A 57,531-nucleotide genomic window follows, 5' to 3' on the forward strand; every position below is an offset into this window, starting at 1 on the left:
CTTTGAAAAAATCACCAAAAATGGGGATTTCACAGCCTCTCTAAGATTTTGTTCCAGCATTTGAGCACACTCGTTGAGTGGCCACCTCTCTTTGCTGACTTTCGCACGGACACAGCATCATCAGCTCCTGCCGATTCTTATTCCCACTCGATACGACATTACAAAGCAGCATCAGCGCTGGCCACTATTCCTAGGGGGACAGAACGAACTAAAATTCGAAGGGAGGCCATTATTAATGGACTCAAACTATTCAGAAGTCAAGAATATGTTATTTTTGTCAGGGTGACTCTTTTGGGGGTTCCTTCTCCAACATTACCAAAGCGTCAGGATTGCTGTCATCTTGGCAGCGACGCATACAGTCTGCAAATCAGCTGAACTGTCACTGTGTTTTGCACTGACTTGAAGATGAAAGGAGGAAAACACAATTTTCCTGTTGTCCCGTTCACCTCAGATATAAAGGAAGAACTGAAGTTCTGATTCATAAAAAAAAAAAAAAAAAAAGTAAATAAAATCAGCACCTAAGCAAAAGTTGCTGCTGAGCAACCTGCTCTTGTTGACCTCGCTCTGAGCAGAGATTCCCTCCAACCTCAAATATTCGGTGTGATTTTAGTGGAACTTAAAATAATTTTTCATGTTGTTTTGAACGTCACTGTATTTAAACATGCATTTACGCGCATTCCTGAAATGCAGCGTTAGTGAATCACTTGTTGATAGAGCCGTGGACTAAAACCGAGACATTTTTGACAATCGCATTTTATGTAACTCCAAGCCTGGTCTGGAAATGAATTTAGTTGCTGCAGCATTTTTCTGCATGAGCTCCCCAACTCCTACGTTTACCAGCGTGGCTGTATGGATTTCAAGGGAGCAACGATGATTTACGCTCTCTGAGGCACTGACCCCACTTCGTTATGCCCATACTCGCGTTGTCTCCCTAGGAAAGCCACACGCCGCCTTTACTTAATTTATTGCACCGACCCCTGAAACCGCGTAACTCCTCTGGATTCTTTCTAAAGCATTCAGACAGATGACATTCAACAGGAAAACAAAAAAACCACCCCAAACCACCCTTCTCACTGAGGAAGAATAACCTGTAATCTTATATATGTGGCTTCCAATTTTTGGCAATAGCAAGCTCACAATTTGCATATTCTAATACGCATCATTTTGATAACAATTACACCGCCTGAGGCGCACTTTGAACCTTGGGGACGTAGTGAGTTTCCAGAGGAAAACATTGCCTGTTGTATCCTTAGCAAAAGAAGGCCCTTAAAAGGTAGAAAATATTAAGTCTAGGCATTAAGCGCTGGGAAGGGATGGAGGCTGAAGGAAGAGTGAGACGAACATGGCTATGGATTTAAAAAGGGAGAGAGGACGGGAGGGTGGGAGGCTTTGGGGTTTGGGTGTGTGTGCACATACTGTACGGGCAGCGGTATTGCACCAGGGAACGTCACCTGCCCCATCTTCTGCTCCAGATGGCCCATCAGTCCTACTTTTAAGTAAATTGCAGACAGAAAATGCAAGCATTTCCCAAACTTAACCCCTCTGGCAGCTCAGCTCAGGCTGGAGAACGATTTGGTTAGAACAGAGACTGGAAGGAGATGGCTCACAACCTGAAGTCTTCTGAAAACTGTTAGAAGGACCACAAGGAAACAGCCTGTCCCTGAAGATAATCAAGTCCTATAACTATGACAAAAAACTGGGAATAACGCTGGCAACAGAACAGACAGTCTATTCCTGGGGACAAAAGCCAGAACACACTGATTTATGTCAAGAGGAGGAGGGATTTTTTTTCTTAGCCAAGCCAATCTGAATCATTGTAGAGGCAAGAACTTAAAAATAAAGACCAGATCCCATGTCCCTTCTCAGTTTAATTGCAGTCGCTTTAACAGGATTTTGTTTGAACAAGGATGCCTGATGTTATGTCTACTCAGAAAAGAAAAAAATGTTTTTATTTCAGTTTGGTCAACCCCAATGAGCTAGCCCGGGTTAAAATAGAGGTGAAAAGACTACAAGAACACAAGAACATATGGACTGGTTCAGATCAAAGGTCCTTATATGCTCAGGGAGGAACATATAAGCATGGGAAGCAGTGACTAATTCCCATACTATGTTCAGCCCTTCGAAACCCACAGCTTTAGAAATGTTTGAAGTCAGAGGTCCCAACCGATGGACATGTTTCAGAGCCTCTCATGGGCCCATGCTTCGTGCGACAGCTCAGCCTTCACAATATCCCACAGAAACGAGCTTCTCAGTCGCGTAATGGGTGGTGGGGCAAATTACTGCTTCTCAGTTGATTTAAACCGGGTGTGTGGGCACCCCAGCTTCTTCGGTGAATGAATAACAGCCAGGAGGCGGGGTGGAATTAGGTTGGGGTTGAATTCAAATTGCTGAACTGAGCGAGAGCCTATGCTATTTTTCCTTCGATTTTTCATCCTTACTTTCATTGGCGTTAATTAATATGAATTGGTTAACTGGCATTAGAAACATATTTTTCTGCTTCTGTATGTGTATAAACATATCTTGAATTAAACCAGAATCGGGACGTAGATATAAACCAAGCCAAGGATCCAAGCACACTCTAGGCTTAAGGAAAGCCCCTGCTCCAACCTAAAGTTTGTGCTCAAAGCCAAGAAAAAAGAAATCTTTCAGATGGGTGAGAACAGTTTTTCAGTCTACAGAATTTCAGTCTACCGGGGTTTTATTTTAGCTGAGCCTATCTGATTGCAACAAGGACGAATGACTAATCTATTCTTTTTCTTAAGGCTCCAATCCGGGTAGCATACGTCACTTCATTTTTCTTTCTTTTTCTTTTTAAAAACCTTTTTGGCAAATAATTTCCTCCTCTGGCTTCTTACACCGTATTTTGTATAGGAAGGCTAAGGACATGCCTGGCTACACAAAGGGGTCACCGTCCAGGTTACATGTTAGGAAATAGTACAGTTTGTCAACATTTGGCTCTGACAAACTTTTAAAATATAAATACAGATGGTTTTATTTAAAAGAGAAAAAGTCCACGTTCTAGTAAAGGTTGAAGTTTGTTTTCTTTCCAATCGCATTTTCCCCTGAATGTTTGGTACATTGTGTTCCATTGTTATCAAGTTTAATCACATTTACATAATAAAATGGAATTGGGAAATTGAAATAGAAATTGGGAGTCCTTTGGTTTTGTGGTTTATTCAAGAAATTCCTAGCCCAAATTGAGTAGAATTCATATATGTCAAGTATCTTTCTGGGAGTATATTCCCATGTTAGGAGAGAACACCAGCCCAAGTAAAGCAGAATAAAAAGGACAACTGGTCTAATTGCTACATCTGTGGACCAGACGATTAATTCCCTTCATTCAGAGTGTGACTCTGAACTGCTGCGGCTGAGCCACTCTTTGTGTGAGCTCTGATCCTGTGCAAGTTGCACAATACCTCGAATGCATTTTAGCAGTTCTTGCTAAAATTTGTACCCCAGAAAACACAAATTGAAGCCTTGGCAGCCCAGCTCTGCAACATATCTCCCAGTATCAAAGTTCACAGACTGACAGTGGGGTCCTGAATTACCAAAGAAAATTGCACGATAAATTTTGCATAACAGGAACAAACTCTCCACCAAATGCCTGCAACGTTGATAACTTAACATATGGCTTTCCAGAAACCGTGTGATCCAGCGCTTGAACTTCAAGAAATCAGTGTAACGGGTATCTCAAGCCTGACACTTTCAGTGACCTTTGGATGCTACTACTTTAAAAATACCATACGACATGCAAACTTCGTGCCCCAGGGCTAATAATCCAATAAACCCACATCTTGTCATCGCTTCCTGTTTTGCTGAAGGTTTTCATCTCGCTCTCCCCTAACAAAAGCAAAGGGATTCATTCGCTATGTGAAGCACAGGGTAGACGATAGCCCTGGGTGGAATAAAGTAAAAAACAGTGCTATTGCTCGAAAAAGGGGACACATTGAGAAGAACAAAATCAGCATCGCGGAGAAAAGGTCTGGGTCAAGACCACTGTTTTTATCAAGAGAGGTGAAAAAATGTTGTATTCCTTAGCTAAGAGCTAGATAACGTTCCCAGCAGGACACCAGCAAGCGTGGAGCGGAAACAAAGTTTTGGAGATTTATTTCCCTGGGAATCTTCCTGCGACTCTGCACGACACTTGGACAAGCTAGCATGGGTAAATATGGTGGAGACAAAACCCCTTTAACATGAGTGTGAAACTAATTAAAACATCCTGCTCGGTTTTATCGGCTCAGAGTCAGGTCTTTGGGGCAGACCCGTGAATCTGTTCAAGGTCGTATTTGTGCTCGGGACTTGGATGAAGAAACAAAGAGCGAACTTGCAAAGGCTGAGATCGTATCACAGTAGGAAGGTTTGTGAGTGATTTACCAGCCAAGATTAAATTCCACAATACTCCTGGAAAACTGGTGAAGTGGGCTGAAATGAAAAATCATTGAATTGCACAAAGAAGAGCGAAGGATTGTACTTAGAAAGGAGAAAGCAAATGTGAACGGAGAACTGGTGGCAGGGGCTGCACTTGGGTGTGAAGAACCCAGGAGCAAGACAGAGCCGCAGACTGAATGAGGCGGTGGGATGAAGCTGTTTGAGATAAAGCCGACCTTGTACAGGGCTGCAGTAACGTTGAGTGCTCCGGGGTTACTCCAGCTCGGTGCTGCCGGCTCTCAAACTCAACCATCACCTTCGTTTGGGGATGGGAAAGGCGATGAGAATAAACTCTGAAGAAGACAGAAGACAACAGCTAGCAAAAAAGAAGAGACTTTGGAAAACAGCGTATAAACAAGAATTTAATTTGTCTAAACTAGAAAAGCAGCAATAGGAGATGAGAAATGTGTGTTCACAGCTAAGCACATAAAGATCACTATCAGGAAAATAGCAACCAGCAGCTCTCCAAGGCCGCTGCAATTGGCTTTATTTGTAGAAAGAATACTGAGGCTGGGTGGGACAAAACATTGCAGACCCTAAGGACAGCTGGGGACGGGCTCAGCAGTGACAGATACCTGGACAAGATAAGCCAGATATATCTGATCCCGCCTCAGAGCGGAGAGGACCAAGTAGCATTTTGCCACCCTCCCCAGCCAAAAACGCATTTCTGGAACTTCTCCAGCTGGGAACCCTGAACACATCTTCAGGCGTAAGCACTGTATGTAATTGTTACTTTCTTAGGATTTTTTTCCCCCCACTTTACGTCAAACACCCTGAAGGCAGCAGTAAGTATACATATTAACAACACGATAGCTTAGCCATTCCCCCGCACCAGCCCCAGAAAAGCTTGAAAAACTTCGATTTGGCACAGATGCAAAGTCACTCCAACCTCAGGAAGCATGTGGTCCATTTTGCCATGGACACTGTCTGTTTTTCAATGCAATTTTTGTCCTGAGCCCATAAAAACCGTGATATCTGTCCCCCGGGACCGGTAGCTGAAGGAGCGATGAGTTACACGTTGAGTTTTCTGTCACCAACATGCAAAACTGGTTTGCGTTACGCAGAACGCATGGTCCAAACACATCAAGCAGCACAAAGCACAAGGAATACTTCATGGTCAGATTTTGATTAAAATAAGGTTTTGATCTCCTTAGGATTTCGAGACATTGATTTTAAAGAAAATTAAAAGAAAACTGGACCAGAACGGGGAGGAGAAGGCGCTCAAGGAGAACAATGATATTAGGGTGACATTTACACCCTTGCTATCTGAATGCAGACAAAATATATCACTGATGCAACAGCTGAAACTCCCTTGAAGCCCCACTACTGACCTCAGCAACCTCCAAAGCTTCCTTTGCACAAGGTGCCAAGCTCACCCCAAAACGCCGATTTTTACCCCTTGCTGTGCCTGTGCTTTGCAGAAGCACAGCTCTTGCAACACCTGCGCTCCTGCAGCGTCAGGCAAACCTCAGGGGACATACCGAGCTCCCAGCATAGGAAGAGCTCCGTTTTCCTCAATAGGATGCAAATAATCAAGGTTTGACTATATGACATATGATGGCGTTGGGCAATGTTTCCTGAAGCAATCTATTCCCCGCTCCAGAAGGGAGGTGCTGTAAATGCTGACAGGGGCCGCGGCTAACAAATTATAACGGAGATTTAGGAGACTGTAGAAAAATATTCCTGAAGCTTTCAACTCCATGTGCAGCTGCAGCATGGAAGGCAAACAGGATGTCGGTTGCACTGATAGAGGAATGTAATATAATTGAAAAGATTTGGTTACTACTGCATGAGGAAATGATAAGATCTTGTGCAGAGTATGGTTTGGTCAAGAAATGATATGGGAAATAAATTATATCACTTCTGCAGGCTTAAGACAGGAGAAACATTCAGGACAATGGGCTTATTCTCATTTCTAACAGCCTCTGGTAGATGGACCAGCTATAATGTTCAAGAGAATGATGTTTTGTGTCTGCTTGCTTTGTCCAGCTGCCAAATGCGAAAAAAAAAACGCTTTCAAGCAAACTCTCAAAAAAGTTTCCCCTCCTCTGTCAGCACAGCCCTGCAGCCACGCACCCGGCCTCACCAGGGCTGTCGGAGCCAGCTCCAGCATCCAGCGCTGCAAAGCACCTCTGCTCTGGAGAAGATTGCAACGCAATGCCACCACCACAAATAGTCCCAGGCACAACCTCAAAAAAAAAAAAAAAAAAAGATGAAGCTACCTCTTAGCATAAGGTAACGCTCAGGGTCGCCTCTGGTGACGTGACCTCAGACAACTCCGCTTTTCGTTTGCAGATGTCACGCAAGGGACTGTACTCCAAAGAGCTCTGACGCAGCAAACCGTTGCCAGCCTGGGCTTCACCCTGAGTTAAATTTCACGCTTTGCCACACGTAACCCAAATGTTTTGCAAACATTAGTCCAGCAACTCACCAATGAAAGAGAGAAAAAGAACAAAACAAAACTGTTACTAAATTGAGCAAATGACGTAAGGTTGATTAATGAAAGAGATGACTACTACACCATTGGCCCTCTGTGAGGCCAAAACCAGAACGCGTTTGTTGATATACCTGCAAAAATAGATGTAGCAGCAAGAACAGCTGTACTCACGCTCACGAAAACACAGCTCGGGACAGATGTTGGCTTTGCTGGGTCAGCCACACACGACGACTTGTCAACCACGGCTCTGAGAAATTTTCATAAAGACACATACTTAAACCCATACATCTGTAATAAAGGCAGGACGGCCACCGGATTCGGTTACTGAGAGAGAGCAGCAATGACGACACCTGGAGACATCAAATCCCACTTTTCGGATGGGATAACAGGACTGGGGAGGGGGGGCAACCAAACCGAAAACAAACCCCAGAGGTAAATGCAGAGACACGGGGTTTTCTCAAAGCCTCAGTAGGTTTTTTTTCTTTTCTTACTTTCACTTGTTCTGAGTCTTACGTATCAGCTCTGGTTGTTCTGGAGTGTGCCATGATTGCCTTAGACATTTTCACAGTAGCAGAGATTTTACACAAGCAGCTTGTGTTTTCCAAGAGCTTCAGGAAAAGAACAAAGAGAAAAAAAAAATATGTGATTTTTTTTTTTAAAGCATCCCTTGTGCTCTAGTTTTGCAAAAGACCAGGCCAGATTTCTGCCAGAGGAAAACTCAGCAAATGGGAGAGATTTGAAGGAAACTTGAAAGTGGTAGAACAGAGAAGGAAAATAAATTAAGGAGATTTATTTTAGTCTATTTTTTCATCTCTTAAGTCGTATAATTGAGCATTATCTGACTATAGACAGAGACACAGGTCATTTTGCTAAAGCATTTGGCTGTTTATCTTTTCTGCACTGTGAGCCGTGATATTTCTGGCCAGAAAAAGGCTATATATCAAGTTCATACCTTTCTATTCATTTCTTAATAAAAATCAGCTAATTGCATCACCTCCTCCCCCTGCCAAATGGAGACCGTCGTTTTACTTGGCCTACTCCAACTTGTTTTCTGTAGAAGTCCTGATATTTCTGGATGTTTCTTTCTCATTTGAGAAAATAAACTTTGCAAAATGGCATAAAACTTCCATAAACACAAGCTGATTTGGACCTGAAAAATGCTGCGTTCAGACTAGGACATTTCTACTGAGGCCAGTGGAATTATTACTCAGTGTTTGCCAGTGATACATTTTAAAAAAAAAAAAAAAAAAGCACACGTTTAATTCTGTCTAAATCTCCTCAACTTGTATTACTTTGGGCTTCAATGTAGAGCTTCAGTGAAGAAGCTGAGTGAAGTAAATGGAAGTGTTTGCTGACTCAGTAGATCTTATCTTGCAGCCCCCACCAAATGAATTGGTGCAATCACAGTCGTGCTTTGGAACAGAACAGCCAAACTTGGCTAAATGGCTTCTCAGATTATACGATTCGTTTACCTCTTGCACACAAAGAACCCACGAAATATTTTCGGTTGTCACTATTACTCTTACCTTTCCAACTAGCAGAAAACTATGCTCCCCTTTTGCATCTCAAGGCTTTTGGAGAAACGCTTATTCGAAGATAAAGTAGTCTTGGAGGATGGGGTTTGCCTCGTACTGCCTTATGAATGGCAGCTCGGCTACCCCTGAAACCTTGCTGCTTGAAGGAGCACAAAGCGCTGCTGAAAGACAGGGTTTTGCATGGCCCTCCAGAAGCACACACACGTTATCCGCCTGTGCAGCTTCTCCTCCTGGCTTTGTAGTCCCTCAAATCACTACTAGAAATACAGCCATTGCAACCCAGTGATATATTTCCCTATAAGCTGCCATCAAGCCCGACAGACTTGTCTTTAATTTGTCATGCTTGATCTTTCCTGTTGTTTTTTCGGGTTTTTTCCCAATTATTATCCCTAATGCTGACACCTGCCTCACTTGGAACACGACAGGCACGGAGATTCAAGAGCCTTTAAAAACCTCTGAGGAGGTAAATGAGGTCAGGTTTGTGGGGAATCATAGCTTCATTAGACCAAGTAAGACCAAGGGGGCAAGTGGCAAACTCTATACTAAGACAGTGCTCAAGGTACAGTCACACAGGAACACTCTGCCGTCCCTACACCCCGTCTTCTGGCAGCCTTTTGGAGAAGGAGGCGTCTCTTGCAGTGTGTACATACAGTATCTCTAACCCCCTTTGAGATTAAAGCATTAATGGCCTTATAAGTTATGACACAGTTAGTGCAATATAATTATTTCTCACCAGACTTTCAAGTGCTGCTGCACATTTGTATTTGATGAGTGTTTATTCTGGGAGGCCTTCCCGTGATCAGAGCCTTCTGCAACCTTTATGTGAAACGACGAGACACGAAATGGTGGCCATACCTCCCCGTGCAAGGCGCCGAGTTTCTTTATTCAGTTACACACAACGACTTTGAATAATGTGGTCCTGCTTTTTCCTTCGGGAAAGTCTGGGCTGCCCATATCCAAACAGGAACCCTTTGATGCTCGCGGGCTGCAATGGCTCTGAGGCTGCCAAAGCCAACTGTCGAAGTGCAAACAAGAATAGACTCATCCGTCCCACCACGGTGCCGTGTCTGCAGACGTTACCCTCAAAGACACTTTCTTTGGGCTATGCTCTTCCCCGAGTTGCGCAGCCTGGGAGAGAAGCTGGGTCACTCACACGAGGGCTGGGTGGCAGAGGAAGGCCCCGTCTCCCTCTCCTGCTATAGGGCTGATGGCAGGCCTAGACGAACCTTGCTATAATTAGATGGAGCACCTGCTGGGATAAAGATAACCGGCCGTATATTAGCGAGCTCTGTCTGATAGTTTCTCGTACCACCTCCCACCGTATGAGCTGCCCCTCTGTGTTTGCATCCCACCGAAGGGGGAGCAGCAGGAGCAAATCCTCAGCACAGGCTGAGGTGGGGTTATGCTGCCTTTTCCCTTGGTACTGCCCTCAGGACCTCCAAGCCGACACGGAGGACTCCCGCCAGGCACAGAGCTGCAGTCCACGCTGACGCACGCTCTCCATGCCTATCCCTTGGGTTGCCAGCCTTCTCGGCTGCATCCTGCATGCTCACAAGCAAACCAGAGGACACCTCACTAACGCTTCAGCAGTAGGATCCAAGTGCGTGAGCCCTCGTCCCAGGACAGGCTTCCTCCTGCAGGAAGGTAAGAAGAAAGAATAACAAGAATGCAAACACCACTCAGCACTTCCAGCGGTACTGGAAGCATCCACTTTTGGGATAAAGCCTTTCCATTCTAACTCAGACGCTGAGAGGTTGAAAATGATCTGCTGCTGGGATCTTCGCCTGGTTTTCTAAGGAAACAACAAATCAAATACTGCAAAGGGCAGTGAAGGTTGGCACTGGGGTCGTGTGGGTGTTTGGCTCCTTCTATATTTCCCCCTTCGCCTCCCTCCGACTCCAATTTCAGCTAACTCCGACAACGAGACCCTGCCCTCGTTGCTGTTCCAAATCACATTCTGCTTGCAGATATCCTTAACTTCGAGCCTTATTGATCGGTAGCGTCCAAAAGCACCTTCTGAGTTGGAGGAGCCAAACAGCCCTGCAGCTCGGCATGGTCAGTTCACCTCCATGGCCACCTCCGCCACTTCCAGCCAGTGGAGCATCCCGGCACCAGCCCTCACGTTGCAACCTCTTTGTGTTGCACGCTAGCAAGAGGATTTGGCCCGAAATTTTAAAGCAAAGCAAAACTCTGTGCAGATGCCCAGAGTCAGGAAAAGCACAAATAGTTTGCATTGGCCTGCTGAAATGTTGGCCATGTTGTATAATTGTACTTCTGCACACCAGTTTCCAAGAAGAAAAAAAAAAAAAGAGCAACTATGTGCATTTTATTGCTGAGGTCAGGTTCCTGTCTCCCCAGTCCTGTTTCTCACTCTCTAATCAAACCATTACTCTTAACATGACTAGTTCCTAAGAGCCTGTTTTGACATAAAAAGTGCTTTAACCTTAGAATCTTATTTTCTATGACATTAATTGGAGGGTTTACTCAGACTCAATCTATAAACTGTTTTGTGTAATCAGCCAACAACTCAAGATCAGCAGCAAGTCCTGGGCCCAGAAACCATCTGTGCCAAGCCCAGACACTCTCAAGGTGACCTTAAACTGGGTTGAAATAACACTCTCTGGAAATGTAGAACAATACAGTAGAGTACAGTGTGTTTAGAGGAAACCATCCCAGCTACAGCAAGACCAAAAAGCCTTTCATAAGTATGTGAGGTTAATCTAGCATAAGTTGGGTCTTGGCCACCTCACTTTCAGACCTAATTTTTCAAGTTCTCTCATGGTGAAGTCAAGGAGAATCCCACCTCTGTGCCTCACTTGGGAAAAGAGACCCCGTATCAGGCATGCGCTCGGAAATGCTCCCAGGGAAAAGGCATGAGCTGGTAAATAAGAGCTTTTTGTGATCATTTCGTGCTTCTGGGAGCAACGTAGCAGGGGCACTGAAATGCCATGGTCTGGTCATCCGTTTCCAAGAAATGACCATCACAAGAATGTCTTACTCCAGGCCACTGACATGCGTTTGAAGCTGCCATTCTTCCCCATGCATCTCCAGCTATTGGTTTGTTACGAGATGCTTTTTGCTGAAGTTAATAAGAAAGAAACCAAGTGAAGTCTCCCTTGCAAGTGGCTTTATAAGGTTGCTGTGTCCTTTTACAGATCACGCATTGGTTCCCATACTGAAAGACATTCCACTCAGCATGAAGCATTCAGCATCATGGACAGTCACGTCTTTATAGTCACGGCTTGAACTTAACGTGGCTTTAAAAAAAAAAAAAAAAGTGTGCCCAAACTTTCATGTTTTCTGGAAACATTTTGATTTTCAAACTATTTGGGTATCCTAAGAGAACAAAAATACTTGAAAATACTTGAGAAAGAAGAGCTGCTTGTTGAAAGCGTTACTTGTTTCGTATTTCAAAGAGAAAATTGAAAACACTTATGAAGGGTGTAGCTATTTACCAGTCAAGAGTGTTCTTATAAACAAAATAATATAAAACATATCCTCCTTGCTGTTTTGTTGTTTAATTGTCTTCCAGTGTATCACCACGTAGAGAGCAGAACAGAAGAGAAAATAGAGTGTATTTCCAAGAAGCCTTGCAATAGATAAAAGGCTAAGGGATAATGGAGTGGCAGCAATACGTTTTAGCTTTGTATACACAGGAATCATGAGATACGAGCCAGGTCTCGATTTTCCACCAGGAAAGCTGAAGAGAGTCTCTTAGAACGTCTACCTGCAATTCCAGTTGGGCACATCAGGAGAAGTGAAGAAAACTGAAGGCTGAGAGAAGAGCTGAGTTCATCCAATGGACAAACGCAGGTAGGAAATACTTGAACTTCTTTGACAACCTCTTCACTGAAATTCGGCTCGAGAAAACAGATTAGTAACAACAAAGTCAAGTTTGCTGTTAAGTTATACTTATTAAACGTTGTTTCCCATTTTATTTACAGCTGTTATGCTCATTGTAATTGCTCTACTCGCACCATTTTACCCACAAAGAGCCCTGAGACTATGAAAAATATATTCAAGTACAAAGTCTAAAACGCGTCTCTTGCAGATGGGTTTCCAACAGCGAAAGCATGGTGAGGGTATTTGTTCTTTCTACTGGGATGGAGAAGCTGTGACAGTGCTTAAGAGACTGCATGCTGAAGAAGTGAAGACGACGGTTTTTTTTTAAAAAAGACTGAACGAAATGGCTTTCTACAATTTCACATCTGTAGAACAGCTGAATTTATCCTGTGCTTCATCCAACCATTTTATCAGGTTTCTGTTCTTTGTAAACCAAGCAAACTCCGAGAAATAACATTACAGTAAGTGAAGAGTGATGCATTTGCTGACGCTGGTCTCTTGATACACCATATACCTCAGAGGAGCAAGCAGTCAGTCAGAAGAAATGCCACGTGAAGTTTATTTCTGTTTCCAGGCCCATGTAATTCCCTGGGAGAGGGCAGCTCTGCCTGAATCCACGCAGCCTTTCCAACCGTAACAGGAAACCACCGTCAGCAATGGCATAATTCATGGCTAAGACTTGCAAGCCCCACCAGGTCATGTTCTGAACCTTGGACAGTGAGGAGATTGCTTTTAAGTCTAACTGTCCCTGAGTGTGGCGTTGGGTTTAGCACGCATGGCATTATATGTCTTACTCTGTTAGCAGCAACAGCGTGTGGTTTTTCAGGCTGTAAACACCTGCAGCCAGAATGTGAAGTAGGTCCATCAGCTGCAGAGAGATTGTGCCAATTTACACCACCTCAGACGCTGCTGATGAGGGTTCACTGTGCCTTGAGAAACTGTGTCCCATTCAAACCCTGAACAAGTCATTTACAGTTTGAGTCTCTTGGATAACTTACGGGCAGGAACACAGTCTGAGCCACGTATTCAAGTGCTGCAAATCCAAAAGCAGAATACCAGTTTTCTTTCATCAGGGAAAATGAATTTCTGAGATTAAACTTTCCTTTAAGAGTCTCATTCATTTGGCTAAGAAGTTGAAGTAGGATTACAAATTGTATTTCCCAGGTACTTGGGACCAGTTAGGCAGATTCTCCAAGACAGCAAAAGAGATCAAAATGTTTATCGCCAAGCAGAGAAATTGTGTCTAATAAGGACATGCTTCTATCAAAATCAGAAGTACTGCAATATAGCAATCGTCAGAACATAATGCAAGAGCTCTCTCTCCTACTGTCCGAATTCAAACCACGCAGTGTCAGAAGTCAGGATGACGCACCTGCAGGTTGGAGGGGTTTTCTGTAATGCTACAGAGCAACGCTCAGTAACTGCCCACCAGCCTGCAGAGCATGGAAGAAGCATTTCAAGCAATAGGTGACTTTCTTTAGTATTTAGACTGGGCATGCTTTCATCTTCGCAGGAGAGAGCTAAAACTTTCCAGAGAAAAAGTCAACTCCTTACCTAAAACGCCACAAAATGCAGATGTCAGAAGTTCAACTTTCCCACCAAAAAAGGTTTTGATCAGAAAATGGCCACTCCTTAGACCAACTTTGCTAGAGCAGGCACCAAAGCTTGCCAAATGACTTGTGCGTCTCTGTTCCGTGGTATACAAAGAACTACTGCATGCTCTGCTGTCCGTTGACAAGAACCCAGTTGCTATCTGGGGGCAAATAATTCATAAAGGAGAGCACAGAGTTATGTTTATCTGCTCTATGATCAAAAGAATGTCCTGAGTTAACATGGTTTTTTTGGAGACGCACCAGGCAATCTTATCTTCATTCTAAAAATAAATCTCAGATTGATACTAGTGGACATTGTGTCGAAGAGGACAAGATAAGGGTGAAGGACAATACAAGACTGGTGGATTGAAACGTGCGATACGGAACTGTGTGTTGTTTGTATCCTTTGATGATTACTGATGGGAAGTTTTAGTTGCAAATCATCCACACAAGGAACTTAAGAGTCCGGCACAGTGGTTTGGGTGTATTGCTAGCGAGTTGGTGAACAGCTGTCCAGCTGGTGTGAGGCAGAAGAGTGACTGAACATCTAAGAGGGTGCGACCAGCTGTCAGACCCATCACAGTCATATCCTGTTCCCTGAAGTCAAGACATACTTGCAAATGCTCTTCTCGTTTGTGCTGTGCATCACAGGTCATTTCTCACAACGCCTTGATTCTGGATTTGGAATAGTAAATGCCTCTCCCACCCCATAACTCCTGCTCCTGCCATAAAACGAGTTAAGACACCACAAGCTCATGTTGCACCGTGCAATGGGGTTGCAGCATAAGGTGTGACACCATCTCATCATCCATTGACTCACTTGTGCAATGGTTGGTGTCCTACCCGCCATGCTGCCAGCAGAGTAATGCAGCTTAACGAGGGGTGATTATGTTGAGGAAGAGGGACTACCATGCCCAGAGGGGACCGTCTGTGCAAAACGCTCCATTCAAATACCAAATGACGCAACCCACCGACATTGCTCCACATCAGCCCACCAACACTCCGCAGTTATTTTAACAATGGCCCTAAAGCAGACCTCAATAAAATAAAAGAGGAAATGAGCATCAAGATAGTTGCAATTTAGTAAGCGGCTGTTACCAAACAGTGCATCACACACACGCGAATCAGAGCAGTGCAGTCTGCGGATTAGGATCACGCAGCTTCGGTTCAAGTCTGTGGGCGTCCTATGGCACCTGATCGTCTCTTTTTTGCATTGCAATATCCTCCAACAAATTGTGAGGACCTCTCATGACCCCTTAATTAGAAAATTCATCGGTGAGCCTGTGTTACAGACCCCGTCCCACAGCTCCGTAGGTACCCACAAAAGACATTGCCCACGCCTTTATCTTAACGCCAACTGTGACAGCAGAGCCATCAACAACCAGAGGCATGGTTTGATGCCATCCTCTGTCCTGCTTCTTCCATGGTGGAAGTCATTTGTCCTGTAAAGACACCCTCACCAAGATGCCACTCCTACAGAAAATCTGCATTTTCCTGCCTGGCGGGTTTAGAGCCTCTAATTTGTGTGGAACTGGGGTTCATGTGCAAATCCTGAGCCGGCAAACCTGGGGCAGAACTGTAATGACTACCTCGGGCCCTGATTTCATGGTTCCATAAATGAGATTCTGACAGTATTTTGGAGCCTTTCTTTTAGAATGGGAATGTGTGTCTTTGCAGCCTTTGCAACACTGGGTTCCTGTCCCAGCCAAAGCAGATGTTGAAATCTACGGTAATTTTCAGTACACTCATTAAAAAGGAATCGGTGGCTCATTTTTCCTTCCTCTTCTAATTGCTTTCTTGCTACCCTGCTCTCCCAGCAAAAACTTGCCCCCCGCTCCCCCCTGTTAGTATGACGCTGTACTCTGAGCACAGCCCATGCCTACAAACTGCTGCCCTCCGTGCTCAGCACAGCCCTGCCTGCCCCCCTCTGCCACCAGGGAACGCAGCGGGAATGCGAAGGGGAGCGCGTGTGCGAGTCCCGGGGGTCTCCGGTCTGCTTTTAATTAAAGGTGGAGATCACAGCAGACTACACTGGTTGGCAGGCGGTAATAAGAAGGGACGGGAGGGCTCAGCACAAAGTGGGGCTTTGATGAGAAATTCACATCTGGCAAAATTACTGTGCCCAGAGGGCTGGTAGGTAAAAGGTGGTGGTGGGAATAGGATTTCCCTCTGTTTTGCACGCCCTTAGCTGTGGGAATGACTCCTTTACCCACCTACAAAAACTGAGATGCTCCCACGTATGGGATGCAGCTAATCAAGATGCAAAGCCCCGCTGCACCCCAGAAAGGGAGCAGACCGGCGCGCCTCAACACACGGGTGTTTCAACTGGGTCTACAAATGAGGTAGTTACAAGGGACCATCCACCCATCAGTGACCAAGCACAAAACTAACGATACCTGTCATTGGCGTAACAGCAGAAGCTGGGGGCTTTGTCCAGGCTTGTAATCCCAGCAGTTTTCCAGGTTGCGTGCGTCTCGGTGCTATTTGAGCAGCTGAGTTAGCTGTTCCGCTTCATTTTCTTTGAGGAAGGCCCGCTGGGAAGCCCTCGATATGAAGAGGTAGAAACAACGGCCTTGTTGTCTGCCCACCCGCCAAGCTGGAAAACCGCCCATTAATTTCCAGAAAGCCCAAACGTTAGCTCAGGAAAAGCTAGGCTGCTTGTGGCTGCCCTTTCCTCGTGAGAAATTTCCTCTACATTGCGTTTAGCTGAAGAGCGTTGCGGTCCGGTGTCTCACAGAAGATGGTTTTCCTGGAAGAGGCAGAGCTGATAGCGACACCCTTCCACATGCTTTCAGGAGAAGGGTGAAAAACGTCCTCAACCTTTTTGGACAATTTCAGCATCACGTGAGATTTCAGTAGAAATGGTCCAGAGCAGGTTTGGAAGGCATGGGCTTATCTCCTGCACCCCTGCGACCCTCAGGCTAAGAGGAAAGAGAAAACCAGCTCAGTGTGTGTTTGCTGGCGCCTCCAACACAGCCCTCAGCTCAGTAACAAGTATTTTTCCCTAGAGCCACAGCGTGCCTCTTCTCTTTGCATCAGAGCAGATGCCGGGTCAAAAAACAAAATCTGAAGATAAACATCCATTCCCAGAAAAGGACCTCCACCTGCACTCCCGCCCAGGACCAAAAAGCTACCACTGTGAGGTGCAGACCTTCAAGCTACTGTGTCTGTCAATTAACGAATCGACCGCTCAAAGCAAAAAGCTCTCACGGAGTCCTTGCAAAGCTGGGTTTTGGCTTAAAGGAGCTGAGGAACAAGAAGCAAGAAGTAATTTGGGACCACCTAAGTGGCAGCAGGCTCCCCACCGCCGCGCTGGACCAGTCTTGGTGGGATGGGCTGCAGAGCCAGGGCACAGCGTCATGAAACCAGGCCCTGATGATGAAACTGGGTCTTTCACAACTGGCAGAATAAAACGCTTTTCTTTTGGGGAGGAAGAGGAAAATGTGTTTGTGGTGCTTCAAAGCATCGGGATCACCTCACATCCTGACTTCCACTCACCCCTCTGGTTTTTGGGGACTGGCTTTCATTCAATGTCCGAGGCAAAACTGCCCTCAAGTTTGACAAAAATTAGACCTTAGGCTCCACTTTGAGTCTTCATCATAGCCCCTTGCTCTTCACTCCTCCTTTTGCTCCATTCCTCTGAGAAAAGTCTTTCTCCTTCTCAGTTCTGCCTGGGATCTTCGTTTTTTCCTTTTTTTTGACTTTCAACAAAAAAAAAATTGCTCCCCCCTCACACAGACAACACCTCAGTCTCCACCATGAGCCAGCAAATACCAGCTATGCGCCATGGGAAACTAAACAAAAAAAAAAATAAAATCTAATTTTCCATTAATGCTTTTCAGTGCCAACAAGTTTGAAGAAGTCATGCTTTCAAACATGCAAAGAAATAACTGAAATAACTGTACTTTCACTTTTTAAAACTCTGGGGTTTTTTTTAATTTTTATTTTTTCGTTTTGATCAAGAAAACCACTTTTCACTTGAAACTGCCTCGCTAGAAAAACGAGGGGTGGTTCTCGCTCCATTTTGCTCCTTAATGCGATGAAAGTGCTTTGGGGAAATTGGGCGGTTGCATAAACTTTGCATAAATGTGGTTGGTATGGGGTTGTGTATTTTGTGTTTGGTTTTTTTGTTGTTTTTTTTTTTTCCAGAGGTCAGTCTGGCAATGAAGAAAAAAAAAAAAAAAAAAAAAAAAACCAAAAAACCAACCACCCTCATTTATCTGCAATTTGCAATTATGGAGTCGAACCCTTCGATTCCCTGGGAGTGCTCCGCTACTGACCCCTGGACGAGGAGCGCGGCTCAAAGCCCTCCCGGCTTGGGTCCCCCTTCCAGTCCCCTCCTGGGACTCAGACACCGACCAGCTTCGCCGACCCAAGAGGTCGGAGCAGGTCCAAGCCTGCAGCTCAGACGTGAAAGGTTGGCACACGCAAGACAAAAAAAAAAAGAGAGAGAAGAACACATACCCAATTCTGTAATATCGCACATAAAAAAGCCCTGCCTTACAGACCCTGCTAATATTTCTGTTCCCAGTGTACGAATTATTAATATTTAGTATCTGTGACTCACTAATATTTACTTTAGGAAGTATTTTTGTAAAGTTCGACTGGTTTTCTCGACGTAGGAGCTAATGGAGGCTCCTGTCGTTAATAGCCAGGGAGCCCTCCCTGAACAAACTTTTCTGGTCACTGTTTAAACTGGGCTGCTGGGCTCTTTTATGGCCCTGAACCTCTAACGCCGAGCGCCGAGGCTGGCAGGGATCGCTGCCGATGGCTCTGCTGAGATGCAGCTAATTTTAAATCTGGATCTCAAGGCAAAGGAAAAACCTCTCTTTTACTGGCAAAACTGTCACAGTCGAACGCTGTGTTCAGCTTACGGGAAGAGGCTGCGAGAGAGCACACACAATCCCTTTTTTGGGTATTTGGCATTAATTTTATCTGAAGTCACAGATTATATAAGAGAAGAGCAGAGACCTCACACAAGTTTCTCCTGCGTCAGCGTGGGACACCCTGGGGGGGCCGGGGACCCCCTCGGCACCGAGCCCCCGCCGTCGTGCCGTGCTCTGCCCGTGGTCGAGGGGCCAGGGCTTGACCATTTTTCCAGTAACTCTCCTCAAAAGAGGATCACAAGCATTTTCTGGAACGGCATCCTGAGCTGTCCACAAGATCAACTTGAGTTGGCTTTTAAAGTCCTTTTCTTGGTCTAGACTAGAGAGTTTTGAGCTCATCAAATCTCGGGCGTTTTCATAATTTTATTGCTCTTGTTAAAATGGTTGGTGTCCAAACAAATTCCAATTTAGTTCTTTGGATCTACAAAGATCATTGTTTTCTGATAAAGACGCTGGTCCCCAGAAAAGCGTTGACCGGCAGTAGGCTACTTAGCTCCGTGCATCTGTTTTGCTGTAATGGTTTAAGGCAGTTTGACTTCACTGGCGTATTTGGAAAGGCGAACGCAGCCTGCTGAGCTGGCCGGCTGCCCTCAGACGCCTGAGATTGTTTCATGACTCTGCAGATGAGAAAATTTCCATGGTCTCCATCTTCCCACCAAAAGCCTGTCCTCAGATGGTGCTACATGCCTGGCACTGGTACGAGATGCCTCCTCCGCATTTCAGCGGTCCGTGCTGCTGCTCTCCAACAGCCAACACTGGGTTTGTGTTACTCTGCTCAGCGACATCCCTACAGCGACGCTCTAAATCACCCCTTGTCAGCATTTCAAATTGGCATTTTCTGAGGTTTGTCCCCAGTACTTTACCTCAGACGTGGCAGGAGGTCCACGGGTCCATCTGCAAACCCACCTCGAAGTCCCCCAGGACTCATTTCTCTGCCAAAAGACCCACAGGAACAAAAACAAAATCTGAAGAGACGTTATACTACACTAGAGACCTTAACAGCATGAAGCAAAGCTGAAACGTTTCTCATGTGTCTTGCAGACTGTGTCCCTCTTTGCACATCTGAGGTGACATTTATCTCCTTGTCAATAGTGTGATGCTTTTGACTTTTTTTTATCTCCGTTGGGCTCAGTTACTGCCCCACTGGTTGGTCTCCATCTTTTATTATTCCTTCTGCGTGCTGGTTAATTTTCACAGGCTGTTTCTCCAACTTTTAGAGTGATTTTTGTTTTCTGGCCTTACCTTTCAGCACGCTCTCAGTCCTTCTCAGCTCTATGCCACCCATCCCTGTGCAGATCTTTATAAGCGTAGTCTCTGCTCCACCACACAGATTATTAATGAAATTATTAGATCAAAACAGATGAAACAAAACAGATATTAGCCGTGAACCATTGAGAATTACTCTCCAGACAGACACAGTTACTGATCCAGTTTTGGAGCCCCCTTGCATTCATCTAAGCCTTATTTTGATTACCAGCAGGTCAAGTGAGATGGGATCAAAAACCATCCTACAGTCCATCTGCATCAGGTTTTACACTTCCCCCCCCCTCCACCCCACTACTTAGAAGGCCTGGTAAGCTGGTAGAGAAGGCAAAGAGGCTGTTTTTAAGATTTGTTTCTAACAAACTTGTCCTCTGGCCCCTTGGCATGGTTCATAGATGGGATTTTCTTAGCTTCCACAAGTGCAAACGACGGGTGTGCAGAAATAACCCTTGAAGCAGCTACTAAAATAAAAACCCGAGGATCAGTGTCAAGCCCTTCTCTCAGGACAGTGTATGTGTTGGCAGGTCCTCTCTCAGGGTCATGACCACCCTCAGCCCCCAGGAGCCCCAAGCCTGTGAGAAGCAGCACTTACTTGTAAGGCATTCTTAAGCCCTGAATTTATTTTACAAGCCCGTGCACCCTTCTCCTCCGGCTTTCAGCTATAATATTCCACCTGAGCCTCCTGACTTTTAGCCCGCTATAAATAGCCCTGTATTCAATTTGACACTCAATAGCTCTACGACGTGCTCGGCTGTGCAGCGGGTGATGAGGGAAACTGCATATAGCCCTTGCCCGCTCACACGGGGCGAAGGGTGAGGAGCAAACGCCGCAGGGAAGCGTGCTGCATAAGGGAGACCTTGTCTGTTGATTTCACTCCCTAACCCTATTTTAACCACTGTCAACAAGATATAAGGGTGGTTTCTATTTACACTGAGGCTTCTTTACGCTGCTCTATCCACACCCTCAAGTGGCATAAATGTCTTCTAAGTGCCTTAAAGTAGGTCCTTAGTGTAAATGAGAACCAACCCCGTCGTTTGCAAAATGGCTTCGAAAACATCACCCGGGTGCATCCTATAAATGAACGTGGGTTTTTGGAAGAACATCCATCCCAAGGCATGCCCGTGCTATACATAGCCCCCGATGAGCTCAGCACGGGGTGAGGAGCAGGCAGCAGAAGGCAGAGCGACAGGCAACAAGACGTTTCTCCTGAATCGGCAAACAGGGAGAGCCCTGCATCTTGCTCATCCCAGAGGTCTCCCAGCAACGTGGGAAAACAGGGTTATCAGATCTGCTCCTTTTATAGACTGCTGCCCTCACTCCAGTCCACACGGGTTTCTCTGCTCTTTCCCCTCTACTTTCATTCAACCTTCCAGTTTTTATGTCCTCTCCACTAAAGCACGAACCTGAATCCCACCCCCAGCCGGGAAAAAAAAAATGGAAATTTTGTTCTTACCTCTTTGTGTTCTCCTCTAAGTCTTCACTTACCCGATTCAGTACAGAAAGAAGACACCGCATTGTCCGCAGCGCTGCTTACACACAGCACTCGTGGTAACACCACGGTTTTTGCTGACAAACGTAGGACAAAGCACACGGCTGGAGCAGGAGGAAACAACAGTTAGGTAAACCAGAGGCAGCGATCAAAGGGATGGAAGCTGTCATAAAGAATGGGAACATCAGCCTTAAATTTTGAGTGTTAGGCTGTTTTCCTCCTTAGGCCAACGAGGACCTAAATTTTGCAATAGTATTTGAAAAATGGAGCATTTTGTAGCATTAGCAAATAGGAAATCAAATAAACGTTGCAATCAATAGGATGGTCTAAGCAGACTCAGCATGACCATAAGCATTAGTCTGAATACCCTTCTCTGCTTACTTTTAAGCTCATGAAAATCTTTCCCAATGTTTTCAGCAAGAGAGCTATTTTTGCAGCAATGAGTTGGGAAGAGAAAGCACAAATTGAGCTCGAGCAGGTTCAAACGGGCAGTTGGTGACTGCAGAACATGCAATAGCCATGAAACTTTCCTTTCTGCAGAAAGCATCGGCAGCTCCGTAACTGCGTTACCCTGTCAGTCCTTGGTTTGGGTTTTACAGGTAAAACCATTCAACCTTAACTGTATCGGGCCGGCCTTGGACTAACGCAAACGTCTCTGTATTTTACGTTGATCTTGTTGTATACGTAACGGCAAATATAAAATTTCGTGGCCTTCTTGTCAGTCAGGACTCCCTCCCATGGCTCAGTCCGCATTTTTGGTCAAAAGCCATATGGTGCTCATTGCCTGGAGGCTGAGTTATAAACCTCCTTGTCATGTTGCTGCTTTAACCAAGATGGTGTTGAATTACCATGAAACAACTCGGTTTGATTTGTGCTGCTGTCGGCAAGTACGAGCTTGGAGAAAATTTCAAGGGGAATTATAAAAAAAATCCCCACCTCTGTATACTTTTCCCTTCAAAAAAATAAGGGTATGTTTAACAGCAGCCTGCTGAGGCGGGGAGGAGTTCATCTCGATTGCATTTTGCAGCGCTACTTCATTAAACACTATTTCCAACTCATTAATCTACTTCAGCCCTTGTATTGCAGGGACTTAAAGACAGGCACTGATTTTCCCGTACTCTCAGGACGTTCCAGGAAAGGATACCTCTTAATCTTGAGGGGGTAAAGGTTGACTTTTAATGCCTGGGTACTGGGCAGTTTTATTTGTTTGTCTGTGGAACAGACTCTGCACATCCCGATCTCGCTTGGGCTCTCCGGGGGCTAATCCAGTCCCCGGGAGTAATCCCAAATAGCTCTTCTAAATTCGACCCCAGCTCTGGCTGAGCATTTAAGACAACGGAAGCACTCATTCTGGGAAGGTTTTATTTCACAAATAATTCAGAAATCAAAAGAAAATGGAAGGGGGGGAAAAAAAATGATATTTTACAATTCTGTATTTAGAAAAAAAAAATTCTAGTTTATAAACAAACGCACGGCCCCTTGAAAAACATGCAAAGGCACACAAAAATTTACAAGAAACTTTTATACATAGGAAGTAAAATACATCATTTTTCATAGAAAAAAAAAAAAAGCAACTCTATGAACTGGCCCTAAATATTTAGACTGCACCACCGACCAGCTGGAGACTCCGCAAGCAGCTGTTGGCTGAACGTCTTGAAATGATGAAATCAATGGAGCCCGCAGACCCCACAGCACCACCACGCTGGTTGTGTCTTCTGGAGATTTGGCTACGCTGAGCCAGATGGTCTGCAATGGCAGCGTCTGCGCTGGCAGTCTTGGTTTCAAAAATAAATTTATTGGAAAAGAACCACCAGGCAGCATCAGCTTTGCCAGGGGTTTAACCAGACGCTTCAGCAAGGCTACACCCGGGTGCTTCGAGTCGGCACGTGCTTACTAATCTGCTGAGCTGAGGTCTAAGGAGGAACGTATCTGGTGATATAAAGGTATGCTGCATCTTTAAGCTGCATTGAAATATGTCGGGCTGAGAAATGTTTTGGTATCAGAAATAAAATCCGTAAATATTTGGCTAAGAACTGGTACTGTCCCACCTATATATGAATAGCTAGCACACATGATTGCAAGTAATTGATATATCATGACTGCCTTGGAGGACCTGATCGCACCTAATTCTGGTGGAGGTATGTTTAAATTAATAGCACCCAGGACCTCGAATAATATTTGTGTAGTAAAGTCACAATTTCTCTTTTGTACAACAAATATAAAAATAAACAGATACAGACTTAAATTAACATCGGTTTCTAAAAATCCAAACCAGTTGGCTGAAGATAAAAATATGCAATTGTAACTTGAATTAAGCATTTTAGGATATTTCTGTTGGAATAACAATTCTTCCCTCACCCCCTTTTCATCAGGTAGTTGCATCCCAAGCTGTTAGGATTTTTATGTGCTCACGATAATCCCCATGACTTTTCTCCAAGAGCCCTCACGTTCCTTTCCATCATTTTACAATATACGTTAATTGTCACGGACAGCATATTCGAGGTGGGATCCTACGCTAGGCATCGAGGCGTTACGTCCTCTTGCAGTACCCATACCTGGTTGCATCTCTTGCACTTTCCAATTCAATCAATAGCACTGTGGCCCATGATGGTCATAGATTCATGCCGCAGTATTTAACGGGCGTGAACCAGACCACGTATAGCATAATTATTCACAGTGGGCAGAAACAGGGAAGCCTTATCTCACTGCCAAGGTCTCAAACATTTCCAACCAGCAGCTTTTCTAAGACTTGTTTTTGACATCAATTTACCTAGTAAGAAAAAAAACATTCTGTTTCCCTATCTAAAGCAAATACTGTACACCTTGGAAGACAACACTATATAAACAACGACGACACATAGAGTCATTTCTCTCTCTCCACCCCAAAGGTAGGTTTGCTGTGCAGCACTTTTGGAGACCACGCAAAGCAGCTCCAATTTCATATTTTACAAAAAGGTCTCTTTACAAATTCAGATTTCACAGAGAAAGAAACCCCAACGGTGAGACAAACTGAATGCTAATGTAATTTCTGTGCTGATTCCCTGGTGTTTACAGAATTAAAGAAGTGCTTAATCATATGAACGTTTTTGTCTGTGCTTTGAAACAGCTTGAAGAGATGGCTTTTATATCTGTCTAGATTAAACCAAACACAGCCTGAGCGTAAGAGCAGCTATGAGACATCTGCCAAACAGAGGGAAATAATTTCCCATTTGTTATACAATATTACAACCAAGTTATTGATCAGAAAGACTCTGCATTTCCAAGAACCGAAAATTAAAGTTTACATGGCCTTCCCATGAGTAATGACGTTAACTGGATGTGTGTGCATCAAAAGACAGTCGGGTTTGTGTTTAGACCAATTCAAAAAATTCCTTTCCAAAACAAAGCAGAGAATACCCTCCTGCCTTAAAGAGCTGGTCATGCTAGGCTCTTCTCTTGGCTTTGAAATGCATTTGGATTCATGTCGAGACATAAATAATAAAACATTTAACGATATCGTTACAATACCAATGGGTTTTGCAAAATGAACCCTCCTGGATATCAAGTGCTCACGGGTACCGCATTTACACTGAAAGCTGGCATCTGTTGGTGTCACAAATTGAACAGGAAAAAATTCTTCTACCCCAATTTATGCCATATCTTTAAAGTCTCAGAACTGCACACACCACAAAGAGCTTCACGAAGGTGAAGTGAACACGCTTCCTACGGATGCAACCATTCCTAGCAGAAATAAGATTAACTTTATCACTACTTAACTACTACAGATAAAACAACCAGCACTGCTGTATAAAACAATACACTGCATTTAACTGAAATTTTATTTGAAATGGCGTGTAGTATAGGATGAGATGTGCCAGCACAGGAGCCCCGATTCACTGACTTCTCATAGGTTGCCAGACTTGCAAAATACCTGCGAGTGTTTGACCAGCAAACACTAAACCTGCCGTTTTGATCATCTGGTGGCCTCATTTTCTGCAGCGAGGATCTCTGCCACCATTTCACGCCCTACTCCAGTCCCCGAAAAACCTTGACGTCTGGCCGACAAGAAGGTCCTCTCCCCAAACATGACACCCTCGTGCAACGTAGCCTGGCGCGATGCCCCAGCAGCCTTACACAGCAGTGCTGATGCACGCCACCTCATCGGGAAACGACCAAATTTTCTCTTCTTTTGCACAGAAAAACATCAAACATACGCAAAACCACTCTATCAAAGCCCAGCCTCTCCCCGAAAGATGCAACTTTTCGAACAGTTTCTCATTTCAAATGGTCCAGCGCCTGGACAGTCTCTCACTTCTGAGTCCACTCAGCCGTGCACGTCCTCAACGCCCATCGCAATAGATGCTTCACACCCTAAAGATGCCACCCAGGGCCAGGCCGAGATCCCTACGTCTGCTGTACATTGAGCCACCGCCGTTCTGTGTAGCACACCTCTCTCGTTAATTAGAAAGTTACAACAGTTTATCATTGCTGAATGCCCCTAGAGAAACAAAAACATGAAACGAAAAGATACAACGCTGAACGGGTGCGATGAGATGCGAACAGCTGAGTCAGAACCTGGTGTCTTTTTTTTTTTTTTTTTCCTTTTCTTTTTTTAATTCCCTGAAAGAGATCGGCAAGGAGGGTACGGTCAGAGCTGATGCCATCAGAGGAGCCTTCCTGTCTCTGGAGATCAACAGAGCGCTCTCCCAAAGAAACCTGCACTTTCCCTGGGAAGTTACTGCTTCACAGCGAAAATTCGGAACGCGTTTCCATCTGAAGGATTCTTCAAGCTGGACAAAAAAAGAAAAAAAAAAAAAAAGAAAAAGGAAAATAGTGATGAAATGAATGAGATGCAAGCACCGCAGGACCCACGGTGTGACAGCCCCACAGGCAGCTCCCAGGTTCTTTGGGGTGCCCTGCTTCACCGCGCTGGCTCCGTGCTGACGTGGCCCGAGCAGGAGAAAGATAAAGGATGAAAAAGAAGAGACGCAAATCCACGAGTTCACCTCTGGTTTATGTTTTCAACCCCAATCTACAGTGCTAACAGCAACAAAAGGAGCTGGGAAGCAACAGCCTCTCTCACAGTGCTAGCTTTTATCCAAGGAACACTGTGCTCCCTTATGCTGGGCTTCGGGCATGAAGAGGAACGCGCTTTCCTAAAAACAGTTGTCAAATAGGCTGGCAGGTTCCCAGGGCCTGTCTGGCCCATCTCCTGCTGCTGGCAATGGGAGTATCCAGATGGGCTCACATTAAGTGACAATAAATACATATATCCATTTTCAATCTGCAGAGGCGTCCCCAACAGCTCTGGCTCCGAGCTGCTGGGGGTGGTTGTGTGCGCGGGGGGCAAGGGGTTGTTTCTGTTCCCAGCCCTTATTTTCTTCAGTCCTGCTGACCTACAAAACCCCGGGAAAATGCAAAATTTCATATTCCCGCAAAATAAACCTTGCAGCAGGTGTAAAGAGTCATAAATCTTAAAGGTGACCTTTTCCCGTACCTGTTTGGGTACGTATTTTTACCAAAGGTTATTTCCAGCGTCCTAAAGGGTAAGGTTTTCACCTTGATCTTTGAAAAGCTATTTCACTGTCCAGCAGATCCCGCAGCACGAAGGTGCTACTTCTTGCTGAGTGTAAATAACGCTTTCCAAACCTTCGCGCTCATGCCTGCTGCGAGAACGTCTTTGGTTTCCCTCACCCCCTAGACCAGCACCTGGTGCTCGTATTGCGTGTCACTGCTAGCCGTAGAGTTTATTCTTAGCTAGGGCAGAGGCCGCCATCCAAGTAAAAAGTTGTCCGGTAGTATAAGAGGTAAGTGAAAGCCAGACAGAGACAGAAGAAAACTCATACAAACAGGAGGTCTGTCACCTAAAACCAATGAACCGAATTGCAAATGACACAACCACGAAATACGGACCATGCTAGATCTATACTAAAGAAGCTCATATTTAATGCCTCTAGCTTTCCTGTCTTAGCGTATTTTTATTTTCTGAGATGCTCTACAGCATTCTGGGATATCCATTATTAGAATAAAAATAGCAAACTTCTTTGGGTTTCTTAAGGTAATTATAAAAGAGGATCTACATAGAGCAGACGGAACCATGTCAGTACTGAGCAAACCTCCCCCACAATAGTGGGAAATTCTGCGTTTGCAAAGATAACTCTGAGGAATCAGCACCATCGCACCAATATCTGGAAAAATACATCACAGGCTGAAACAGAGGTTTCAAATTAGAAAAGACTCAATGGGGTGCAGCTCCGTCAGTGCGATCATCCGGAGGTGCAGGGGTTTGGAAGCACTGATTTGCAACTGCTCGCTGAAACCAGCAAGGTTGGCCCAAAAGAAACTACACAAAAACTACAAGGATGGCAAATCCATCTTCAAAAACTGTTTGATCATCTCTCAAGAGGTTATTGTACTCGTGATTCTTTCAGAGAGAACAGAGGAAATTAGTTAACAAACACAAATGCCTCCCACGCCCCGGAACTGAATGGAAATCCCAGTTCTAAGCCTCAAAGCATGACCTGGGCCGAGAGCTGCGGAAATACCTGTGCTTATCTTTTAATGTGTTAAAAGCACACAACAAAAGGTATTAATATCAACTTGTACCGTAATAAAATAAAACAAGGCTTAACAGTATTTCATCCCTTTCACACCAATCTGAAAGCAGCTACTCACTTGCGGAAGGCAAGAGCAGGACAACACGCTCTATTTGTTTGGGTCTCAAAATCCACAGCGACACTGTTAAGTCACATATTTCCAACCCACCAGCCTCTCCGGCTGATACCTGCTGACTTTGACATACCGCTGAACACACAGTCGAGAACAAGAGGAAAGTACAAAGAAAAAAAGAAAAAAAAAACCCACCTCTCAGACTGGACTCCGTTCTTTAAGGAGCCAACATAACTTTTCTTCTTTTCCACAGGCATCACGTCCACAAAACCACCTCTTTCATCCGGAATGACCCCTGCGTGCACTGCAGTTTTGCAGATACTGGAGCTCTGAAAAATAGTTAATTATTTTGACTTGCAAACGGTGTATATTTTATACCTGCAGATTTACCATCTCTGTAAGCGTCAAGGAGAACCAGAAAATAAAGTATAAAATAAAGTGAAAAAGCTATGAAACTATTCTGCCCCTCTTATGGAAAGACTAGGGATGAATGGTGTCACGGGACAGATCTTGTAGGTCTGTCATAAGCTCCGGCTGTAAGAAGATCCACCACCACGGCAGAGGACAAGCAGCTTTTCCACCACTCCCATCTACGGCGGAGCTGCGCCTGGGACATCATCCAGGTCCAAAGCTGAATCGAGGACAACTTTCCAGCCGGTGCCTCCCGGGTCTGCACCAGAGAAACCGCTGCGGTGAAACTCTTTGCTAGTGACCAGCTGCCTCAGCAAAGTTTATTCACCCAGTTGCTTGGAAAGCAGACGCTTTTCCTGCATTAAGGTAAATGGCCACCAGTTACCCAGGACGGTTCACATCCTTCTTTCTAGGAAAACCAGCAGGACTGCACTCCTTGAGTGGTGTAGGGTTTGGGCAGGCATGACCCCATAAGACGACAGCGAGTACGGAGGGAGATTAACAATTCTGAAAAGACTCAAGCTTTTCTAGGGCACATCGTGCTGTCACCCTGCTCTCCAAGATGTGCAGAGTCAGAAGAGCTGGAGGAACACAAAACACTAACAACTGATGACTAAGCTCCTAAAGCATCCAGAAAAGCGAGCAAAAGCAGAGGAGGCTCAGGCGTAGTATAAACTTGGCCATCGAGCCTCTAGAGGATTTACATACAGCAAGCTGGAACGACAAAAAGCAAAAGCCAGCTACGCGCGGGGAACCGCAGCAGGTGAAAAGCCCAACCCCACAAACTCCCCGATCGCTAAAAATCAAAGCGCCACAAAACCGGTGCCAAGGGCAAACGTTCCCATCGCGTACGTACGATACGGATCGTGCTGTTTCATTCTCGCAGCCATATATGGCAGGTTTGCCTTGTCCCCTATATATTTATCGCTTTGGATGGCCTATCTCTTGGCAGCTCTCTGAGTTTCGAGTGCCAATTTGGTATTTTGCTTCTATATATGGTCACGGGAGCAAGGGAACGCTGCGTTTGGAAGATATGCTGCGAATTCGCCCTAGTATGCGGTGGGAAATCTGTAAATCTAAAATTGGCTCATAAAATTAAACTGTCCTGAATCAATTTGCAACAGTCTCCACTGGGAGACATCCTAAACGATGTTCTTTCCAAGGCACTCCTATTTTTTTTTTCCCAGGACTTGCTGTACTGCCACTTACTCAGAAGCTTTGACCAACAGGCTTTTTATTGCCTTACCCCAAACCTCCCCTTATCACTCTGTTGGATTCTGGCCCTCTCATATCCCAGGCCGGGCTTCTCTTTGATGAATTGATGACAGAGCTTTTGGAAGATGAGACATTAAAAGATGAAAGGCCTTCTCCTCAAATTCAGACGTAGGACAGCCGTATGGACAGCACAACAGCTTTCCAGGGTGTAGCCCCTGGGGATGCTCCGGGAGCATTTCCTGACGAAGTGGACTCTGAAGCACACACCATAAAATGACAATGCTTTTTTTTTTATAGTGGGCCATCAGCAATAGTCCGTGACTATGAGTTTAATCACCCATAATTTCCCCATTAGTGTGACCAGTTTAATCACTAAGTTCCTGCCTCCTGAGAGCTGAGCCACCCAAGTTGGTTTCCTCTGGTGATACAAGCCTGCCTCGTTATATAGGTGATCTGTCCTCCTCCGACTAATTACTGCACAACTGCAGATAAAAGACCTTATTCTCAAGAGCAGAACACTGTTTTCTCTCCTAGCTCGACGGGGCTCCTGAGCAGGGATGGGGACAGGTTTCCTTTGCAGCGTCTGTCACGCCAGGAGCCAGGCAGAGCGACAAATGGCAGTGCCTTGTGAAATTTAAAAGCTCTTTTACAGCCTCGATAACGACCCCCAGGCGATCACACAGCTCCAGCGTCACCCCAGAACTGGTTCTGTCCACGGCAGCCGGAGCCGAGTTCTGTTTCCCCGGGCACAGTCGTGCGATCATAGAAATTTTTTTTTAATTTTTCCTCCAATGCGCCGCCAGGGAAAAGAGGCAACGAATTGTCTGTTGCCCACTGCTAATTTCAGCACCGGAAGGATGCTGGGTACGTTCCCCCCTGCGTCCCCACGTATTTCTTCCATCTGCACACCCTGCGTGCAGGCAGCAAGGCTGCTCTCACCACAAAGTAATGCTTTTCAGTGGAAAGACCCGGGACTTGGGCATGAACTCTTCCCGGAGCATATTTTCTTGCATTTCATTCATTTACCCCAAATTTTAAGAGTCTTCTATGTCCCTGTGCCACTGTCTTACTAATTTCACCATGAACAGTTGCCTGCACCGCTTCTTAAGGCAAAGGCTGCCAACGTGTCTTTCTGCTTTAAGCCACCAGGAATACCCAGGAGATAATCTTACAAACACGCAATCCGAGATAATTTTATAATGATGAGTTAAAAAAAACAAAAAAAAAAACAAAAAACAACAAACGATCAGAATGCATTTAAAGTTGGTAAAAATTCCTTAACTCCCACCAAGATAGCGGCGCCTATGCCACCTGGATAAAAATCAGACTTATCTCACAAAAATTGCCCGTTCTTCACGTCACAGCTTTGCTCTTCACGCCTTCCTGGGACCGTGTGAATGTGAATGCTATCTCGGGCCAAAAGCACAGTGAATCAGGTCCAGTTGCACAGGCTAGCCAGGCATTTTTGTCGTTACAGCTTGGGCTATCGACTCCTTACCTGCCAGAGCGTTTAGCAAATGGAATTTTTGAGGGAGGTGCTAAAAGGCCAGAGGGCGCCTCGCGGGGAGGGCGGAGTGGAAACAGGGCAAAATGCTTCATTTTCTTTTAGATAACTTATTTAAGAAGACACAGCCGGGGCAGAAGTCCCCCCAGGGCTGTGACTCTAGACGTGAAGCCGAAGAGCCCTCCCAGAAGGCTAGCACTTGTCTCATCCAACTTATTGCCTGCTTTAATTATCCCTCGGCCGCGGGGTTAAATCACAGCATCCCCTCCTGGAGAGCATCCTGCACGCCCCGAGCTCCCTGGGAAAAGCCTTTGCCCAAACTTTCCCTGCACAGCATGCGTGTTTCTCCTGTCAGCTTTCCAGCCGGAGCACTTCTCAGCATCAATACCTCTCTATCCCTCTGCAGCATGTTCCACAGCCGCCTCAAACTCCTTTTTCCCAGCTGGCTTCACCTGCTTTGCTACCAATTCTCGTAAAAAACCTAAATTATTCCCTTGTTACGCCCACACCACCCAATTAGTACAGTAGTCCAGAAAAAGGTTAACCGAACCCTCTAGGAAGTGGCCAAATACTTTTTCTTTTCCTCTTTTATTTTTCTCCCAAATCACAGTCCATGCCCCCGTTTTATGAAACAACGCCCAGGGGGTAGGGTAGGAAATGGAGCTTGCGATTCATTAAAGGACACTAATCCTTTTGCGTCAGTACAAATCGGGAAACAATGCCAGCCCGGGATGCTGGTCCTCGCCTAATACCCTTGTAATCGCAGGCCCCGTTCGGGGGTAATCTGAGGTAGTTTTGTCCTCAGTAAAACAGAGGAAATTATTTCCCATTTCCTGCAGGTCGGAGCACGCAGAGAGGCAGGTACCGCGGGGTGGCAGCTGCCTGATGGATTTGCGTGTGAGCTAGCCCAGGCTAACCTGTTTGCGCAGCCCTACCTTTGAAATAATGGATCTCAAGTAAAATAAAAAAAAATAGGGTTGGTTGGTTGGGTTTTTTTTTTTTTTTTAAAATCGCTTTCGAAATTGCTTGCCCCTAAGTTTTTGAATGATTTCTGCAGGATGGTTTTTTTCTCGGGAGTCTGGCAAAGCTTCACGCTGACCCCCAAGCTGGGGGTCCACGACCTGCCGACTGCTTCCCCCCAGGCCTTCAAAAAAGCACGTTCCTACAGGCTGCGCAGCAGCCAGGGAGCTGGCGTTTCTAAAACACAACCTCCGGCGTTGCGGGGGGCAGGGAGGGGGGAAGGGAAGAAAAAAAAAAAAAAAAAAAAGAGGCACCCGCAAATGGAAAAACGTTGAAACCCAGTTTTTAGAGGCCTAATATTAAGAGATTTCAAAAAAATTACTCTTTGCTTAGTTTTAGCATCAAGTCTCTGCTCATCCCAGAGAGCAGAGTTTAGAAAAACAAACCAGTAAAACCAACCCGGATGCTTTCGTTCCACTGCTCTGCGCCGCATCCCGACTGCTCAAAAACGCTGTCGGCTCCCAGAAAGAAGAGAACAGGGGAAGGGGAAGAAGGTCTATTTTTGCCAATATTTAGTGTGATAGTATGTAATAAAAGCCCTTTGGTGCTCATCCGTAGAGCCCAAATCACTTTGCAAAGGCGGACAAGCGCTACGGCACAGAGGGGCTAAGTGACATGCCCGAGTCCGTAAGAATAAATCAGTGCCGGAGAGTGGAAGGGCTCCCCAAGCCCATTGACCCCCAACTTTGAGTCGTAGCTGTTGGTGCTACTTCCTCCTTCATCCCCATCTACCCCATCCCCACATCGCGACGAACAGGGAGGGGTTCGACTCTTTTCCCTAAATCGCAGAGCATGACCCCGGCTCTGCGATACAGACGTCGTGGTACAGGGGGTCGGCGGGGAAAGGACCATACTCACATCTGCATAAACGTTTGTGCCGAACACCGGTGCCCAGTACGACGGCTCGTCTTTACAGTGGGCTGGACAATAAATCCTAGAAAACAATTTATTCATATTTATTCCCTATATCAAGGCTCAACAGGAAAGCAAGCTGCATTCTTGGGAGATTTCAAGTGCCTGCATCTGGTCTGCAGGTGGCAACAGTGAATTTAATTATTTGTTCCCCTCAGATGACATTTGGTAGTTACTGCAGAACTGCAAATAGCGGGGTTTGGGCCGGTAAAAGAGGGATCGGTCTTTCATGACATTTTCAAAGGGCAGTACCTATATTTTTGCGCGACGGTATGCACGTAATCGTTTGCACGTGTCTGTGCCCCCCTGCCCTGCCACGACCTACACCCGCACAAAGCAGTTTTCTAGAACAAACTTCTTCCGTATTTTAAGGTGGAAAGGGAAAGCGCATCCAAAAACCAGCAGGTGCAGGGGAACCAAGGCAGAGTGTGAAGCTGCAGGCCCATACCTAGGGGTCCGCTGAAACGGCATCAGGTAGCCTCACTTATTACATGTCACTGAAAGGGTCTGAAAACTTAACGTGAATTTTCTATCGCGGTGCCAAGAAAAGCACGGTGGCGGGAGGAAAGGTGCCATTCCCAGCCCCCTCCTCCAGTTCATCCGGTACAATCAGCTCCGTTCCCGCTCGCCCTCGGATCTGGGGACCTCAGCGTCCCGGCATCCTCCATCCTCAGCGCGGAGCGGGTTTAAGCAGAACATAAGCGGGCTCCTGCTCGTGGCACGCAGTTACCTTGGGCAATGGGTGGCCGGCTTTTTGAACTGGCACAGCTCCGCCACTGTAGTATAGCAATCCAGCGTCTGTGCTGCGGAAATAAATACGGAAAGGCAAATTACTCGAGCTAATAGCTCAGGCAGCTGCAGAAAACACAAGTCACGGTCACGCAACGCATCGGGTGAGACCCATGTCCAGCTGAGGGCACCAGGAGGAAAGCTCCTCGCTCCTTTGCCAGCGGGACGCGCCCAGGAGAGGGCTGACCGGCAGAATTCCTGCTAGCATGTACAATGTGGCCTTAAAAAAGGTCACAGCTTTCAAAAGAGAAAAGCGGCTGATCCACAAGACGGTGTATTTTTGCTGCAGCTCATGATGTGGAGTCCAAATAACCTGACACCTTTAGTTTCCCCTGAAAGTGGATCTAATCAAAGTGATGATTACATGATGGAGGAGGAGGAATTATTCAAAGACACTCAGAAAAGGTGAATTGTTTAAAAAGTAGAGCTCCTCAGCATTTATTTACACGCTCATCATAAATATGACTCACCGTTATAAACTAACTTCCTATTACAGGTTTCATTATACTATTGCGCTATTATTTAGGTACTTCTTGTTTTTATATGTGCAGTGTTCACGCTAGATTGAGGCTTTCACGCAAGGATGGCTCATCTTCCACCACTTTGTTATCAGCAGCTTGTGACACTGCAGGTGATGTCTGAACCATCGCCAGGACATGCTGCTGGAAAGGCACCATTATCGCCTTTTTCTATACCTCCCCCTCTTACATCCCCATAGAAATGCGAGGCGGTTGATGGTGGAATTGCCCACAGTGGGTGACGGATCACCACTCTAGGGTTTAGCTGTGACACTGAACCATTCGACACGACCACTTAAAATGAAAAAGAGCACTGCAAGGGATGACGTTTTCAAATGTCCCATAAAACTCCAGCAGCAATGGCTTCTTCTCAACTTTTAACACTTACTTGTGACTTTGGAAACCATGAATGCATTTGAAGGCTTACTTTTCCTGCAAAACAAGCAAACAAAAACATTTATTAAAAAAATAAGCAGACTAGAATTACTTGAATCACTACGTCTAAATATAAGCAACGAAGACGACTGAACCTGTATTTCTTTATTGCCTATATTTAAAGCAAATAAGAAAAAAAAAAAAACTTTTTTACGAAGGTCGTACCTAAAAGACTCCACGCCGTTCCGGGTAGACTTCACAAAAGCCGGTGTCCTCCCTTTCCTCGTGATATCAACCAGTCCTCCTTTATTATCCAGGATGCCGTAATGGATTGCAGCACGACAGATGCTTGATGACTGACGAGAGCACAAACACAAATAGCATGTGAAATAAATCTCATTCACAGAGCAACGCTGACCAACCGCTGTGCAAAAAAACGAAGAAGAAATGAAACCACCACCAAAGCGCCAAATGGAAAATAAGCTGAGCACACCCCTTTGGAATCTGGTAGTTAAATCTTACTCTCCCAACACTGCCTTATTCTATTATTATTATTATTATTATTATTATTTTAAGCACTGTCTGGTTGAATGGCGAGCTTTTTTTAAATACATTTAAACGGTACATTTAGATACAATTTAGAAGAAAAGCAGCACTGGAAATTAACGACCAGTATGAAATACTTCCAGTTCTCAAGAAAATATTCAAACCCAAAATATTTCTGCTGAAACCACTTGGAGGAGGCGGCTGTCTGCGATCACAGGAGTTGCAGGGCAGAGATGTACCGCGGGCGACGCAGTCATGCGGGGATGGGGAAAGCAGGCACACTTTTTACGCAAAACCCTTTTTATCTCTTCAACCTCTCTTCACCCCAAAAGTAGTTTTGATGGGAGAACAGTGCCATGCTTTATTTATAAATTATCTTGCTAATTCAAGATCCAGCAAATCAGCCCAAACTATTATTTAGTTACAATGTTTCGTAGTGTTTTTCATATAAAGTTTCTGTTCAGTATGACGGCCGCCCGCACTAAAGAGATCTCCGTAAGAGCCGTCGATTGATCCCCTTCCCTCACTTTCCATGGGTTTCATTGCACGTTAAAGGTATTCATGATAAAATCACGTCTGGAAACACTTTGCCTTTCCAGACTGCTTCTTTTTTCATCACTAACATGAGGAAAATACAGATAATCTTTATTAGCACCCTGTTACAGCACCCCAACCGGAGAATGCGAAAAGCCAAATTACACTAGGATTGTTGGCATTTCCCATTTCTGTTATTACCACTAAGTCCCCACAAATTACATCTATGAGCTATTAAAAGGTACTTACACTCTCATAATAAAATGTTCCAAAGATCTTTCCCTTACTGTACAAGCAGCCAGCTGGGCACAAATACCTAGTGAAGATATATATCTTTGAGGGTGGCGAAAAAACAATTCAAGAAAAACAGACTTTGACTCTATTTCATTTAATAGTCATTCCATTCATTTCACGTAACTCTTCCATTTAAAAACAAGGTTGCAAAATAGCTACTTCTTAAAACAGTTTCTCCACCCTCCTTAAAAGCCCGACCAATATTTAGATTCTGTGGATTTGGTTTTTCTCCAAGTGATAAACTGTCCCGTTCTTTGCAGAAACCTTAACCAGAAGTTCTTGACTGGCTGGGATGGGACAAGCCATGAATTATTGGTCTGGCTTGGACAGCAGTGGAATGCATGAAAAAAGCTCAAAAATGACTCTGCCAAAATTTATTAAACGATTTTGGACACCTGAAACTGTGGGTCATCGTGGCTGAGTAAAATCAACTGAGTCACCTTCTTGCTAGGCTTGGCTGAAGGCTTTGTATTAAGAGAAATTAAGGCTTTTTTTAAAAAAAAAAAAAAAAAAAAAAGATATACCTAGATAGTCACAAAAAATACAAGGTATGGCCTATGTTTATAGCCAGTTTGCAAGAACTGGACAATTTTTAGGCCACTTTTTTTCCCCCCACAGCGCTCCAAAAGGTATCAATAAAACGCTACCTGTTGCATGTTGAGCCTCGGCATTTATCTCTCATCTTGGTTTCACAGGTAACGACTTGTGCTGGGGAGAAAAAAAAAAAAATAGAATCGATAAATATTTTAAAAAGGAAAGAGTCTGCCACAGCCTGCTGTCGAGCTACGGAGGTGAGCAACCACCAGGCATCTTTCCTGGAGGTCTTTGGTGCAGCGAGGTAAAAGCTTATCACAGACCAACCAGCCTGGAGCAGTTCGTGCCTCTATAGCCGTTCACCTGAGACAGGTGTCTTTGGAAATATTAGCAAGGAAGAAACATCTGAGGGCTGAAGGCTTTGATTTACAGCCCGAGGTCTGCAGCCAGAGCTCTCATTCTCCAGTTAATTACAGGCTCTCAAGATGCCAGTAGATAAACTTGAAAAGGATGTGTTGGCTTGCCTCACCTTGTTTTCACAATAAGTCTCTTTTAATTAACAGTGATGAGAAAACAACTGAGGAAGTACTACCAGCTCCGCAAATAACTTCAGAAATCTTCCCAAGCAAGAAATAAAAAGGAAACCAATTTAAAAAAAGGAAAAAAAAAAACAAACAAACAAACTGCAAAGGAGATAACAGCTGAGTGTAGAGTATTTTAACTGGGAAATAAAACCAGTATTTCCTAAATTGATTATGGATCAGGGGACCTTTGGTTCATTGGTACTTCCTTGAGATGGCTTAAAAGAACAAATAACTACTGCAGATTGACATGCAGAAGGCACGAGGGGCTTTTGAAAGCTTCTGGCAGGCTTCTGCCGTAATTAACAGTGAATTTGCACACAGATTACCTCCCCCTTCACTCAAGCATCCTCCCAGTTATTTTTCCCCCAAGCCTCCTCCACCGCTTTCCATACCATCTCCCATAGAGGTACTTCAAAACTTGTAAGAACTGAAAAGGAAAGAGGCTGCCTTACTCATGTAAGATTCCGGCATGACTTTTTTGGGCTTGCTGGGTTTGTTGGGCTTGCTTTCTGGAGGGTAGAACCGCACCGGCGTTTGCTCCGCCACCTGCGAAATCTCCACTTCATTGGTCTCATCCGTCTCGACGACGACTGGATCTTCGTAACGGTAATCTTGTTAGAAGAGGGGATTGAAGATAATTACAGCGTGCTCGCGTTGAGGAGGAAGTCAGGCAGGTTTGCATTTTGAGGGAGGTGATTTGGTTTGACGAGGACCTGCTTTTAAATAGTTGGAAACTCAAAAATGCCCGTTAAAGGCAGCGCAGGGCTATTGCCAGGGCAGGTGCAGCACCAGGAGGGGAGATCTGTTCCTCTCCCGCTCCTCTGCAAAAAAGTGGCATTTAGAGCATCTTACATAAAGGTTTGAAATGATCCCCACTAATAAGTGTGCTGACGGTTCTTCTTTTTCCCCATACAGTTCTTTCTCTCTGGAGGAAAACACACATTTTCTGAAGGTCGCACAAAAAGAAGACCCTAGTGTTTGGGAATGTGGCTGGAACCTTCTCTCCTCCCACCTGGGTTTGCTTCTCCAAACCACCCCATCAGCATGGCTTCAGCCGATCCTCCGGTAGAACACGGGTCCTGCTACATCAGGTTTATCCCTCGCTTTACCCTTCGATGGAGAACAAGCTGCCTGCTGTTGCAGCCAGGCAGCGGGATTTCGGAAAGGGTGCCAGCAAAATTCATTCCGCTTGGCCCGTCCTACCTGAAACGTTGCACCTCTCTCGTCCTCGGCGATGAGGAGAAGAATGGTGCAAACAGAGGAATGATGGATGGTGGCTCCAAGAGGGCTTTCTACCACCGAGGCATCCCCTTCCCTCTCCTGCACCCCGGGGACCTCCCCCGGACCCGCGACCCCAGGCTAAAGACGATAAATGCGATGATGCAGCAAAATAAGCCTCCGTTTTGGGCAAGTCTCCAGGGAACCTGCCTGTTTCTAAGCGCCCAGTTCTCCGTGAAGCAAAACACAAGGAAGGAGGAAAATGCCCTCAATGCGTGACCCCAGAAAATCCCGCGTGCCGGGGGACAGCACTGCTCCACTGGAGCTTTCGGCGCTAATAATTTTTTTTAATTCTATTGACCTCTATTCCGGGAAAACTCCACAGGTCAGGAAAAACCGTCCGCGATCCCCTCCTCTCCTCCAAGAGACACGAATCGCTCTATTCATTTTGCAGCCGTGAAAACCAAGGTGGGGAGGAGAGGGAAACGCTCCGTCCCTGGCCCCCGAAGGAGCGGGGGCAGGCGGCCAAGCTCTGCCCACCCACGTCGCCTCTGGTTAAGCGCCGGAGAACATTCCCTTCCCAAACAAACCCCGCGAGGACGGGATGGCTCCTGCCCGCAGCCTGCCAGCGCTCAAAATCCCGCCGGAGCTCCCGAGCCAGACCCGTGTAAAGCTCAGAGCGGCTTCTTCCCCCATCCCAGCGCTCGCTCTCGCTTTCGCCGGGGAAAACGCGCCGAATCCCGGCTGCGGATTTTAAGCACTTCGGGGCTTCTCGCTTTCAGCAGCGACCACCGCTTTTCCCCGCCTGTCGCCATGTCGAAATATTAAGGATGGCTAATTAAAAGGCGCGTAGAGCTGCGGCTGCTTCTAATGAAAAGTTTGCAGGCAGAAGTTTGCCCCAGCCTTTTCCGCCCCCGCGCAGGAGGGTGCCCCAAGCCCCCCCCCCGCCACGTACCTTTATAGCAGAGGTTGTTCTGGCAGCCTCCTCCGTAGCTCGGCGGGCACTCGGAGCAGGGGCGGCCGGTCCTGTACGGGGCTTCTCCGATCCAGTTGCCCCTGCAAGCACAGGAGCAACGCGCACCCCTCAGGCACCCACATACTCACCCAAACCCCCGCGACCACCTGGCACTAAGGGAGTGGGGAAAACAGGTGTTTCTGCTATGCTCATCCTTGGATAAAGGGTTATAAATAGGGAAAAGTCGGCTTGTCCCCACTCTTTCCGTCCCTGTGCTGCCTGCTGTCCTCCAGCGATAGCTCAGGGGCTGCCTGCCTGCTGCCTCCATTTGCCCAACGCTTGCCTTCATCTCTCCTGCTCCTCAGAGCCACAAGTCTCCTCACCATTTTCTGCAACACCCCCAGGCAGCTGCACGAGCCAGGCTGGAGCACAGCTCTTCGCATTTCCAAACTGGTCCATTTTCCATCTGGAACCGTTTCCAAACAGGAAAAAAAGCCACCAGAAATACACGGACCCTCACGCCAGATCATCATCTGGGAACCAGAGCAGCACTTCGCACTCGCCCAACCTGGCCATCCTCAAGTCCCCAGTTTGGCCTCTGAGGCTGCAGAAACATCGTCCTGGCCCTTTGCAGGACGCAAAGACTAAACATCCAGCCCAGGAGAGCCTTGTATGAGAAATGTTCCTCCTCATTTCACCTCCAAGATGATTTTCTTTTTAGGGGTTTACTTAAAAAAATTGCGTGCAATATCGCTTTTACATTAAACTCCAACATAAATACTGTGATCTTATGTAAACAGAAGTAAATCAATGGATTACTGCATTTTCCTCAAGAAACTACCCAGAAACAAAAGTCCCTTTTGGCCCTCTGTCCTGCAAACTTTAGGGGCCGGGAAGGTTGAAGGAGCCGGAGTTCAGCCCTTGGGTTATTGCTCTTTCAGCTGTCTCCACCTATAAGGCTAGATGAGGACAATGCGCGCTGATGCCAGAGAGACAAAGATTAAGTAGAAACTGCAGAAACAGAGTATTTTTCCATCCAGCAGCCCTGAATGGATGACGTGCAAACAGCCCAGCCTGCTGCGGGAGCTCCATGGGAGATGGTGAGATCCCATATGAGGAGGAGGTTATCAAATCCCACAAGCATAACACGTTCCGTAGCTAATGTGGGGAGAGGGGCTTTGACAGAGCCCCCATAGGGCTCTGCCCGGATCCTGCCATGAGCTGCCAGCTCTGTACCCACGTCTTATTTCTCTCCATCTTTCTGCCCCTGTGATCTCCACAAGTCAGATGCTCTCCAAGCCACCCCATTTGAATACAGTGATTTCCCCGTTTCGTTTCGTTGCTAAGATTTAAATCACCAAGGACTTGGAGTGGGAATACTTCTCCCGTTAGCCATTAAAGCAGAAAATATTAATTGCCATTGCCAGGGAGGAAATTCTGCTGGATGCAGTAGTCGAGAAATGTGATTTTCATTTTAAAACTTAATCAAACCAACAAGTTAACTGCATCAGTCAAGATTTAGCTATTTCACTGTTCTTTTTTTTAATCCACGGGGAGCTCATTGGGTCTGGGATTTAACTCTTCACAGCAGGCCCCAGCTGGTTTCGCTTCCACCAGCGACGGCTGCAGGGCTGGCTTTGCACGAAGCAGCGGCATGTTTAAACCAGCAGATTTTGCAGGGGGAAGCGGTGAAAATGTGTCACGATACGGGCCGCCTACCTGGCTGGGGACAGAGGCTGCTGCTGGAGCAGCGCTGAGCGGCGTTAATCACCACCCCATCCCCTCCCACCCTCCAGCCAGCCTCCAGCTCCGTCCTGGCCATCTCCTGCTCCTCCTTCCCGTGGCAGGAACATCAAAGCTCCAGCCTGGCCCCGGCCCCTCATTCAGTTTTCCAGGCAAAGCCTTGAACCAGCCCCGTGCCGCCGTCTAAAGAGAAAATTTAAAGCCACAACCACCAGTCTAGACTGCCTGAAATCTCTTCCCCAGATCCTGGGCTAGTTCAGCAACCTGCCAGTTTTTCGGAAAGCTGGCGAGAGCCCAGCTCATCTATCTGCCTTACTTGGGCGAGTAGTTGCAGACCAGGTAGACGGCGTTCTCCCAGATTTCTCCCCAGACGTTCATCCTCTCGCAGACGTTCACGGCACAGCCGACCTTGTTCGTCGTGGCCCAGACTATCTGCAAGCGCAAGGCAGGTATCAGAAATAAGCAAACCACCCTGCTCTGGGCACAGGTTGCAGTGACAAAGGGGACACCGGGGGGACACTGAGAGCACGGGTACAAAAGCTCTTCATCTCCTTTACCTGGGTGTAGTGTGTGCACATAGAGCCAGAGCATCTCTCCGGGCACCACGGGTTGCACTCATGAGGATACGGGTAGGTGTAATCTTTAACTTCATCGTACCAAGACTGGACATGGAAAGCTGGAGAGCGATACCTGAAGGAGCAAAGACAGTTTAAGTCACAAAGTCCTGGTAGAAAGTTTCCAAACAATACCCATAGCCTGCTGCCACATTGTAAGGTCAGATTTTTTAATATAAGTTTGCTAAGTTTTAATATAAGCTTTTAATATAGTTTGCTAAGTTTTATATAAAAGTTTCTTGAGGCAAGTTCCATTCATTGAGAAGGTGTTACTTGAAGAGCCCAGTAATACGGCCTAATGATCTGGGGGCGGGGGGGGGGAATCTCATTGAAAATGTTAAAGATTGGTTTTTTTCCCCCCAAGATTCACAGCCTGCTCTGACTTTCTGTATTATTTATAGGTTTGACATGCTCTTCAAGTGCCGCTGACCCGAAATGTCCTCCTGACTTTTCCACACAACCACCAAAAAAAACTTCTAGTTTGGCGGAAAGTTGTATTTTTAAAGTAAACAGAAGTTAAGGTTTGCCAAACATCTTAAACCGAAAGCCATCGTGTACCTATTTTACCACCAGGCAACGTGCTAAATCTGGAAGCAGGCTAGCAGTTCATACTGTAAGGCCTTTGAAAGCGAGTGGCCTTTTTCGCACTCACGTCAACACCGAGCGCTGGTGCAGAAGAGCTGGTGCCCTCCACACGTACCCCACCTTTTATTGCAGCAATTTCCCTCTGCACCGAGCCACCGCATAAAGGTGATTCTCCCCCTCTACTCTGCTCTCGTGAGACCCCACCTGGGAGTACTGTGTCCAGCTCTGGAGCCCTCAGCGCAAGAAGGACGTGGACCTGTTGGAGTGGGTCCAGAGGAGGCCACAAAGATGATCCGAGGGCTGGAGGCACCTCTGCTGTGAGGACAGGCTGAGAGAGTTGGGGTTGTTCAGCCTGGAGAAGAGGAGGCTCCGGGGAGACCTTAGAGCCCCTTCCAGTCCCTGAAGGGGGCTACAGGAAAGCTGGAAAGGGACTTTTTACAAGGGCGTGTAGCGATAGGATGAGGGGCAATGGTTTTGAACTACAGCAGGGCAGATTTAGATTAGACATTAGGACAAAGTTCTTTACACTGAGGGTGGTGCAACACTGGCCCAGGTTGCCCAGAGAGGCGGTGGAGGCCCCATCCCTGGAGACGTTCAAGGCCAGGCTGGACGAGGCTCTGAGCGACCTGATCTAGTTGAAGATGTCCCTGCTGGCTGCAGGGGGGTTGGACTAGATGGCCTTTAAAGGTCATCCTCCTTCCAACCCAACACATTCTGTGATTCTATAAACTGCGTGCGCTTTGTGCAAACCGTGCACCAGATGCTGGTAGCACTGATGCTACTTGTGCTGTCGCGGGGCGGAGGGAAAAACGAAGGGTGTTAAAACCGTCTCTAGGAATTCATACACGGTTTGCATGCTACGTACACAGCGAGCAAACAGAGCAGTCTGCAAACTCTGTGTCAGAGCAGAGCCCTGCTTCAAACCCACCGCTTTTTATTGCTTTCAACAGCTCACATGAAGCAAGCGGCCAGAAATACGCATGATATCATTGCCAACTGGAGTTTGTTCTTTCAGCCAGCTCTTCATTAAAAAATCATTCATTACAAGCATTTTAAAAACATTAATCTCATGATGTCTTTAAGTGAATACTTTCCGAATCCAATTTTACAGGAGAGGAAATTGAGGCAATCAAGTTATGGCCCGTACCTGAAAAAACTGAGATAAACCTGATTTCTTTTTCCTCTTGGTGACTGCAAAGGGAGAAAGATTGGATCTACCTCCATCAGTAACCCATGGCCATCTTGAACGCTTGTAGGAGAGCCAAGAACAGCCCAATCTTTTGACTTTGTTTCCAATGGATTAACCACTCTACTTTCCAATCATTATTTAATTCTGCCAACAAAAACGGGCCCGATTTTTATAATCGGGCCAATTTCATACCAGCAAATTTCCATTGCTTTCGACCAAGTTCTACCTGATTTACAACGAGCATAACTGCATTTCCACCCATATGTCCTCCTGAGCATGTACAAAATGTTTGCTGTACAAAGCAGATTTGACCTACAACAGGTTTGATGATAGGGGCTTAACAATAAACAAATTTCACGGTGATGTGGAGAGGCAAATCCATTTGGAAGCCTTAACATCAGCTTTCCTAGCTGGGTTAACAACTCTAGGTTAAAAAACTTCCCCAGGAAGTTGCAAAAGAAATCTGCAAAGCGGTTTCAAGTAAAGAGAAATTTGGAGCTGGATAAATATTTATGGGAAATACAGTAAGAGATAATTAAGTTCTGAACTAGCAGCTGAGTCCAGACTTTGTTCCTGAGAAACCTCAGCTTTCAGACGGTTCTCAGCGTGGTGCTAGAAACACCCCCAAACCAGCAGATTTAGGAGCAAGGGTTGCGGCTTCTGTAGCTGTTCTCTGTAAGGGTAAGAGTGACCTTAAGCACGTTACAGCTGCGTTACCCAGAGATACAGATAAATGGAGTAACCCACATCCGTGTTGGTTTGCTGGGAACAGTCAGCTGAAGGTGGCTGCAGACGTTCTCACTGTAACTAGCTCACCAAAGCAATAGCAATTAATCATCCTCTGCTTTTCTCCTGTCTCCCCAGTGCTCTACTAAGCATCAATTAGGCAACCCTTTCCAACTGGTTCTAAAGGAGGATCCATAAATTGCTCTTTGCAATGAGTGTGTAGCACCCCAACTCTTACCTGCCCCAGTGAACCGCCAAGTTCTGTCCAATTGACCTGATGAGGGCACTCGGCCCGTGGTCCCAGATGCACTGCTGAGCCCAAGCGTGGGCTGATCTTTCCAGCTCATCATCCCAGGTCTTCAGGGGAGAGAAAAGAACAGGTCAGTTCGTCATCTCAAGCTTATTAGATCAAGAGACTCAACCAATGGTAGTTAGTGGAGAAAGACTAAATCACAGCTCACCCCCCAGTGTCTGGCCTGTCCTTGTGAAGCAAGAACATTTTAGTGATGTGCCCTGACTAAAACCAAGTTTATCAAGATGTCCCCCTGCCACGGAAATGCAGGGCACTGAAGGGTCTATTACTTCTCCTGCTTGACGCCATGCTTCTTAGGATGTGCTTTGCATAGGTCAGCAGAAAACACACCTGGGAAGACCTCAAGAACCCATCTGGACTGTCCCCCCTAAAACACAAGATATTCTTGGCAGGTGTTTTTCTAATCTGTTCAAAAAAAAAACAAACAAACAAACAAAAAAAACCCAAAAAAACTCCGAACAAACAAACAAGCAAAAAAACAACCCACACCAAAAACATCAAGGATGGAGATCCCAGAACTTCCTCATGACGCCTATTTCTGAGAACCGCAAGACTTCTAACATGCAGTCAGAGATCTGATGTAGTTGCAGCATGACTTTCCATCCATTGCCCTCAATATCAGGACATTTCCTGCCTTTCCCATCAGGGGACACTCCAACAGTGGACGTGCTCCCTTCACTACCAACAAAGCTGGAGATTTTTGGCCCAGCCTCTTGCGCAAAGGTTGTGGGTCTGAGTCTCCCGGTCCCACCACCCCTTCTCCTTCCCGAATAATTCCTGAGTGCACCGATGGGTCCAGTCAAATCTGACAGAGGTGGCAAAGCCCAGAGCTGTTAAGCTCATATCTCTCTCACTGAAACAGCCATCAGGTTGGAAGTGACAAATCCTGTTTATGTTCCCACTGAGGGAAGGACATTGGTGTGAGATCAGTCTTCATTGAATATCACCCAGCTGTAAGTCAAACAAGAGCTCAAACACGACACAAAGGCCAATAGGAAAGCAGGCTTCGTTGGCTCCATTGCCCAGGAGTGTATTTGTTTTAAAGGCCAGACTTGCTGGACCCAGTAGACAGTGCCCTGAATTCATTGTGTAATTCCTGACAGCTATTCAGAACAGTCCTTAGAGGATAATTCGTTGGGATTAAAATATTACCGCACATTCCTACAAATAAAACCAAAGGGAAGGGAGGTCTTGTAATGTGTCTCCAGCCCATTCACATGCCGGTGCGAGATTACGTCCTCTTTGGACACTTAACGTTACAATCAGCTGGTCCAAGCCCCATCCTCTCCAGAAGAAAAGCGACTCCTGACCTCAAACATATCAAAGGACCCACCAGAGCCCACTTGGAGGACTGGAGGGCATTTAGGCTCTCAAACACATTTAAAAACATCAAGTGCTCATTCTGAGTAAGTATCTGAACGCAGTCTCAGGCAGTAATAACAGGGATGGGGAGGGACCGCATGTCCCTGGCTAAAACGACAGGAAAACGCAATGTCTCCTGGAACTTGGTGTGTCTACACTATCTTCGCAAGGCAAACATGAGCTCATCTAACTGAGCTAACAGCCCAGACCTCCGAGAACAGCTTATCATTAAGCATGCTCAGCAACCCAAATTCCAACAATATCCCAGAGCCGCTCTGAGCTCATTAGCTTGGCTTTGAACTGACCAGTGGCCAAGCAAATTCATGTCAGTCTGCAAAACCCCGTGCGGACGCAGCTCTGACAGAGGGAATAAAACCATTTTCCGTTTCAGCTCTCCAGCTCCTTGAAGGTGTACGGGATCTGACCCACCACGCACACGTTTCCAAACCTCCGTTCAAGCAGACTATTGCAATTGTGCCTAGACACACAGCTTTTTGCGGTCTCCCACTTTCTGCACCAGGCAATGACCAGCCACAATCCGTCTTCCCATCCAACACAAAAGCCACAGAATCTCTCCCAAGACGTTATGCGCTGCGAGTACTTCAGACTTTCTAGCAGAGCATTACTCCCTGCAGCCTCAAAGGCGGAGACGTTCCAGATCTCCTAATTTAATGCAGAGACGTTATGAGCAATAGGCCATTAAATGGAAATTGATGTGAACATATGCGTTACATCTTCCTTTGATGCCTACGGATAAAATAAATGAACTTGGACAAAAGATACTCAACAGGCAATTGGGAATGAGCTACATCTTTGCATGGCTTTGTGCTTGATGAGTAGAGGAGCTCATTTCTGTGGGCGTCAGATTACAAAGCCATCCCATTTAAATTAAAGCAGTTATTTGCCTCTTGCTTCTCAGATGTGAGTGCGGTCGGGAGGCTGGAATTATTTCAGAGCAATAAACATATCCAAAAAAAAAAAAAAAAAAAATAGATTTCAGACTTTCCCAGCTACCTTGCAAGAATTCTTTATGCCAATATTCAAAGCAGTATCTAGGAAGACTACTGAAGCCAGGGGGGCAGTGCACGTCTACGCTCAGTTTCCTTCTCAAGCAGACATTGAGAAGCCTTCGGGCGTGTGCAATTCCAAGAGATTCAGCACATGGACTCTCTTTGTCACTCCTACAAATGTACAATGGCCTTTCAAAGTACAGCACTCACTGTGCATGTTAAGTACACGCAGGGCACACACACTCTATACTACAATTTGTAGGTTTAGGTTCAATGAGAATATACCCCACAAAGAGTCCGCTTACTCAGCCTGACTACTTTGGAAACCTAACGCTAGACACCCGAGTTGCAGTGACCGAGTTACTCTCTCATTTTTATCCCCAGCTCAGACTTTTTGCAATACTGGCAATTTACTTTTTAAAAGTGGCGTGAGAGTCCAGGACTGCCACGTCCTGGCGGAAGCGTGGATACGCTTTGCTAACCCACACAGAAATACCAGCCCATCCTGACGAGGAGAGTCACCGCCCTACGGTTGAGCGGGAAGATAGATACCTCGCACATGAAAACAAACTCTTTCCCTTCCAGCAATCTGTACCGAGAACAATTTCGTTTTATCCAGCTGTCTTTGAGGCCTCCGCAAGAGGAAAGATTTCTGCCTTTCATCACTGCTGAAAGCCATCTGACTAAGCCATCTTAAAGGTCAAGATGTCTTAGGAACTATTATGTCCTTTTTACTCTGGCTTCATTTCCAAGGAGTTTGTTTTGGTCTTGGCGCCCATCCACGCCTGGGACTGCTGTTATAAAGTCCAAACACACAATTAAAGTGTCCATCAAAGCTGTTAGAGGGTTAAGACAATTCTGTATTTGACCAGTTTTGTCAGGGAAATGTACACTGCTCACTCATTTTTCCGGTAACACCAAATACCCGTGCTAGCTTTCAATTAATGATACAAACCCAGCAGCAAAACTGTTTCTTTCTTCATTTCTTCGCTCCACTTTACCTTTATCCCATACATGTATTATTCTTTTGATCTCCAGATAAGTCACGGGACTCACTGTGTTATCACTTTCTTATTGAACAGCCTCCACCAACTAAAGCTCATCCTGTAGTAGGAAAGTATGTCCTTGTTCTGGAATACATCAGCTCCCCTTGCCACTGTAGATCACTCAAATACTTCAGATTTGGAGCTGGGAGAAAGGACTTTCCCAAGGCAGCGTCTGGAGGTGGATGGGCAAGAAGAAGTTCTACCTAACTTATCCCCAAATCAGCAGCACACGTCGCCTGCGACGCTCCACGCCGGCACCGAAGGAAGAGAGAAAAGTTTATCTACGGTACTAAAGACAGACCGTCCTCTTAAACGAGGCCAAATGAGAAATGTCCTATGCAGGACAAAGGATTAAAGTGAAATTCACATTCAGAATATATGCAGCATTTCCAAGTAATATTGGGTAAACACGAATACATGAAAGACTGATTATAGCCTTTCCAAGTAGCACCATCTCATACTCGGCTGCTTTCTTCACAGCATATAAGGCCCTTTCATTTACCCTCCATCGCCCATAAAAACCACTAGAAAAGCACACTGAGCAAAGGCAAACATGAAAGCGTAACCACGCTGCGAGCGTAAACAGCAGCGGGCCGCTGGACAGTCCGCAGCGGCAGCCCTCTCAGATCCTCAAAGCCAACCAAAACACCTCTGCCTTTCTCATGCTTTGTGTTTACTTTCTGGAAATCGATCAAGTCACCTCTGCTCTGGCAGTGCCTCGCCTGCAGGGTAACGCGAGAGCCCGCGGAGAAGGAGAGGTACAGAGCGCCGGTTCTTAGAAAGGCGGGCGATTTCTGACAAAAGCGGCATGAAAGGCCGGCGGTGTGAAGGCTCACGGGGACCAGCTGATGGGCAGTTGTCCTTCCTTACTGTCCTCGGCTCTCCCTTTTCTTTTCCTTTTCCCCACAGTCACAAAAGGCCGGGTTTTCCATTTGCAGCACTCGTTTCAGCGCAGCTGGCAAACAATTTTATATTACATTTGGTGTACTATTTCTTTTACCCTTTTAAACACGGCCTTAACAAATCGTTAATCGCTTAATCTGTCAGCAGGAGCGCGCAGTTGAAGTCGGGCTAGTTTTGGTCATAACTATATTTGCACATTGGGAAAAGGCACCAAAAAAAAAAAAAAAAAAAAATTATTTGCCTACATCATTTTCTGGCCCCGCAGTATTTTGGTGGCACGGCAAAAATAGCTCAAAGTAGGGTCTCTGGCATCAGGTGAAGAAACACTATTCATCTCAATTGTGGATGGTAAAGGCATATTTAATACTCGTACTTTTAAGTTGTCCCTCTGAAGTGGGAGAATACATTGACCAAACTTTTATTTGGGTTTCTTGAACTACCAAAAGCCGATAGCACTGACCCATCCCATCCATGAGCTCCCGGAGCTTTTGCAGCTAATTCGAGGGACTGAGTTTCTTTGCAGATGGAGCCACATTCCTCAAGCCTTGTTTCTCCAAGGTGCTGAGCAGATTCCCAGCCGCATCAACGATGCTTGGCTCACATTGATAATTTCTGGTGATCAGTGTATGAAAAAAAGGCAGGTGCTACCTCCAGCTCCGGCCGGTAGCTGATGGCAACCCGAAGACCATCAGAGGTTTCTCTGAGCAGACTGTGTCATCCCGAAACACAAGTCACAACGGTCTGAAAGCTTTCACAGGGAGAACGTGGGTTAAACGCTAGGGAAAATTTGATGCTTTTATGACATTAAGGTAATGGAAGAACCTGCTGAGGCAGGCTGTGGAATTGCCATCACTGGAGATGCATCCAGGGCTGGGCCAGACGCTAGTTTATGAATAATGGAACCAGTCCTGAAACTATGCAGCGGACGGACTCGATGACCCATTAGTGGCCCTTTCCAACCAAAACAGTCCAATGATCTAAAGTATCATTCACTCTGGAATGAAACTGCTCCAGGAAACCTCTTGAGAAAAACTTACTTTAGAGGAAATTTGCTACACATCTTGCACTCTAAGGAAAATTGAAACAAAGTCGTTTGTTTTTTTTTAAAAAAGTAATAATAAAGTTAAGTATCAAGAACCAGACTCACCATGTATTCCATATTAGAGGCCACTGGGTGCACTTGACCTCTCAATTTATTGTGGAGCATCAGTATCTCCTGCCTGTCTGAGAATAAAATGGCTCTCTTGGATCTGGAGTGAGTGTCCCCATCCTGATATTTACTCAAAATGCTCTCCAGGTGACTCGAGTTGGGCAAGATAAAGCACTCGGCTGCCTTTGTCAGGAGCAGTACACATCCAAGCGGAAGGATCCAAGGCAGGGCAGGATTCATGCCGCCTCCTCCTCTACAGCCAGCAGAAGCAGAGACGAAGACGACGGTAGGTTTTCTTGCAGGGAGTCCCGTGGCTCAGCGTGGGTCTGGATTTTGGGGAGAAACAGGCAGTCAGAGCAGCGCCAGAGAAGCTCTCGGTGCACAGGTCCCCCAGCGGCGAAGCCACACAACCCAGATTTTTGCTTGGAAAAGAGCGGTTCTACCAGTCTAAGCAAATTATCATTCACCCTAATGACAGGAAGACCTGAGCGTCACCGTAAGTGATGGGGACCCAGTTTATTACAGTGGGGAAACCCCCTGACGTAGCGCTGGGAGCGAGCATTAGCCAGGCAGCACCCGGGCATGGCAGCAGATGCCTTCTCCACCAAGGGCGCAGGGGTCACCCAGCAATGCCCAGCAGCTCCGAGTAATCCCAGCTCCATCCCTCCGAAGGCGGGAACGGGGAGACATTTGAAGCTATTCTGCCCACAGCTGCTAAAGCGGAGAACGGATGCGAATAAAAGGGAAAGTAAAATTCCCAGCAAGGCAGATCACAGAGGTCAGGCATCAGCAGGAGCTGTTTTGGGGGGCCCCGCTCTGCCGACAGGCTCCAGCCGAGAAGCCGCCAGACTCCGCCGAAGCGGCTGTTTATGCGAAATGTCACCCTAAACGTCGAACAACCAAAATCCCCGCTGGCGAATGACGCACCGGGGTGCTCTCGCTGACGCGTCGCTTTACGGCGGGCGGGAGCGCGGCCAGCGATATGAGTTATGGCAGATTTGGAGAGGAGCCGGAGCACCCCTCCTCCCCCCCGGCCAGAAGATTAGGCGTTCCCATGCACGCTCGGTAGCTGTCAGCACTAAGAGTTCGGGGAGACGGTCTCAAATTGGTCACTGCCAGGTGTGAACGGCTTCATTTAATCCTCATCCCCTCCCTTGCTCCATCATGCTCCCCCCTCCACCTGCCGCTTCCAAACTCTTCCTCCCGTCCTCTCTCCCCAGCCCTGACTTCTCCGTCTAACGAGCCTGGTGCGTCTTGCCTGGTTTTGTGTCGATCACGAGCCACTCAGGGAAGGAAAGATGTGCTGCTGCATGGCTCTGCAGCACCCGCTGCTCTTTAGGTGGGATCTAAGAGCCACCAGAGCAGAATCAATCCACCGGGGGCAATAAGCATCCGTACAGACGGTGCAAGCACAGCATCTCTCTCCTTAGAGCTAACTTTTGGAATGAAGCTTCCCCATCCCTGTCTTCAACACCGGGAGAGGATCCGGTTTTGACAGCACTGTTAAAAGGCACGCTGAAAGCACGCCTAGCGCCGCGTCAGGAAACAAACCCCAGATTAGCATGAATTATTTGAGACATTTCAGCCCAGTGACACGGGATTCGGACACCCCGAGACCAAGTCCTGAACCCCCCCTCCCCAGAGCCGGCACAACGGCATCCGGCGGCAAGTACAAGATGCTTCGCACAGGTGAGGACACCCAAAAAAACCCATCCGAGACCATTGAGAACCCCTGAAAACCTGCCATCTGTCTACGTAAAGCAGACCAAGTCCCTGTTTGAGGCTTCTTGCTTGTACTGCATTAAGGCAGATGAAAACCAGCTGCCCTCAGTCTCTCTCCAGGCAGAGCATTAAGCCTTTCCCCGGGGTGGAACAATGCAGGAATGTAATTTGCTGGGTTTAGGTAACGGCTCCTCATTATTTCCTGCTCTGCGGAGCAAGTCGAACACACACGCCTTGTCCCCAGCTCCAGGCGCAGCTGAAAAGACAGGACGTTTCGGTGGCATCGGGACAAATACTGCTTTAACCTCATCCTCTGGCTCAGCCCTGTTTGTCGGCATTTACTCCCCCCCCACCCCGAGCCGGAGCCCAAATTTCTGACCCGGCTACGGAGGGGGCAGAGAGAGGAGGCAAAACGAGCCGCCGCTTTTGTAGACGGTCTGACCCAAATTCAGGGAAACAATTCCTACTTTGAGGCACTTCCCTAAGAGTTTAAAAATAGATGCTCTGCCACGGGCCGTTTACAATGCGGCCATTTAGGACGAGCCATTTCGACTGCAGCCTGCCCCCGAGGTAGAGCAGGCAGGAACAGACGGCTCACGCACGCTGCAGCCGTGTCCCCTCGTTTGGCCGGGTGCCCTTGGCTGAACAGGAGCCCGTACCCACCGCCCGGCGGAGGCAAACACTGAATTTACAGAAAGGGCAGCTGGAAAAATAAAATAAAATTTTAAAAAAAAAAAAATAAAAAAAAATCAGCTCGTAACATCTGAAAGCCCAGAGGAGCTGCCCCGCTCACGGCTACGTAACGAAGCCAACGCGCCTGGTTTCGTGCCCCGGCCAAAACCTTGCAACAGATGGTGCATTATTCCTCGGGATGTTCTTCCCTGCGTCCCATTCGCGAGCGAGGGGATAACGAGCACCTCTCTAAAATGAGGTCACTTTGGCACCATCTTCTTCTTCACCTGGGGCGAGCAGGTCCCTTCCTCCGCTCCGGCTGGAGGCGGGGAGCACCGAGCATCCGAAGGAAGGATGGAGCGGTCAGAGGGAGACAGGGAGCAAGGAGCTCCCTGGCCGGATTAATTGAAAGCAGCAGAGAGATGCTCACATTTCAGAAAGCTCTCATGGATTTCAGATGTCCAGCCATTTGCCTCCCCTCATATCCTCGTGCCCAGGTGCAACGAACCGCTGGGACGCGCGTTAAAGCTCAGCCAGCCCAAGCGTCCCGCAGAGCTGGGGCCGTGCCTCCGGGCTGCATCGGCAGCCCCTCGTCGGGGGAGGACTGAGTTGGGATTTGACATTATTCAGAGAAAATTATCAGCTGACAGTCAGCTGAGGAAGTCTCCGCTGTTGTTTTCAAGGGTTCGAGTGGAGCGTTAGCACAGCCTCCCTTTTAAACACATCAGGCCCTTGAGACTGGTGCCAGGTAAACATCTGGGAGCCATCAGAAACCAGTGAGTCAGCAGAAACCGACTCCTTAGTACGCTGTGAAGCCTGTCCAAACTGGGGACAAAGGGGAGGCCTTCTTCTGGGGGCTGAGGAAGTTAAAAAGCAGTACCGGACTTTGGAAAAGGTTATTTTTGGGAAGTTATTTCCCCAGCTAATGGACGGTGCCTGCATTTGTCAGAAAGCAGAAGAGCTGGTAGCATCCGAAGGCCGGCGTGCAGCGCCGCCGGCTAAAGCCACGTGCGGGCTGACTTCTGTGCTGCGGTACGTCCTCGCTTCACCTCCCTCCTTACAGCTATCCATCTTTAGCTGCCTCCCTGGAAAAGCGCACGAGTGGGTCTCTACCCCTTGGCTATGGGTGACATCTGCAGCTAAAACATCCCAGGACCTGCGGAGTTACCCACGGAACAAGCTGACAGGGCAGGAAAATGCAGGAGTTAGCAGGGGATACCGGCAAAGCCTCAAAAACAGCGAAGTAGGGGCGAGTTACAGCCTTTTAAGCTGAGTCAGCCTGGGGTCTGCTTTTAACCTGTGCAAAGAAATCCAGTGACAAAGCCACAACATCCTTAACGCGTTAAACGCCAGGTCGTCCGTTAAACCGAGATGCACGCATTTCCAGCGTTGAGGCATCGCGTTGGCTTCAAAAGAAAAGCGGGATGACAAGTTCCTTGACGCAAGACACAACATTGTCTGCACAGGACACAATGCGCATTCAGCATCTTCAGGGCCGCGGGCCAAAACATCTGGACCTTCCATTACAATCCGCTCCCACAGAACCGAAGTGGGTGAGTTTCTTACCCGAAACCACAGGGAAAACCCGCTGGTAACAGACACAACGCGCAGCGACGCTGCCAAATTCCTTTCAGACAGGACTTTGAAGCAGAGTTGCACAAACACAGGCTTCCCGGGGCGGACTCGATGTGCCCACGGGTACTCAGCCGTCCGAGACAGATACAGCATCCCGTGGATAATTTCTACGCGTGTAGAAATCCACTCCCGGACTTGCAAACTCCTCCCATTCATTCAAGATTGGTGTTTATTAATCTTGCGCTAACCTCGGCAAAGCGTACGTAAGGGAAGCTCAGGCAGCATTGTGCTATTTTCTACCACGCAGGCGACTTTTTGGAGAAGTTACTAAAACCGCGCCTCCTTAAACAGGGACATTTCTTGCACACGCACCCACACCCCCCCCCCAAACCCCACATTTCAGAAGCAGGGACCAAAGCTTACACTTACCTCGCCGGGTACTTCCAAGTCCCCAGGAAATTGTAGCACCTCCAAGCCTGCTTGTGGAAAATAAATTATATATCTGAAATATTGAAACTAGGAGGAGGAGGAGGAGGAGGAGGAGGAGGAGAAGGATGAAATGAGCCTTAGGAGGTGCGAGGGATGCGAGGTCTCGGCTCAGCAGCTCGTACCAACTGCAGTCTCACAGAGCTCCCCAGTGGTATTTATGCTCTCCAGGCAAAGAGGACAAGCCTGGATCATCCTGTTTGGCAACCGGCCTGTAGTAATAATAAAAAAAAAAAAAAAAAAAGGAGCGGGGAGGGGGGGAAACCACGAAAAGGAGGCAGGATCACGGAGCAGAGGGGTGTCGCTTGGGATCTCAGCAGTTTGGAGATAAGTCATTGGGGCTCAGCAAGTTCTGGCCGTCCTCCGAAAGGCTGTAAGGCAGCTCCCGGGGTGGGGGAGAGGAGGGAGAGGAGGAGAGCGGGGGATGATGCTATAAAAGGGTTTGCTGCGCTCTCGCCTGCAGCCGGCTCTCGGGCAGCGCTCGCAGCCCGGCGGGATCCCGGGGGCACCGCTGCGTCCTCCCGGCACCAAGCGGGGACCACAACGCCTCGGTGAGGGGCTCCGGTGATGAGGGAGGGGGAATTCAAGAGAAGTTGTGGGTTTTTTCTGCCAGGGACTAAAGCCAGCTGCCTCCTCTCGGCTGCCAGGTCAGCCCTTTCCCGCTCCCCATTGGAAAATCCCGCTGCTCCAGGGCTGGGACAGCTCTGCTGGACCCCACGGCAAAGCGGGATCCCCAGGGCTGGCAGCAGGCCCCCTTTTCTCCCCCCCCTCCCTTTATTTTCTGGGAAACGGGAGATCTATCACCCTCCGCGGTTCGTTCCCGAAGCTCTCATTCCCAGCGCTGCCATTCCCCGCGCACACCCGCCGTTCAGCCCCGCTGCTCCGGCGCCGCAGAGGGAGTTACAGAGAATAAGGAAAATAGAAAGTTAATGAGAGACCATTCCGGCGCGGCTCACCTCCTCCACCACGCCGCTGATGCCCAAAAAGCCCCGGCTTTCTCATCAAGCTCCGTGCCTGCGTCTGCAATTCTACCTGCGCTGTTGAAACACGGGTTTAAATCACCGTGAAAGGAAACGATTGAGCAAAAGACAAGCTGCGAGTTCCTTTTCTTTTTTTTTTTTTTTCCCCTTTAAGTAAATAAACAGGAATAAATAAATAAACCAGTCTCATGAGTACGTTACAGCACCTCCGTACACCAGCCCGCGGTAGGATGCTGCGGTGCTGAGCGCCCGGAGAGAGCTGGTCCAGGCACTGCCACCTCTGGGGGTCCCTCGTGGTCCCCAACCGGCGGCACTGAGGGGTTGGCACATCGGCTGGCACGTACCCGGGTGACCCACCCCCGGGGGTCCCCCTGCGGACGGGGCACCCAGGGGAACACGCAGCTCCTGGCTTTGGCAGATCCAAGCAAAGCAGCTCTGATTTTTCCGACTCCGCTGTCACAGAATCATAGAATCACCCACGTTGGAAGGGACCTTTCAGGTCATCGAGTCCAACCATCAACCTAACTCTGACAAAAGCCATCACTAAACCATCTCCCTAGTCCTCTTGCCAAAGTTCTTGGGGGAAAAAAAAAAGACATTCCATTCTTCTAAACAGTCAATATTTACTTTTTTTGAGCAAAACGCCAATCAGTTTTATTTACTCATTACAAGAGGGAAGCTTACACGATATTCTGCCCCTGAGAGGCTTGCTTAAACCCAGCCAGTGCTCAAAAAAGCAGAATGACATTTATCAAACTGGTTCAACAGCCCGTGAGCAAAGCAGCAAACCTTGGCAGACGGAGCGACTCCACCGAGCAAAGGCAGCAACCCCTCTGAAGTCAGCTCCAAGATGTAGCTGCCGATTTCATCTCTCGCACCGTTTTCCTGAGAGTTTTTCGACAAGCAGCAGGATTCTCATCGTTTGAGGTGCGCCTTCAGCACCGTTTTTGGGCCGTACCTTTGAAATTGAGTGGTAGGTGGGACACGGGGGAGCCAGCCCTCACCAGTCCCGTCCCAGCCCTGGTGGGGCCACGGCTCCCTTTCCGGCTGCTCCTCCCCACCGGCCACCTTCTCCCAGCTGTATTTACAAAGAGTTTCTATTTACTTCAAAACAAACTGTGTGTGTGAACCGGCAACATACGGGCCACCACGTGGACCTGGCACTTCTGCCCTGCTGAGAGCGATTCCGTGCAATTTGGGCAGTTCGCTCCCAAAAAGGCGCTGCCACCAACACGGGCAATGCGAAGACCGCACAGAACTGGGCCGACAGGAGGTTCTGCGCTTTAAAAAATCACTGTATTCTCCTTTTTTTTCCCCCCCTTGCTCCTCTGATTCACGCTGGATCAATGAGTTTGCTGTGTTTGCTTGCAGAAGGCTTATTTCATCAGCTGAAGGATGCCACAGCCCCCACTTTCCTGGTTTCCCCAAATTAACGAGGGCCAACAGCGGAGAACCGTCGTGCCCCTGCTCCGGCTGCCACCCCGAACCCACGCAGCTCACAGCCCTGAGCCACGGCCCTCGGAAGGTGCCGTTCCCCTCTAATTATCAGCAAGTCAAATTAACTCATTTGAAATCTCACATACAAATGATTTCCGGATCTCGGAGAAATCCAGTATTTTGTGACCTCCACAGACATTCCTACGGGAAATTAATCCCTGGAGGATGGTCAGAGCTGTCTGACTGCTCCATCAACCCCGCTGCTTTCCCAAGATTTGCATTTTTACATGTATTTTTTTCAATATGCAGCAGTAGGGTTTGACTGTACAAGTCCCACGGGGTGCGCGGCGGTGCTTAGGGACGAGCACAGCCCGGAACAAGACATTTCATGCACCTCGTTTTGTCTCGAGTCAGCAGTTTCAGGTCATACGTTTGACCAAAGCCAAAACAATCAGGAGTTACTTTTAATCATTCCGCGTTATTACCGC

At 47.0% G+C, this 57,531-nt stretch overlaps 1 protein-coding gene across 4 annotated transcripts; it reads right to left on the reverse strand.

Moving 5' to 3' along the window:
- Positions 1 to 22,888: 22,888 nt before the first annotated feature.
- CRISPLD2 (cysteine rich secretory protein LCCL domain containing 2) lies at positions 22,889 to 55,510 on the reverse strand. 4 transcript variants are annotated; one of them, XM_074582801.1, is made up of 15 exons: positions 54,570 to 55,510; positions 50,169 to 50,497; positions 44,626 to 44,744; positions 41,831 to 41,963; positions 41,590 to 41,705; positions 39,531 to 39,631; positions 37,810 to 37,968; positions 36,887 to 36,947; positions 36,195 to 36,261; positions 35,091 to 35,221; positions 34,879 to 34,922; positions 33,914 to 33,986; positions 33,130 to 33,205; positions 28,317 to 28,450; positions 22,889 to 26,242 (listed from the first exon to the last, which is right to left on the reverse strand). In XM_074582801.1, exons 2-15 carry the CDS (start codon positions 50,409 to 50,411, stop codon positions 26,188 to 26,190), a joined length of 1,512 nt encoding a protein of 503 aa, XP_074438902.1. In that variant the 5' UTR covers positions 50,412 to 50,497; positions 54,570 to 55,510; the 3' UTR covers positions 22,889 to 26,187. The 4 variants fall into 4 exon arrangements, with proteins under 4 accessions (XP_074438902.1, XP_074438898.1, XP_074438899.1 ...); XM_074582797.1 differs by lacking the exon at positions 22,889 to 26,242 and having other exon boundaries at positions 28,047 to 28,450; positions 54,570 to 54,814; XM_074582798.1 differs by lacking the exons at positions 22,889 to 26,242; positions 54,570 to 55,510 and adding an exon at positions 52,996 to 53,125 and having other exon boundaries at positions 28,047 to 28,450.
- Between the last annotated feature and the right edge of the window lie 2,021 nt (positions 55,511 to 57,531).

This window comes from Larus michahellis, chromosome 4 (genome assembly GCF_964199755.1).
Source record: "Larus michahellis chromosome 4, bLarMic1.1, whole genome shotgun sequence".
NCBI classification, from domain to species: domain Eukaryota; kingdom Metazoa; phylum Chordata; class Aves; order Charadriiformes; family Laridae; genus Larus; species Larus michahellis.

Coding starts and splice junctions, on each gene's coding strand:
- CRISPLD2 (XM_074582797.1), bottom strand. CDS start 50,411: ATGAATCCTGCCCTGCCTTGGATCCTTCCGCTTGGATGTGTACTGCTC. Junction 36,262..36,886: donor CGAGGCTCAACATGCAACAG/GTAGCGTTTTAT, acceptor TATCTTCACTAG/GTATTTGTGCCCAGCTGGCT. Junction 28,451..33,129: donor GCACAAACGTTTATGCAGAT/GTGAGTATGGTC, acceptor ACTATTTTTCAG/AGCTCCAGTATCTGCAAAAC.